The sequence below is a fragment of the Ipomoea nil genome, unplaced genomic scaffold (genome assembly GCF_001879475.1).
Source record: "Ipomoea nil cultivar Tokyo-kokei standard unplaced genomic scaffold, Asagao_1.1 scaffold2701, whole genome shotgun sequence".
Classification (NCBI taxonomy): Eukaryota; Viridiplantae; Streptophyta; class Magnoliopsida; order Solanales; family Convolvulaceae; genus Ipomoea; species Ipomoea nil.
Genome location: NW_017619129.1, coordinates 1,061,719 through 1,122,666, shown reverse-complemented (window position 1 = coordinate 1,122,666; position 60,948 = coordinate 1,061,719). Strand labels below are relative to the sequence as shown.

The following is a 60,948-nucleotide window of genomic DNA, read 5'->3' as shown; positions in this document are numbered from 1 at the left end:
GGCACTAGTACAAAATGGAGCAAAGAAACATGACTGTAGGCTACCCTTCTTTTAACAAGGGTAGTTTATTATTTTAAAAAAACAGGGCGGTGGCATGATGGTAAATAAATGAACAAAAAATAGCTACCATTTCTTTAAAAAAGGTAGCGATCTCTAAGCAGTATATACTTTCCGCTACCCTTCTTTATAGAAAGGGTAGCGGATATTTATATTAATTTAAAATTAATACTATAAAAAAATCACATCTGAGACCACCATCAACATAAGAAATCGATCGACCAGAAAAAAGATTTCAGATCTGAGCTCTCTCCTCCCTCAGCCTCAAACGCTGTCGCCGACAACACCGCCTCTCTCACCACAAACGACGAACAAAAAGCCAGATTTGAGCACCGCCTTCCTCAGCCTCAAACGCCGCTGCCGACACCGCCTCTCTAACCATAAACGACGAAAAAAAGACCAAATCTGAGCTCTCTCGCTCATTTCCGCCGCTGCCGCTCTGTCTTCACCTCTCCTCTCTCCTTTCTGCCGTCGTCACCGCCTCTATCAGCCTCAAATACCACCGCTAACACCGACTCTCTCACCACAAAACAACGAAAAAAAACCAGATCTGAGCTCTCTCGCTCATTTCCACCGCCGCTGCTCTCTCCTCACCTGTCATATTTGCTTAATTAATCAATTGTTGTTACTGCAGAGCATATTTTAGGTGCATCATCGCAACACGCAAGGCTATTTGGCTGCAAAGCAAGTTTAGAGGTTTGATGGAGACGAGAGCCCAAAAGGAAGGCACAGTTGCAAAACCTCTCATCCAGCAATGATTTCTGGCGAAAACGACAGTCCAAAAGCTCAGTTTCAGCTGCAACAGCTGAAAGCAACTACAAGCACACAACAGCTTGGTGCTTGACTATGGCCATATTAGAAGAAGCTTGGAGACATCGCAATGTAGCTTTTCAAGTTCATCCCGTTATAGCTCATATAAATATCAAAGACAGAAAGTTAGACAGGTATACTCTTTAGGGATTAACGACATAACCATCAGCATGTATGAGCTTGTGTATTGATAATATTGTATTTATAATATAGTATGTTGATAATATTGTGTTTTGATGGTTTGTTGATAATATTGTGTTGATGGTTAGTATTATGTTGATATGTAGTATATGAATTCCGTATAGGTTTTTTAAAAATTGAGAAATTTAAATATAATAATAATTTTTTTTTAATTTATAAAAAACAATCCGCTACACGTAGCGGATTGTTTTAAAAAAATATAATAAATTAATAGTATTCGCTACCCTTCTTTAAACAGAAGGGTAGCGAATACTTGAAATAATAAATTAAAATAAGAGAATTAGCTACCCTTCTAAAATAGAAGGGTAGCGGATGCTTACATTTCCGCTACCCTTTGACAAGGGTAGCGGAAAGCTCAGGGTTTTCAGCGACCCTAAAATCCGCTACCCTTGTACAAGGGTAGCGGATAGCCCTTTACAAGGGTAGCGGATATGCAGATCTGTACTAGTGTGGGCTCGTTTTAGCTGGGTGATAAATGGATTTTATAAGCTCTCCCACTCAAGACAGCTTCCCTCTTATTCCTATCTATTTGCTTATTACATGCTACGGTTCGTACAAAAGAAGACCCAACTCATGGACGAGCTAATCAATAAAGATGAGAGTCAAAGCTCGCTGGATGTTGATTGAAAAACTTATAGAGAAACTAAAAAATTTATTATTTATGTGCATGTGATCTAACGTTTTTGTTCTTAAAAAGTTGAATTCCTAACCTTAAGGGTTCTTCACGTCCTAACCCGACAGAGCATCTAGAATGATGTAAATTATGGTAACTCAATTTCGGGTCATTATTCTCAAACTTTATCTATGTGACCAGTGGCGGACCCAGAAATTCTTTTCAGTGGGGGCAAAACACATTAAAACAAAATAGATAGTTTGATAAAAAAAAAAAAACATTTAAAAGTATAACGATAAATATTGTTGGATGTGGACGAAAAATAACACACATCAAAATTTTATAAAAAATATGAAACATAATTAATTTGATAAAATCATTCGAATAAAAAATACATTATAAACACATCTCATTATTGATATGAAAGAAAGTTATATATATGTAAATCTCACAATTAATTAATATGAAGTGTTTAAAAGTCATAGAAAATAATTAAATATAACATGAACAATTTGCTGCCAAAGTAACAAGGAACAAGTCTGCACAAAAGGATTCGAACCCTGGCATCTAGCAAAGATAACACACACCTTACCACTTGATCTACTCATCTTTTGTTAATTTTTGTCTATTTTATTATACTTATACTAAAACTTGTACTATATATACATATATACATACAAGGGTTATATATGTGGTGGAGGTGGGGTGAGGGGGGGCAGCTGACCCCACTGCCCCCATGCTGGGTCCGCCTCTGTATGTGACCCAACTGAGTTGCTCATGCAGGCTATGATCTAACGTTCTTGTGATTATTTGGAGTTGTAGAGTTAAATAATCACATTCAATGTTAGATGATGGATAATTTTATTAATCGTGAGCTAATTATTTTATCAAGATTATTATGCTTGCCTGAATATTATTGTTTTTTTTTTTTAATCAGAATTGAGGGGGGACACCCCAACAGAAACAAAAAGGGAGCGTCTCATGCTTCAACAGCGGGAGCTGGATTGATACGTCTCACTGAGGAAGCTCCAATCTTGTCGAGAGCGATCACGCATTCAAGCTCTGAAGGTGGCTCTTCAAAGAGATGAAACCCATGTTGATCCATAGTTGCCATTGAGGCTAATCTGTCTGCCAGCTTGTTTTGCTCTCTGTAGACATGCTCGAACCTAACCTCAGAAAAGCTTGCCGCCTCCTTTAAACACAAAACGCCAATGTTGTGATTCTGCCCTTGCCAGTCCTTGCCTCTTCTCAGCTGCAAAACTGTAGCCTTTGAATCACATTCAAGGATAATTTTTGTAGCCCCGTAGTTCTTCGCCATGCAAAGTCCATGTAAAACGCCCCAGGCTTCCGCCTCCTCTATCGAGCACCTCCCAATTCTGCATGTGTAGCCGCAACGCCAATCTCCAAAATCATCTCGTAGAACTCCGCCGCAGCATGCAATACCATTCCTGCTACAACTTCCATCCACATTTAGTTTCAACCAGCCTGGTGTCGGTTTCCTCCAGGCGAGACTCGTGTCGACTGCCGGAGTGTTCCTGCTCAGAGGCCTACGTTTCTTCGCGAACGCCCCGGACACCTCTGCGTCGTATTTTCGTAGCCAATCTAATTTAAGAGCGCTTGGGATCGAAAGATGGTTGAACACCTCATCGTTCCGCCAACGCCACATCCACCACAGCCTGACTCCAAACCGCTCCGGCCAGCCTTCGTCGAAGCCTTGTCTCACTTCGCCCTGTAGATTAATCGCAAACCACTCCTGCCAAGTGAGAGGTCGAAGCTTTTCTATCATGCGCCAATGTAAGGACTTGTTCCAAATTTGTCGCGCAGCTCTGCAGTCCCTAAAGAGATGATTTAAATCCTCGCGCTGTCCTGCACATTGAAAACAAAATTCGTTAGTGGAGACTCCGGGAGCGTTGGTGATGAGGGCATACGCAGACTTTACCGAGAATTTACCCCGGCAGTCCGGACCCCAGCCCCATTCATCCTGGACGCCCGCCTCCGTCAACCTGTAACCTGCAAGACGTTCCAAAATTTCGTTAGGCAGAGCTTGCGCTAACTTTTCCCAAATCCAACCCCGATCACGGTCCCAATAAGAATTTACAGTCCCATAAAGATCGGGAAGGCTCAAAGGAATCTGAAGGTGGTCGTAGAGAGGCCTGGAAGTTAGCCATTTATCCATCCAGAATTGAGTTGCATTCCCATCACGGACTATGTGAGTTAGACCCTTCTCCAACTCCGGCTTCGCCTCAACAATGCCCTTCCAGACATTCGAAGTCTTCCTTCTACCGGCTCCACTCACCAGACTGCCATATTTAGAAACCAGGACTTGCGCCCAAAGGGCCTGCGGCTCCGTCTGAATCCTCCAACCGAGCTTAATCATGAAAGCGGTGTTCGTGGCATGCAGGCGTCGTAGCCCCAAACCACCCGCCTCCCTCGGTTTTGTCACCACATCCCAGCTAGCCAGACTTAACTTGTCGCCTCCAGTCTGCTCATTCTTGCCCCATATGAAGCGCCTCGTTCTCTTCTCAATCTCGGTGCAGATACCCTTCGGGAGCGCTGCAGTTTGCATAGTGTAGACAGGGACAGCATTTAAAACGGACTTCGCCAGGGTGACTCTTCCGGCTAAGGAAAGAGTTTTAGCTTTCCACCCCTCTAGTCTTGTCGAAATGCGCTCAAGGAGGCTTGCATAGGTATTGCATGTTACCCGCCCATGAATGGATGGCACCCCAAGATATCGTCCCAAGTCCTTCGTCTCGGCAATAGCAAATTTACTTGCAATCTCATTTGCAAGACCGGGTGGCGTGTTATTGGAGAACTGAATCTGAGATTTCTCGAGACTAACTTTCTGACCGGAAGCTCTGCAGAATTTAGCTAGACAATTCTGAACAACCTCCACTTGGTCCAACGAAGCCTCCGTGAAAAGAACCATATCATCCGCGAAGCATAAGTGTGATAGAACTGGGCCTGAAGACGCCAACTTGATTCCGTTCCATCTATGGCCTTCAACCTCAGCCGCAATCAGATGACTGAGCCGTTCCATGCATAACACGAAGATGGCGGGAGACATGGCGTCACCTTGACGGATGCCTCTTTCTGGCCTGAACGGGACAAGTCTATCCCCGTTCCAAATAATGGCTAACCTGGAAGTTTTGACACAGGTCATGATAATATTCCTCCAGCTGTCGTTAAAACCGGCCTGCTCGAGGGTGTCCTGGATGAAATCCCACGACAGCCGGTCGTACGCCTTTTCGAGGTCCAGCTTGATGGCCATATATCTTTTGTTGCCCTTGCCTCCCGCATTGTGTGGAGGACCTCTTGGTAAATGATCACATTATCAGAAATCTGCCTGCCCGGGACAAAGGAACTTTGGAACGGCCCCACCATCCGTGGGAGGATGCTCTTCAACCTGTTGGTGATGGTTTTAATGAGAATCTTATAGCTGACATTGCAAAGACTGATAGGACGGAACTGCTTGATGGTTTCCGGAGTCGGCACTTTGGGAATGAGTGCGACAAGGGTGTCGTTGATGCCCTCCGGGATCTGCCCGTGTCTGATTGCCTCATGGACCATCTCATAGATACTGCCCCCGGTCACTTCCCACGTGTGCTGGTAGAAGCCTGCAGGAAGACCATCGGGGCCTGGAGCTTTGAAAGGCTTCATGTCGCAGACAGCCTCGTAGACCTCCTCCTTCGTCACGGTCCTGTTGAAAATGGTCCAGTCTATGCGTCTAAGCCGTGGGAACCTTGCTTCCAGAACCGGGGTTTGTGCCACCTCCCTGCAATCAGTAAACAAACTAATGTAAAATTTTTGAATATGATCTTTGAGCTCGGCGTCGTCAGCAATCCATGCGCCATTGTTGTCTAAAAGTCTCGTAACCCTATTGCGGGCCCTTCGAACAGAGGCCGCAGCGTGATAATATGCCGTGTTCCTGTCCCCCGACGTAATCCACTCCTCCCTGGACCGCTGGAACCACAGCAGCTCTTCTTGATACAGGATCTCTTCCAATTCTAAGCGCAGTTTTCGCTCAAGCTTTATTAAGCCTCTGTGCATGTTTTCGGCCAAGGCTTTTTGGATGCCGTTCAGCCGTGTCATGATGACTCTTTTCCGGTTGTGGATGTTTCCAAAGACCTCTCTATTCCAGGCGGGTAGGCCTGCAGCTGTCTGCTGGACATTTGCCATAAGGTTGTGGTTCCCGCTCCATAGGCGTTGAACCGTCTGAACCAAATCGTCGTGGGCGAGCCAAGCAGCCTGAAAAAGAAAATGATTGTGGTTAGTGTGCTTCCGCCCCCCTTGTAGGTTGATCAGGAGTGGAGCATAATCGGACGCAATTCGGGGTAAATGTTGGACAGTTGCCTCCGGGACACGTAAGCGCCAATCCAGGTTACAAAGGGCCCTATCGAGACGGGCCCCTTTGATAGCATCCGTCGACCCATCCTTTACCCAAGTAAGCTTGGGCCCCGAGAAACCAAGGTCAATTAGGCCCTCGTCTTGTATCCAAGTGACGAAGTCCGAGCTTCTTTGAGATGAGTAAGAGCTATAGTGGCTTGTTTCTGCCTTCGATATGACTGAATTGAAATCTCCAGCCAGGAGCCACGGGCCTTTCAAGCCCCGCTTGGATTGAGAAAGCTCTCTCCAAAGCCGACGTCTTAGGTGGTGAGTCGGGCTCCCGTAGATTAGCGCAAAAACCCAAGGGTCTTGGCCAGATTGGGACACCTGCAATAACATGAACTGGGGGTGAGTATAAGAGATTGAAACTTGTACCGGGTCTTTCCAAAAGACCCAAATACCTCCACTAAAGCCCACGGCTTCCACACGGACCCAGTCGGAAAAACCGAGTTTCGAGCAGATCGTGTTGGCCTGATGGCCCGACACCTTAGGCTCAAAAATGCCCAACACATTGGGCTTGTAGACCTGGAACAGGTTTTTAAGGGCGCGGTGGAATGACTTACCACTCGCCCCTTGACAATTCCAGAGGAGCAGATTCATAAAAAACAAAAGTAAAGGAAGAAACAAAGAGGCAATCAGAACACCAAAAAAGGACAGGAAAACCATAAAAGACAAAAACTCAATGAGCTGCTAAAGCCCCCACTTCCTCATCCTGCACTGGTATCCCATCGAGTTCCATAGCCACGTCGCCTTCTGCATCCAAGTCTTCCGGCGGGTCAGTATGGTGTTCCTTAGTGGGTTGCCAGACAGGTGACGGAACATCCCCTGCCCCCTCCCCATTGAACACTCTTGAAGCCTGAATCACAAGGCCACCTTGTTGACCACGAACCACCATGTGCTCGTCCTCCTCTGCTGCGCGTCTAGCACCTTTCCACCCACCTCTTCGCACACCCGTCGACGGTTCTTCACCATGTCTCTGCGATTTGTGCACTTCGGATGGATCATTCGCGATCTGCTTCTCGTTGGCTATCACGTTCGGGCGCCTCACTCGGCCGTCCACTGTCTTCTCAGTGCATGACTAGTGCTCCTCTATCCAATTTCTTAATTGTCGCAGTTTCGATTCCTACTAATAGTTTAGCACATTCATTGTTGTTGTTACTATGGGATCCCAAACTTTCAGACTAATAGGTTTCATGTTACATCAATTCGAGCTTGTTCAATCTGTTCAATTGCGACATTCTCAGGAGCAAACCAACTCTTTCTTCTATTACTTATTTTCAATAGTATTTTTAATTATTTTTAAATTTGACCTTTTGTGCTTAATAGTACTTTTAATATAATTTATTAATAAATAAATTTTATATACTAATGCTAAACTTAACATTATGAAAAGTTAAATTTAAAATGGGACAGAAGGAATATTACACTTTGTTTAAAAATATCATTATTTTTCTTCAAATGTAACACACTTTTTCTTTCTCTTAAAAGTAAGAATTAGTTTATACACAATTAGTATTACATTTTCTACTGAGACCTAATCCGTCTCACGACTAAGTATTTGGGGAACAACCTCACAAAAAATTCATCCATTTTGAATGAGCATTGCATTTGAAAGTTCTACTACTTTAAAATAAGTAGTAACATGTGTAATCCTTTTATAAAGGCAACACGTGGATCATAAAAGATTCACAATGGGCTAGAAATATGCAGAAAGAGAATAAAAGGCAAGACCCGAAAGTGTTAGTACAATTCCAAACATACTACCAATTGTAGATGGATGTTCCCAAAGACATCATTATTTGCTAGTTTGATTTGTCAGAAAATTTTTATACTACTAGCTTGGTCTTGGAAAACAAAATATGGCAAAAAAGATAAATCATCATCTCCTTACAAAGCCTCTACACCTGGTGTGATCACAAAGACAATTACAAGAATGGTGAATGAAGAGAAGAGCTCAAAACTAACATTATATTGCCAGCAAAAGAACTAACTATATGTAATGTACCTCGAGAAACACAACACCTGACTTCCTTTCTGGCTCCCTATTATTAGAATTATTATTATTTATGGGCCTGACTTTATCCCAAGAAACACAACGTTGAGATGCAGGAGCATAGCTGCAAAATAAATTATAAACCAAATATCATCCACACTAAGATATTGGCACAATAAACAGCAATAGTTAAGTAGGATCAAAGCAGAAATCAACACAGGCCAGAATTTAAGCACATTAGAATATTGAAATGTCAAGAAAGACAATTGTACTTACGCCAAACAAACACAATATACTACTGAGGGAAAAAATTTCTTGGAACAGAGAATCTCTATGGAGGGCATTGCATGTGAGGTTGACTTTCTCTGGTTTTCATATTCAACTGCAAAATCCATCTTGAAGGCATAAACCAAAATATGTTAGTCATACCCAGAAAAAATCACACAAAACCTTTGACTTCCAATATCAAGTAGGTGTGAGATGTTATTAACCCCATACTTATGTTCAAGTAAACCCCTATAGGATTTAGGCCAGAGAGAACTCCCTGCTTCACCAAGCCTAACCCGATAAGCAGTAGGTGTACCACAATTAAGGGCGACCAGAATCTGAGTATTATCGTCAAACTTACGAGAGAGTCCTATATCGCCACTACGACGATAGGGAATGGGAATATTGTGTTTTTCAAATTTGCTCATCATGGACCCTATTTCCTTCCATTTTGATGATCTAGTGTTGAAAGAGAAGGCATGATGCTTGTCCCTGTCCTTGGCCCCTCCACTGATAATCAAGTATATATGATCATAAACAAGAAAATACACACTCACATCATAGCACAGATCCGAATAATCTAGGGAGGGAATTGGAAGGGTGCAAAAGCTTTTTTTGAGTACATCGAAGGACAGAAAACAGCAGGGTGATTTCATTGGACCACCGTAACTACGACGAACAATTGAGAATAAGTAAGTCTTATGCTCAGCTTGTAACAAAAAAGGAGTAACCAGGGGTTCGTATTTAACACTTGATTTGTAAAGTAACTTAGTATCCTTAATGGGATATTCCTTCTCCTTGACCTTGCGAGGATTGAAAAAATACATGCTCCTGTTATAACATGACCCATTCACGGAATTATACAACAAGCCCCCAAACAAATATACATCCTGCCCTTGGCTACAGATTCCCATAGTTGCGATTAAGATACCACCAAATTCCTTAGCTACATACTCGAGGAACTGGGGTTGTTGGGCTAGATCAAAGTCAGGGATATTAACACAATAAAGTCCATCATCAGTGAGCAAATAAGCATATCTAGATTCTCCCATAGATGTGAAATTGATGTTATCCTGGAAAAAGAAAACAACACAAGGCATCCAATGACCGAATAATAGAAAGGACTACAGATCTATTTTTAACAGAATGAACAAAAGAGCATAACAGAATGAAAAAAAAAAAAAAAATCTTGTTCCCTACTTTCTCATAGATATAGGCTATTGAATGCAAAGACATACGCGATTGAAAATTTTTTATACCCAATGACAGAACAAAAGAGTATAGCCATCATTATTAATCAATTCAATCTCAGAAATTTAAAATAAAACTAAATATAAAGGGCGTCGGTGGCCGGCCTCAGAATCAATAAAATAAATTTTACAAAATTGAAACATAAAAATACAGTATCATACTTTCAGCCACCATAGCTGAATTAATCCACCAAACAAAGGATGAATTAGATGTTCTTACCGGTTGGAAATGGTGGCTAGGCGTTCTACTTTCCTCGAACAGTTTACCTTAAGAAGGGGGGGATTTAGGATAAGTTGTGCAATCCCCTGCACCATGGCACAAATAAAAAACCAATTGAAGGGATATGTTTTTTGGAATTACAAATATTTAAGTCCTATATTTCTCCTAAAAAATGTTATAATTATTTTTTTTTTAAAAATATTTTCTGTAATTTTGAATATGAAAAAAATACAATTTGATTTATAAATCTGGAAAAATGTATAAAACTGGAGATTACACTATAGCAAAATGTCTTATTTCAGGAACCAATTTACACATAAGAAAAAATATAGATAGAAAAGGGAGATTTTATACCTGCTAAGGGAAATAAATCGATTGTCCGACCATGAAGTGAGCAGGAAAACTGACGCCGAGACTTTGAGTTGGAGATGCCGAATGCGGAGAACCGGAGGAGCCGAGGCCGGAGGTCGAGAGCGGAGTAGCGCGGAAAGCCGGAGAAGGAAGTAAACGGAGAGATTATCGACAGGAGAGTTTATATATACATAATATAATGGGTTGGGTTTATGGTTAGATATTTGGGTTGGGTTTTGGTCTGACTATATGTAATGTTCCTCGAGAAACACAACACCTGACTTCCTTTCTGGCTCCCTATTATTAGAATTATTATTATTTATGGGCCTGACTTTATCCCAGGGAACACAACGTTGAGATGCAGGACCATAGCTGCAAAATAAATTATAAACCAAATATCATCAGGGGATATAGCCACACTAAGATATTGGCACAATAAACAGCAATAGTTAAGTAGGATCAGAACAGAAATCAACACAGGCCAGAACTGAAACACATTAGAATATTGAAATGTCAAAAAAGACAGTTGTACTTACGCCAAACAAACACAATTTACTACGGAGGGAAAAAATTTCTTGGAACAGAGAATCTCTATGGAGGGCATTGCATGTGAGGTTGACTTTCTCTGGTTTTCATATTCAACTGCAAAATCCATCTTGAAGGCATAAACCAAAATATGTTGGTCATACCCAGAAAAAATCACACAAAACCTTTGACTTCCAATATCAAGTAGGTGTGAGATGTTATTAACCCCATACTTATGTTCAAGTAAACCCCTATAGGATTTAGGCCGGAGAGAACTCCCTGCTGCACCAAGCCTAACCCGATAAGCAGTAGGTGTACCATAATTAAGGGCAACCAGAATCTGAGTATTATCGTCAAACTTACGAGAGAGTCCTATATCACCACTATGACAATAGGGAATGGGAATATTGTGTTTTTCAAATTTGCTCATCATGGACCCTATTTCCTTCCATTTTGATGATCTAGTGTTGAAAGAGAAGGCACGATGCTCGTTCCTGTCCTTGGCCCCTCCACTGATAATCAAGTATATATGATCATAAACAAGAAAATACCCACAAACATCATAAAACAGATATGAATCATCTAGGGAGGGAGTTGGAAGGGTGCAAAAGCTTTTTTTGTATAGATCGAAGGACTGAAAACAGCAAGGTGATTTCATTGGACCGCCGTAACTAGGACGAACAACTGAGAATACGTAAGTCTTATGCTTAGCTTGTAACAAAAAAGGAAGAACCATGGGTTCGTATTTAACACTTGATTTGTAAAGTAACTTAGTATCCCTAATGGGATATTCCTTAGCCTTGACCTTCCGAGGATTGAAAAAATACATGCTCCTGTTATAAAGTGACCCATTCACAGACTTATACAACAAGCCCCCAAACAAATATACATCCTGCCCTTGGCTGCATATTCCCATAGTTGAGGTTATGATACCACCAAATTCCTTACCTACACACTCGAGCATGAACTGGGGTTGTTGGGCTAGATCAAAGTCAGGGATATTAACACGATAAAGTCCATCATCACTGAGCAAATAAGCATATTTGGATTCTCCCATAGATGTGAAACTGATGTTATCCTGGAAAAAGAAAACAACACAATGACCGAATAATAGAAAGGACTACAGATCTATTTTTTTAACAGAATGAACAAAAGAGCATACTCTTCCTATTCTATGCTTTGCCTTTGGAAAAAAAATCATGTTCCCTACTTTCTCATAGATATACGCTATTGAATGCAAAGACATACAAATCTATCTATACTCTAATAAAAATAAAATCCTACTTTTGTAACTTCCCGCACAAATTACCTCCCAAGCTATGTATCTACAATATATATATACATATACAATACATATACAAATCTAATAAGATCCAATAAATGGTGAATACAAATGATGCTTTGGGGCTTAGAATGACCTTTGTGAGAATTAAAGCATGCAAGCACAAGTGGAATTCTAAGATTTGCGATTAAAGCTAATGTGCAAGTACAAAAATCATACAACATTTTATGAAATGAAAATATAATGTTCAAAAAATAAAAACAGATTAAATTTCAAATATTATGAGGAAAAATATTAGGACTAACAGTATTAGATCTCATATTCTTTGAGTAAAAGTTTAGCTTTAAGACCACCAAGTCCACATAGAATATCAAATACAATTACATTAGCATGACTCTAACATTTATAGAAATCAAATTTTATAAAATATTTAAGGCAATGCCTTTAAATTTCAAAAAAATTTGTTATATTTTTTTATAAGATTTTCCATAACATGCTAGACTCAAAAAAATTACACTTCAGTTCTGAAAAAAAAAAACAAAAAAAAAAAAAAAAAAACAAAAAGAAAAAACTAGAAATTGGTAACAATCTTATATGAACACATATACATATAGGAATGTGTATATATATATATATATATATATATATATATATATATATATATATATATATATATATATATAACCAGATTAATCAAATATCTAAGTCCTATATTTCTCCTAAAAAATGTTAAAATTAATTTTTTAGAAGTATTTACTGTAACTTTGAATATGAAAAAAATACAATTTGATTTATAAATCTGGAAAAATGTATAAAACTGGAGATTACACTATAGCAAAATGGCGTATTTCATGAACCAATTTATACATAAGGAAAAATATAGATAGAGAAGAGAGATTTTATACCTGCTAAGGGAAATAAATCGATTGTCCGAACATGAAGTGAGCAGGAAAACTGACGCCGAGACTTTGAGTTGGAGGAGCCGAGGGCGGAGGCCAGAGGCCGAGAGCCGGAGTAGCGCGGAAAGCCGGAATATAGTGATTTTGTTACGTTTAGATATTTGGGTTGTTTTTCAAAAAAAAAAAAAAAAAAAAAAAAAAAAAAAAGATATTTGGGTTGGGTTTTGGGCTGAATTTTGATAATATGAATACTATGGAGCGTAATGTTATGGACCCGTGTTTATTATGTACATGGTGAATACACTGTACATTCATAATTTTTATATTGTACATTTATAATTTTTATACTGTAGATTCATAAAATTTATAATGTAGATTCATAATTTCTATACTGCACATTCATAATTTATGTACTATATATTCATAATTTCTATACTGTAGATTCATAAAATTTATCATGTAAATTCATACAGTACAGAAATTATGAATGTGCAGTATAGATTTTATAAATCTACAGTATAGAAATTATGGATCTACAGATTCAAAATTATGAATCTACAGTATAAAAATTATAAATGTACAGTATAAAAATTATGAATGTACAGTGTGTCTATCATGCACATGGTAGACACGGGTCCATAGCATAATTTGCTGACTTTAATTTTGAGGGTAAAATAAATAGGCTGATTATATTTTTAAGAGCATCCACACTAGTGGATAATGTGGAGTTATTTCAGTTTGCTTTCTTCCCATGTAGAGATAGTAACTAATGTGAGGGGGAGATAATTTAGAAATAGTTGTCCTGCAAGTGTAGGCATAATGTCAGAAAATTTAAAAAAAAAAAAAAAAAAAAAAAAAAAAAAAAAAAGAAGAAGAAGCAAGGCTGTGCGCGTTTCGCGCACAGCCTGGGCAAAAGCTGGGCGCGTGCACTGCACGCGCCCGGTGGCGCGTCAGGCGCGCCTGACGCGTCTGATTACTTTTTTTTTTTTTTTTTAATTTTTTTTTGTTTTGTTTTGTTTTGTTTTTTTCTCCCCTTCCACATTCTCTTTCCTAATCACTCTTACATTATCCCCTCATTCTCCCCAACCAATGTGGATGCTCTAATAAATAAGCTGGGTTTTGCTTGGCTACATAATGTACGGAACTTTATGCTGTGAGGAAATTATTGTGCAATTGTGTGGACCTAGATACATTTTTAATGTATTAAAAATACATTATTTATGTATTAAAGGTACACTACTTTTGTACTGAAAAATATATTATATAGTATTTTTAATATATTAAAAATGTATTTTCAAAAAATGTACATTACGTACATAAATAATGTACCTTTAATATATTAAAAATGTGATTTTTATTTATGGTCCACACAACCATGCAATAATGATTGTATGTTGTGAGCACGTGCCCACCTTGCAATACTATAGATTCATAATTTCTATACTATAGATCAATAATTTCTATACTGTAGATTCATAAAATTTATACTTTAGATTCATAAATTCTAAATCGTAGATTCATAATTTCTATACAATAGATTTATAATTTTTATATGCAGATTCATAACATCTGTACTGTAGATTCATAATTTCTGTACTGTAAATTCATAATTTCTAAACTGTATAGTTATTAAATTATGAACATATAGTTCTCTGATTTGTGAAAACAGAGTTCAACAATTGGAATCTAAAATATAAATTTTATGAATCTACAGTACATAAATTGTGGATCAACAATATAGAAATTACGAATCTACAATATAGAAATTATGAATCTACAGTATAGAAATTATGGATATGGAACCGTACCCACCTTACAAGGTAGCACGTGTTCACAGCATAATTTGCCATAAATGTACATTATGTAATCATTCATTTTAATTTTTTAAATTCTATATTTATATAATTTCGAATTTATGTATTTATTTGATCTATTTTTTTTTGTTTTATATTTATAAAAGTTTACAATTTTTTAGTTTTATATTTATAATAATTTACAAACTTTGATGCATGTTCTGACATTTTTTTAAAAAAATCAGTATTTACCCATAGTTAGTTATATATAGATATCTTTTGGGTTAGTAGTTCATATGGACTAAAATTTTCAGTATGTTGGAATCTATTTGGATTATAAATATTAATATTTTTGTATGTGCAATTTCCATAAATATGTTTATATTGTAAATACATTTAAATTATTTGAATTTATATTTTTCAAATCCTTTATGGTATTGAATAAGATAATTTTTATAATATATACTGGTACTATAAGGGGATTTCGGTATAAAAGCATTTCAAGTATTAACTATTTATGTAATATATTTTATAAGATAAATACTTGTTTTCCATCTATTTAGTTTATTGTTTTTTTAATTGCGTGAGTAGATAGTTGTTAGGGAGCATAACAAGTGTCATCCAGTACAAGGGGATTTCGGTATAAAAGCATATAATATCTTTGGGGTGGAAAGAAGTAATTGCATTCAATTAAAGATAGGAATGTCTGTGATAAAGACCTCAGCAAAAAGAAATGTAGACAATTTGGATAATGTAGTAAAATTATTGAAAAGTGGTTGAATATTCATGGGTATTCATTTCATAGTTCGTATGATTTGACATTATTAGTTAAAAAGTATGAAAACTGTGTCCAAAAAACGTTTTCACGTGATGAGTAAGTAATCAAAATCCTTCTTTATTTATTTTTTTATTTTAAATGTTTGACTTTAAATTTAATTGTTAGTACTATTTTTTTTTTAGGTATGATTCATGAAAATACTGCAGATGCACCCTATTTTCTATTTGGAAGAGAAAAAACAAAGTTACTATTTGACTTTGTATTAAAACTTGACCTAATACTTAGGAGTATTGTGGTAGTTTCCATCCTAAATTGATGTTTTGACCTCCCGATATTCTTTTGTTGGGCTATTTGAGTGCCTTCTTGATGTTTCGTATGTCCAGAATGGTATGTTAGGAATTCATGTAGAATTTGGTGTCTTGAATCGTGCTAAGTGTTCAACTTTGTGATTCGTTGGACCATGATGAGTCTTGTATGTTTTACGGAACTATGTTTGGTTTATCCGTTTGATAAGCATGCTAGTTTGATGTTGAAATGCTAGTGTGTGCGGTTTGTTCTTTCCTTTTGATGATGGCAACTTGTGTTGACCATCGTTGGTGTCGGATTGTAATCCTTCGTTGTTGATTATGGTTTCATATCTTTGTTGTGATCCATTGATTGATTCCTGTGATGAATACATGTGTATTGGTTGTACCTTGAATTGCACGGTTAAGGGTATGGGACCTTAATCACCAAGGTACAGATGTAGTCCTCGTGGTGGCCATGAATGAAATTGGTGGTGTGACCTGAGCGTAGGCTCATTTGTTGGAGGCTGTGTGATTGAAATGAAAAGTACCCTCGTGTACTCATGAATAGGTGGTATGTTGGAGGCTATGTTGGAGGGGGGACGACGGTCCCTTCGGTACAAGGTTGGACTCAGAAGTACAGGGTGGCACTAGGAGGTAAAGGTTGGAATTGTAATAAGGCCGGGGGTAGCCATAAGGTTGGAACAGGGCATAAGGTTGGAACTTGGAACTTGTGACATGAAGTGTCATTGTGGCATATAGTTGCCAATGTGTGAATGTCTATCCTTTTCTGATGAGCATGTCGAGTGGTATTCTACTTTGTGATCATTAGAATACACCTCGAGTTGTACTTGTTTACTGTTGTTGTCCTTGTCTTGATGTATTATACTTTGTGATCAGTAGATTACATATTGAGCTGTGTTGAGTTGTACTGTTGTTGTTCATGTCTTAATGTTGTCTTGGGATGCTGATTTCCCTTATCCTTTTGATAGTGAAATAGAGTCTTTGTAGTTGACTTCCCTCTATGAATTTTGAACTGATATATATTGTATTCCGTTTCGGAAATGGTTTCGATTCCCTCTATTTTTTTCTTTTGTTTTTTTTTTTTTTGGTAAAACCGAAGAAATAGCTCCTCAATTCCACATAACCCATTAACCCTCAGTGGTACTCTTCCCTTTTTTTTTCTTTTTTTTTTTTTTTTTTTTTTGTATTCATAGGGAAAAATGAAAAAATCATCCAAAATTTTCAACCTTCATCACATTCTCATAACCATCAACTTTATTTTATGCCCTCATTGCTCATAAATCATTTTAAGAATAAAATGAACACAAAAGTTTGGGCCAACAAGATTTTACAACTAACAAAATTAGAATAAAACTCATTTTGTTCTTTTTTTCGTTTTTCATCTCCTTTGATCACAAACAATTCCTCACCCAAAGCAAATCAACTGTACAATCACTTTTCAACTCCAATCTCACCCATACTTCATCACTTTTGGTCATCTTGCATAGATAAATGAAATAATGACATCCACTGACCCAATGACGAGTTAAGAGGGTTCTTTTTATGAGCTAAGGTTCTTTGGGACTAGCTAAAGAATAAAAATTTCTTATTCATTTAAAGGCTCAAAATGGTTCACTAGGGAAAAATAACATGTATAAGGTTGTGGTCATTTTTAAAGCTATATGGCTAAATCCTAATGCCTTAATCATTCTCGTGTCATCACATAACATGTAGCTCTTAAACGGTATGAAGCAAGTTCTAGAAGTTACACAACCAAAGAGGGCAAATAAACACTCAAAATGAAAATAAGTTGCAGTGGGCAACCTCTAGGCTCAAAAGGTCACGGTGTGACCGAATTTGGCTACCAACTATATGCAAGCATAGATATAGCCAAACACATTCATTGATATTATGCACTCCCAAAACACTAGAACTTATCTCCCAATCAACATAGCCATTGGATGGCATTTTTTTGAAATTTATTTTGTAGAGAAATTTCAAAAAAAAAAAAAATGAAAGAAATGATGCTGAAAATTCCAAAAAATGCAGAAAAAGTGCTGAAAATGTTGCACCCTTGAAAGTGTTTAGGGGATGGCATTCCAAGTTTAAGGACTTGCGGGTCGGCTCGACATGGGGGTACCGCTGGCCACCGGCGGTCAGCCAAGAGGGGTTGTTAGCCTCGCCAGCGTGTGCATGTCTCGCGCCCCGCTCATACCACCATTTTCGAAGGGGGTGCGACGCGACGGTGCGAACGGGGGGGTGCCGCCAGCCACTGATGGGCGACCAGATGGGGTCGCTAGCCAAGGCGTTGGCTCTCGTCGCCCAGTGCGTGCCTCGCACCCCAACGCGGCACCTAGCGCCCCGCCCACGCCCCCGTTTCCGGAGGTGGTGCGGGGTGGCGGTTGGAGTGGTGCGGCTTGGTATGATGCGTGGGCCTTTGGATGTGGGACGCATGCAAGATGGTGAGGAAGGCATGTCATCAGGAGCCGTATATGTGGACGGTGCAATAGTCTCTATATAGGGGGTTCTATTATAAATAGGAGTGCCTTGTCTTTTTCTAGGGCATCACGATTTAAGCACTACAAGCATCATGGCTTAGCGGTATCTGGTTTGCACTATCAACCCAATCACCTGGGTTTGAGTCTTATTAGTTACGTTGTTTTTTGTCGTCCGTTATGAGGGCTACAATTTTTGTATTTGCGTCACCATTTTGGGCCGGTACCTCGAGTTTTGTACATATTATTTGGGCCTAGCGTCCCGAACAATAATACTATTATTTTACTATCCCCGTTCTGTATTTCCATACCCGATTTATGATCGACTCGGTCCCAACAAAACCATAACCGACAAAGGACTACAATTCTACGAAGAAGTAAACCAACCTAGATTATCTATAGTTGACCGGCTCAAACCAAAGAGGTAAGGATTCAAATTCGTGACTTTGTGATTACAAGTGTGGATCTATTGCCATATTAGTTAGGGTTACCCCTACATATCTCTTTCTGATTTAATTTGAAGAGAGTTCACTCTCCTATTTAATTTGTGAGAGAGTAGTTAATTACGGAGTATTGTTTTAGTTTAAGTTTTAAGTAATAACTTTGTAATGTTTATAGTAGTAGCATTTTTAAAAAGAGATTCCTTTTTAAATACCAAGTCAAAATGTTGCTTTAAGTAACATTTATATTAACTTGATCAAATTGTTAAAGTCGTTAATATTTGATAATAATTAATTAAGTCATAATGAGTTTACTAATTAAGTAAGTCGCTAATTAATTGTAAATGAGTACAATTATAATAAATTATAATTTCACATTTAATATTAATATAATCTTTATTTAAATACTAGTTTTTACGCGCATTGCGCGATTGAGGTAATGCTCAATATATATTTTTTTTTAAATAAGTACTTTAAAGTATATCAAGGCAAAATTATATATATTGAAATTGTTCATGCATAGATAATTGAACATTGAATTTGAATATTTAAATAGCCAATTCTAAGTTTACAAATGCAAGATAATATAGTCAAAATTGATTATAATTGTCAATAAAATAATTGTATAGGTATGGTTGAAACCAAATACGGGATATAAGGAAGAGCAAATAAAAATTAGGGCATAAAATATTAAATATATACTAATATTGAAGAGCTAACTGCTGATTGCCAAACAAGGATATTGCGAGACAGTTTCCCACCTCAATTTGTTGTGTGATTTGAATATTCTTTTTTGTCAATAAATCCCCCAAGTAGTTAATATGATTGACTTAATTATTTTTATTTTTTTAAACGATTATTATTATTATTATTATTATTATTATTATTATTATTATTATTATTATTATTATTATTATTATTATTATGTATACCCTTACATCATTTTACATGTTAATCTAAACAGCTAATTTTTTCAAATATCTTTTTACCAACCGTTGATATAATTCGCTGGTCAAATCCGCTAATATAATCCGCTAACACTAACCGCTAACTGCTGAAGTGCTGATTGTCAAACAAGGACATTGCGAGGTAGTTCTCACTTCAATTTGTCATGTGATTTGAATACTTCCTTTGTCAACAAATCTCTCAAGTAGTTAATATGATTGGCTTTATTAATTATATATTTTTAAATTTTTTCATGGTATTAATAAAATACTTAGTAAATAAATATATAGCATTATTTTGTATTATAACTTTGACATTTAATTAAAAATTAGTGCACAAAAAAGATAATAGACAATGTAGTGAATATAATCAATTGATGAATTATATTTGAATGTAAAGAATTTTTGCATTGGAGAAAAATAAAGACAATATAACTAATAAAATTATTTCTCTTAATTAATTTATTGATAATGAATAATTTTTTTAATAAAGACATTGTAAGAGTAAAATAGAGTACTAATTATGCCAACTTTGATTGGGATGAGGTTCGAACCTAAGACATTTCTTATTGAAATCAATGAGTAATGTAACGGTGAACTAACAGAAATTAACAAAAAAAGATAATATTTAACAGAAAAGTTAACGGATAATCATATTCATTAAGGATAAATTAGGAAATCTTAAGGAAAAATTAAAATCTGATCAATTTGAGCCATTCATTTGATTAAAAAATTTTATCGCCATTTTTTCTACCCATTATAAGCCTAACTCTCTTGGACTCTTATTAGTATAGTAGATATCCTATAATATTATGTGTTAATTATTATCTTAAAATAAAACTATTACTATGCAACAACATATAAAACTCTAGTATTATATTATCTGAAAAGAAACTTTTAAATTTTCCTTCAAATATTTTTCTTCCGTGGACTTCATTCATTGGGCACCCATGATTAGTAATCTACTACTAATTAAAAATAGCATTTAGTTATCAATTAAATGTTATCACATTATGATAGAGTTAGTAGCATTCAAAAAAAATAAAATGTTATCACATTATGAGAGATGAGTTTAAAAGGAAAAATATAAAGGGTATATTGTATTACTCTATTTGAAAACATTTGTTTAACCCAACATCAAAAAGGAAAATACTACTTCAACTCCCTAGTTTTATTTCCTTACGATTTTGATTTTGATATTGACATTTTCCTTAGAATCCAAAGAATAATGATAACTTATCATTTCTTCACCCAAAAGGTTGAATATAATCTCAAACTCCAAGAGCCCCCCACATCTGGTCCGATAGAGCATTTGAGATGATGTAAATCACTGTAATTCAATGGCGACAAATTATTGTGTGAACCATGGTCCACACAATGTTACGTGGACCATAATAAAAAGTATATTTTTAATATACTAAATGTACATTATTTTTGTATTGAATGTACATTATACAATATAATATACACTCAGTACAAAAATAATGTACATTCCCTGAATACAATGTACATTATTTTTGTATTGAATGTACATTATTTTTTATATTGAATGTACATTATTTTACAGTATACAAAATATGGTCCACACAATAATGATTGCTCAATAACTAAGCATACATGACCAAATGCCGGTGCGCTGTGCGCACAATGAATCCGCCCACTTTAAAATAACTTATCATTTCTTACCACATAGTAATGTTAACAAAATTGTCTTTATTATTATTATTATTATTATTATTATTATTATTATTATTATTACTCCGTATTAAATAAAGATATTTTAGTATTTATATCACTTCTTCCCTTTTAATCATCAATAATTTAATTCCTCACCACTAAACAATAAAATTTAAAATCTTACTTTATTCCCACTTTATATATATTTTTTTTAATGAAAGTACAATTATTTTTTCTTAATTTCTTCCACCAACCAAATACCCTAGAAAACTGATGGAGTAAAAACCAGGAGTCTATATAGTTGAAGTCGATCCCCTACTTGTGTTGCAACACCTGGAGGAGGATTTACCATGGAGCAGCAGTGGCATCAATTTGTAGGGATGGAAATGGGGGACAGTCGGACAGACATCAATTAACCGTCGCAGACAAAAGACTAATTGAGTGAATTGTATGTTTTCGGAGAAATGGAGGTGGTCTACTGGTAGAAGCAATCTGCACGTACCCTGCAACTTTTATCACATCACTTTTTACAGAATCAAATCTGCCTAGCTAGGAACTCTTCTTGAAAAGTCTACATTTGTTATTATGAATTTTTAACAATTTTAAATCATTGTAATAATGCAATTATCACAGCATTGTATATTTAATTCAATATACTTATAAATTAATTTTCTAGTAATTAGTCTGAATTAAACAAGTGAAATTTATAAAATTGAAAATTACTTTTTTAAACACAGAAAATGTAAAATTTTAAACATCCATGCTAAAATGGATATATATAAAAGTAAAATGAAGAAATAAAATTGACTAATTGGTGAAAAAATTTAAATCCTTATTATATGTGATAAATATATCAAACATTTAAATTTTGATAGTTTAATATCAAAGATTTAATTTGTTTTATTTATTTGACACAAAAATTATCCAACTCCATAATTGAAGTATTAGTTAATAGATATAATATTATATAAAATGTTTTTGGAAGCGTTTAATAATTTAGATTTTTTAGTTGTATGAAATAAAAATTCTTAATATATTTTTAAAATAATTTTATGGTTTACTTTTTAATAATTTGTGTGTCAACCTAGCAAAATCATACTACTTTGAATTTTATTGACCCGGGCCCACCTTGCAAGGTGGATCTGTGTCCAAAAATACACAATTTACATACTGAATGTTCACAATTTATATATTGAATGTTCACAATTTACATACTAAATGTTTGCAATTTACATACACAATATTCACAATTCAAATTGTGAACATTCCTAATGTAAATTGTGTATTTTGAACCTTGATCCACCTTGCAAGGTGGACCCGGGTACATGGTATAACTACTAATTCTTTTCTTTGTTGAATTTTTATGCATTATATTTGGATACAAATTTTTTGTTACATTTTTATTTTTGTCATAGAATACACCAAAATTGATTTGGATTCAATTATCCCAGCTATAGACATTTTCTATCATTATAGCGAAATCTAAATGTTAAAAAAATCTCTCCGTATATGTTATTGTCATTCTATTATTGTCTTTATTTTACAGTTTTACTCAATTATATATTTAGATTGCATCCCAAAAAAAAAAAAAAAAAAAAAAAAAAAAAAAAAAAAACAATGAAAGTCCAAATTAAATTATGAGATAGTGTCCATATTTTTAATGAAACGGTCCTAAAGGGCAAATTATGTTGTGCATCCGTGTGCACCATGCATGTTAGACACGGATGAAAAAATGGCGTTGTTTTACTTAAATAAAAAAATCATTTTCGATTGTCATTAGTTACGTAAACATATGTTCATATTTTATAATTTCACATTCTGGATTTATAGTTATGAAATTATGGATGTGCAGTTATGCAATTTCTGGATTTATAGTTATGAAGTTATGGATGTGTAATTATGCATGCAGTTCTGAATGTATAGTTATGAAGTTATAATTTCACATTCTGAATGTATAGTTATGAAGTTATGGATGTGTAGTTATGCAATTCTAAATGCATAGTTATGACTTATGAAGTTATGGATGTGTAGTTATATAATTCTGAATGTATAGTAATTATGAAGTTATGGATGTGTAGTTATGCATGCAATTTTGAATGTATAGTTATGAAGTTATGGATCTATAGTTATGCAATTCTGGATGTATAGTTATGAAGTTATGGATGTGCAGTTATGCAATTCTGTTCTCTTTTTTTTTTTTTTTTTTTTTTTTTTTAAAAAAAAAAATTGGATGTCAAAACGACGTCGTTTTTATAACTTGGTGCACACGATTGCACGAAATAACGCTCCGTCATGAAGGGGTATTCTATACATCTTCCTATACCTTTTTACTTCCCCAATGGACATGCACTAGCCTACACTGCTACTACCTTGCCATAAGCTCTCTAACGGCTACTATGACAAGCAAGGGAATTGCTTACCAATTTTTGTGTAAAATCTTTGCCACTGCCACTTATAATTAAATATAAATCAATCTCCACCCAACAGCTTGGCAACTATTTTTTATTTCCTCCGTCTCATTTTAAGTGTCTGATTCGGTTAACAAGCCTTGACTGGAATTATTTTTAATTCAATTTTTTATAATATTAAATTTAATATTAGTATATAAAATTAATATATTTAGAAACGACACTAAAAATACTATTAAACACAAAAAAAAATAATTTAAAATAAGTATAAAATACTAAAAAAAAAAAAACAAAAAACAAAGAGTTAGTTTAAACAATGAATAATAAGTATGACAAATAAAATGTGATAGAAAGTATATTTTTTCTTTAATAATTTTAACAAAATTATAATTTAAATTTTGGGCTCAATTCTCAATGCATTGCACGTAAAGATACCAATTATTATTATTTTTTAGAAGATTATTATTATTATTATTATTATTATTATTATTATTATTATTATTATTATTATTATTATTATTACTACTACTACTACTACTACTAGCATTTTGTAGGCGATGCGCGAAAATTCATGTCCAATATTAAAATATTGATAAATACAAATAATTAAAAATTATAATTTGAATTATATATACACAAAAAATATATATATTTTGTACACACACATATATAATTTATCAGTCATAGAAATTTAATTAAAATATAATTAAGTATTAAATTAATATATAATGATTTTAATAAAATGATAATTAAAAAATAGGAAAAAGATATGAAAGATATAGGTGTATGGTAATAATGATGTGTTATCAATGTTAGAATTAAAAACTAACGGTGTTATAACGGTGTAAGGGTAGTTTTGTCTAATAACATTAAAATGTACAACATTTAAAGTAAAATGTACACATTTATTTGCATACAAAAAGATGGACATAAATCAAGGATATAACATAACCTAAATTGAGGCTTCTTATTATTATTATTATTATTATTATTATTATTATTATTATTATTGGGATAAAAATATTTAGTCTGCCCCTCCTAAATTTTTTAAAAATGTTTATTATGTAAATATTATATAAACCCCAATACATACATAGATACCATTGTATTTGAATTGGGGGAGGGGGGAGGGGGGCGTTGGCATATATATATATATATATATATATATATATATATATATATATATATATATATATATATATATATATTACAGTGTTTGGTTGGTTTAAGGAATAGAAATGAAATATGTTTTAAAAAACATAAATACCCTTATAAAAATATGTGGTGGTGGTGGCGGCGACGATGGTGGTAGGGTGGTGGTTGTGGTGGTTGCGGCAGTGGCGGTGGCGGTGGCAGTCGCGGTGGTGGTGGTTGTGGTGGTGAAATAAGAAATAAATTTAATTAGGGATAAACTAAAAAAATATATAAATGTTGTGTGTGTGTGTGTGTATATATATATATATATATATATATATATATATATATATATATATATAACCATGTACGTAAGGGTATTTTTGGTATTTGTAATATAAAAGTTATTCCCATAAGCATGGGAATAACTAATACCAAGGCCCCCCTAGGAATGGCTATTCCCATTGCAAAGGGAATAGGTCATTCTTAAGAATAGTATTCCCATGACAAAGTGACGAACCAAACAATGGAATAGGTCTATTCCAAGGAATGTCATTCCATTCCTGACCTATTCCATGAACCAAACATGCCATTAGTATTAAAAGATTGCACTTGCAAAAATGCGAAAGTACATTGCACTTACAGCACGTTTGGTTCACGGAATGAATTTTGATGTAATAGGAATGCTATTCCATAAGGAATGGAATAGGCAAGGAATAGAATAGGAATTGTATTCTATTGTTTGGTTCGCGGAAGGAATAGACTTTAGGAATTATATTACAGTGTTTGGTTGATTTAAGGAATAGAAATGAAATATGTTTTAAAAGACATAAATACCCTTATAAAAATGTGTGATGGTGGCGATGGTGGCAGTAATGGTGGCAGTGGTGGTGGTGGCGGTGGCAGTGGTGGGGGCGACGGTGGTGGTGTTGACGGTGACGGTTGTGGCAGTGGTGGTGGGGGCAGCGACGGTTGTGGCGGTGGTGGTGGTGGTGGTGGCGGTGGTGCTGCTGGGTGGTGGTTCTGGTGGCGGTGGTGGTGGTGGCGGTAACGGTGGTGGTGATGGTGGTGGTAGCGGTGGCGGTGGTGGTAGTGGTGGCGGCAGCGGTGGCAGTGGTGGCGGCGACGATGGTGGTGGTGGTGGCGACGGCGGTGATGGTGGTGGCGGCGGCGACGATGGTGAAATAAGATAAATTTATATATATGATAAAAAAAATTAGGTTAAAGAAAGGGGTAAAAAAGGAAATAGATTCGAAAATCTATTCCTGAGCGTTCAGTAATAAGCTAATACCAGGGGGGCCCTAGTATTAGCTATTACCTTATTTGAGGTAATAGTCTATTACCAGGAATATTATTCCTGGTAATAGAAATGGTTACCAAACAACGGAATAGGCCTATTACTGGGAATGCTATGTCATTCCCGGCCTATTCCGTGAACCAAACGGGCCATTAGGGTTTTGATTTTAGAGTTTATAACTGCGTTTTTTATTTTAATTATTTGGTTTAGTGATTCACTTTTTACTACTTATCATCTAGTATTTACGGTTTAGATTTAAAATTTAACTTTTTCATTGATTTTATAAAATTTACCATGTTTGCATATTTAGTTGTTAAGGATTGCATATTTGAGTGTTCAATTCTGCATAGTAAAGTTGATAATTACGAAACTGCCACCGTATTTTTTTTAAAAATCTGATAAGAACCATAGAATTTTTACAGATGTAAGACTGTGATTTGTTCTTAGTTTTCTCCAGGGTTTGTTCTCATGGGATATATATGATCAAATGAGACAACATATTCCGATCCCATTAGACTGTGAGGCACAACATAAATGCACAGAGTCTACTACAGGAATGCACACATACTAGAGTGTGTGCAATTTGCACAACATGGGTGCACACAATCTAGTGTGTGCACATTCATGTAGTAGACAATTGCATTCATGTTGTGTTTCAGTGTAACATTAGTCTATATATAGGTTCATAATTAGGATATGTGTGTGTGTGCGCGCGCGCTTCACACATTATTAATACACATTATTGCAGAGTATCACTAGAAATCATTATCAGTAATACTAGGGGTGTGTTTGGTTGGTAGGTTTAGCACTCAAGTATGTGTATGAAAGTGATGGTTATTGTTTGGTTGACTAGTTTTTAAAACACTATTATGAGTTCGGAATACCCCACTAATGAAAAAACTCATTCCCTTATTTTATAAGGGTTTCATCACATTATTCATCATTAGCCTAATCATTCTCATTCCACCCTACTACCAAACATACAAAATACTTTCACCAAAACCCATTACTATTACCAAATTTTTGATACCCATTCCGACTCCGATTCTCATGTGCGAACCAAACACACCCTAAATAAAATTATATATGATATATATAATGATATTAGGTATGATCAATACTGACATTGTAAATTTTCTCTATAATTTCAACCCTTATATGATTTTTCTGACTCCACCATTCACCAATCACCATATATGTTGTTACAATGTTACTGCATGCCTTCGATCGTTTTAGCACTTGCATAAATAATGGTAGCTTGGCATAGTAGTTAAGGCAAAGTGAAACCAAAATGTCTGCTTTCTTGATTTGGTCCACTTTGTTTTGTAGAAGTAGAGAATATATTATCTCCACTTTTTCTTGGTTTATGGCCTTATGCCTTCAATTCATACAAGGTGTTTTAGTCATGCATGTTAGCTAATTAATCAAATCTTAAACAAGTATAATTTACAGGTTTCAATTTTAAGTAACTCTGATCTTTTATCAATTACGTACACAATCATCACCATGAAGTTTAGGATCTACACTATATATGCTAGCTAGCTTGCTCAATTTAATTTAGTGCTTTTGTATGAGAATTGACCAAATTTAAAAATAAAATAAAATTTATATCTATGTATTTGAAAATCATGAGTTATGGGTACCAACAACCATGTTGCAGATTCAATCCTTTACACAAAAAGCAACTTATTCCCATTCTCCACGCATCAATAATAATAGTACTTCTATTGCGGTATGGTGAAGTGGTGAGTGGTGAACAAACATATCAACTGTTGAAAAAGTTGCTTGTATTCTGTAATACATTTGAGATACAACAAAAATACAGAAGACAACAAGGAACAAAAACTGGATCATTTGATATCTTCAGGTGTGTAATCACTTTCCTATAAGTTTTAAATCTCCTTCTATAAAAGCAACAAGGTTCAAGATTTAATCTTATGGGATACAAGAAGATGAATCAAATTCTCAAGTTGCTTTGTTTGAGAATTTCCTGTAGAATTGGAAGATTGTGAAATATCTCAGTGGCCTGCAAGTAGATTGCCTGTATCAATTGCCTCTCTTTCAGATGTTTCTCCAAGATATTATAGATATAAATATAGTTATTGGAGAAGTTACATGAAAATTACGGCAGTTTAAAAACTCAACTTTCATAAGATATATCTTAAATAATATATTTATCATGGGAGAAAATTAATTACGTAAATCATGAATATATACGTAGGGTCAACCGCATGCAAAATAATGTATACAAATATTATATTTGCTAAGCACACAAATTTTGCATGGGAATTGCACGTAGTACTCCATCAATAGGAAAATGTTTCAAGTGTTTTCTGAATATTATATTAATGCATTACCATTATATTTAATTTAACAACAGTCTGTGGTCACCGGCCTGAACATTTTTTACAATATAAGATGTTAGTAACATTTGAGTCATGAATATAATCATGGTTCATACAAGTACTTGTCCTGTCCACAGGATGGGTTTTCACTTGTTATGCATTAATCCAAATTCACCTTTCCCACCATGAAACATTGAAAACACAATACTAGCTTGTTTGTTCATTTTTATATAAGAATATATAGAATTAAATATATATAATATATGATCAAGTATTGAATTATGGACTATAGTTTCATATATAGACGAAAAAAACACATAAATAAACTGATACAACAAGATTTTAACGTGAATGAATCCATGTTGTCCTAGCAATTCACTATACCTTTTTTAATTAATTACATAAAGGGCATATCTAAAAACATAATAAGCCTCAATGAAAGTTATATCATTGATTTATGTCCCTCTTTTTGTATGCAAATAAATGTGTACATTTTACTTTAAATGTTGTACATTCCAATGTTATTAGACAAAATTATCCTTACACCGTTATAACACAATTAGTTTTTAATTCTAACTTTAATAACACATCATTATTACCATACACCTATATCTATCATATCTTTTTCCTATTTTTAATTATCATTTTATTAAAATCATTATATATTAATTTAATACTTAATTATATTTTAATTAAATTTCTATGAATGATAAATTATATATGTGTGTGTACAAAATACATATATTATTTGTATATATATCATTCAATTTATAATTTTTAATTATTTGAATTTATCAATGTTTTAATATTGGGCATGAATTTTCGCACATCGCGCGTACACCATACTATTACTTATATACAAGCAAGTACTGGTGGTCCTGGTTTTAATTAATAAAATGTCTAGAGGGAAGGGACGGGTTAATTAGTATACTTTTAAAGGATTTTTAAACTTGTTACAAACTTAAAGATTGTTTAAAAATTAGACTAAGTTACGTTTTCAACACAACTTTGAGAACCAAAATACTTTTCAATACATTGAACTTAGTTTGAAAAACGTAAAACCCTATAACAAAATTCTGATAAACCTTTCAATCTATTTATACTCATTACATTTGGATAAGAATAACAACTAAATTTAACCAAACATATAAGGAATATCACTAAAATATGATAAAACTTTATATACAAAGTATGATATATTTTGAACTACACAAGACAAAATATGATATTCAATAAAAGAAGTAAGAGCGCTAACAATTCTAATGCATTCAATTACAACTAAATGAATATTAGGCTCATAAACTAAAGAAAATGATTTTGTATTTCTGTAGCACTATCAAATGATTGAAGAATTGCACTAACATTATTAGCCACTTCCAAATGTTGACTTGTAATCAAGGTTGCAAAACTCGGCCGCCTAGCCGCCTAGGCGCTAGGCGGCACCGAGCCTCGGAGTTTTGGCCTAAAGGCGGCCAAAACTCGGCCGGCCGCCTAGGCGGCCTGGGCGGCTGCTAGGCGGCCTGGGCGGCCAAACTCGGCCAAGTCGATCAACTCGGCCGAGTTGACCGATTTTGACCGATTTTGTCTGATTTTGACCAATTTTGTTCGATTTTGACCGATGTCGTCTTTCATTAATTATTGATTTTAATATTATTATGACATTATGACTTATAAATTATCATTATTTCATTTATTTATATGTGTTATTTGAGTGAACGTTGAAAACAACCTCATTAAAATTGTCGAACTACAAGTCTGTTACTATTTTTTAAAATTTTTTTGGTGCCCGCCTAGCGCCGCCTAGAATCCGCCTAGGCGCCGCCTAGACCGCCTAGGCGCTAGGCGCTGGCCGGCCGCCCGACTAGCGCCTAGCGCCTACTACAACCATGTTTGTAATTACTTCAACATCACTAAGCTAGTTTGATTATATACTATTATGCATATATAGTTATTACCTCATGATATAGAGTAGTTTCACATAACAATGTACAATTCCATCGAGTAGGTGCATCTAAACTAAAATTTCTTTTTTAAACTATGTTGTGCACAAAATATTTTAAATTCATTTTTTTAAAATGCTTCTATTATTGTATCTAAGCCATTTAGCACATTTTATAATCGGTTCAACTAAATCACTCAAACTTTGAAGTCCTTGAATATATAAATTTAGAACATGGGCACAACTTCTAATATGTAAAAATTGACAATTAACATGTAAAAGTAAGGTTTCAAGTAAAAAAACTATAGATCTTTTATTAGAAGAAACATTATCTAAAGAAATTAATGAATGTAATTAACCTGTTTACTTCAATTTTCTATTCTCTATTTTTTGTTCTCTAATTTTTCAGTTTTAATTCTTTGTTTTCCGTTTAGAAAACTTGTCTACTAATACTAATTTTTCTAAATTATATTTATTTTTTAGGCTAAAGTTATAAAATTAATACAAGTTCACCTTCGAGTGATATTTAGATCTTATATTTAAAATATATTTGGATATGTTTGGTTTAAATAGAATAAGAGTGAATTCCATTTTTAGTCCTATTGTTATAGGGGTCATTCCAATTTTAGTCCACCATAATTATTTTTGCCACATTGCGTCCATTATTATTAAAAGTGTTCCGATTTTAGTCCAAAAAGTGGACTAAAATTGAAACACCTTTAATAATAGTGGACGCAATGTGGCAAAAATAATTATGGTGAACTAAAATTGGAAAAGCCCCTATAATAATAGGACCAAAAATAGAATTCACTCATAGAATAAATATAATCTTTATTTTTAAGTCTAGTATATGTAAAGTTTTTGCATTATATATCCGAACCAAATTTAGATACATATATAACATAACTAAAAGTATTTTTAAACAATAGCCTATTAAATTCACCTAAACTTTAATTTAGATAATATTAATATTTTTTGAGCTAATATTTAAAATATTTTTTGATATATTCATTTGAGTAAAATTATATATAATTTTTATTTTTTAGTCGAATATATATATGGAATTTCAATATCTAATATTCGAACCCAAGGCCGTCCCTGGACATATTTGCCCAGGGACCTTGCACAGGGCCCCCAAAATTTGGGGGCCCCAATTACAAAACATATATACATATACTATACAGCAAGCAGTGCTGCCTGCTGTATAGTATGTGTATATATATAATTTTTTTATTTTTTTATTTTATAATTGGCCCCCAAATTTGGGGGCACAATTGTAAAAAAAAAAAAAAAAAAAAAAAAAAAAACAAAAGATTACTTATATATATATATATATATATATATATATATATATATATATATATATAGGGAAAATGGCACTTTTCCCCCCTGAGTTATATACTTATAGCACTTTTCCCCCCTCAATTATTTAAGTGGCTGTTTTTCCCCCTAAAATGTTAAATGGACATATTTACCCTTAAAATAAATATTTTATTTATTTTTCTTCTCCAACAAATTATGACCATAATTTGGTTCAAACCAAATAAACACTATAGCAACCAAACCGAAATATTCCAATTACAATTTAGAATCGAAACTCGATATTTAGAGTTTATTAAAATCCCAGAACGGACGGTTCATGTTCCGAACTGAAAAAATAAAATACATTTATTGTTGAATTTAGACTATTTTTAAAATAAAAATAAAATTTTAAAATAAAAACGGTTCAAAATCGCGAATCGGGTCCGGAACCGCCAGTTCACGGTTCAGGATCCAATTTTTTTGATTCATAATTTTAATAAATTGAAATCCAAATATTGGGTTCTAGATCTGAATCATAACCGGAAACTTTTAATTCGATTGCTATAGTGTCCGATTCAGTTCGAACCGAATCGTAGTCATCCCTACGTATACGTAATAATTTGTTGGAGAAGTAAAATAAATAAAATGTTTATTTTAAGGGTATAAATGTCAATTTAATATATTAGGGGGAAAAACAACCACTTTTAGAATAATTGAAGGGGCTAATGTGCTTACCTAAATAATTGAGGGGAAAAAAATGCTATAAGTATATAACTCAGGGGGGAAAAGTGCCATTTTCCCATATATATATATTATATGAGTTATATATATAATTTTTCTTTTCAATTGGGAGCACAATTGTTAAAAAAAAAAAATTGTATACTTATATACATGATTGAAAAAAATCGTTAGGCACTCCTCGAGCACTCGAGGGAGCCTAGCGTCTAGGGCACCTCGGCGTTCATGTATTTTTTATTTTATTTTTAAAAATTTGTTTAAAATTTTTAAATTTTTTAAAACTTGATAATTATAAACTATTTAATACTTTAATAGCTAATACTAAAATATTAAATATTAACTTAAAAAGATGAGTTTGAACAATTTAGGGATATTTAATTTCTCTCAAAATGATATCGTTTGAGTGAAATAACTTATTTAAAAAGAATGAAATAATAGCTAATTGACCGATTAGGTGTTTTGTCGGTGTCTAGGAGGCCGAGGTGGCACTTAGGCGGCCTAGTCGGCCGCCTAGCCTGTCAGCCGCCTAGTCCACCGATTATGGTAATATTGCAAATAGTTGTGGCAAAGTAAGAGATTCGATCCTTTAGAGTAGTGCAACGTATTTATACAATTGAACAACTATTTATTTTTTATATATATGAAATAGTTGAAAAGGGGCCCAAATTACAATGTCGCACAGGACCCCCATTTTTATTGGAACGGCCCTGTTCGAACTAAACTTATATTAGAATATAACATAACTGAATATATCTGAACCAATTATCTATTGAATTCAATCCAAATCTAAAACTTGGTTTAAAGTTTAAGTTTTATTTGTGATAATGTGAATAATGTCTAACTTTAAGTTTATATTATCTTTATATATACGTGAATGTGAGTTGAAAAGATAAGATATGGTATTAAGTAAAAGAAGATGATAATGAATATAATTATAGTAATGGAAAAAAATGTAAGTAAGTAATGGTGAGAATGTGCTTGTAGCGATATATCACCAAATAGATGATAAAAATTATATTTTTAATTTAAAAAAAGACAAAAAGAAGTTCTCTAGTTTTCTAAAAAAATTGGAAAATGTTTACGATTTTTAAAATGTAAAACTATGCTAGTAAACATGTTTAAATTTGTTTTTTATTCTCCAATTCTTCATTTTTTTTTTTAGAAAACTGAAAAAAAAAATAAAAAAATCTCTAGTTAGTAAACAAGTGCAACCATTTTCACAAAATAGTGCAAGTAATTTATCTTGTTAAAATTGATGGACCTAATGATAACGTCTTTCACATTGGTGCACTTAAAGACAACGTTTGGTGCAACTAATGATAGCGTTAGGTGCACTTAATATCGATGCTTAGTGTACATTATTTGTTGCACTTTTAATACATTTTACTTACACTTTTAATACATTTTAATTGCACTTAGGTGCACTATATGAAACTGTTACATGCACTTTTAGCACAATTTACTTGCACTTCAATATTCAATTATTTACGAAATTGTCACCGCATTTTTTTCCAAAAAATCAGTGTTTCTGATCTGTTAGATCTAGACACGTGGACGACTATCAGTAGTTCTTAGTTCTCTTCAGGGCAACCCATTCTCACCTCCTATGTGTGTGTGTGTGTGTGTGAGAGAGAGAGAGAGAGAGAGAGAGAGAGAGAAGAGAGCGGGGAAGGGTTCAAGTGAAAACATGTTTCGATGTAAAAAGTATGGATTGATCTTATTAATTTATCTGGGTAAACCAACAATTGAGGATTGTTTGAAGTAAGTGAAAATGGGTGTGCATCATTTACTAAATATTGCAAAAATAAAAATTTATAATGATTATAAAATTGATTCCATATTTTTTAAAACTAAAATCCTCAATCATTAATAAATCTTGATAGACGGTTAAGATCACTTATCACTATTTACAATAAGACCATATTCTCATTTGATCATGCCTCTATATGTAGTGGGCATGCGCAGGACATTTGTGGAGCTTTAGTTTGTTGATAAACAAAGAGGAAAAAGAAAAAAGAATTCGACATTTGAATTAAGATTTTTCTTTGATAAGTTTAATTTATTACCATTCTACACGTACTATACTACTATTACAATATGAATCATATTTTTTTATTAGATCACGAGATGCCTTAAGTAGATTCTAACAGTAGGACTCGCTTTTAAGCATATATATGATTTCTTAATATGAAAAAATTAAGAAAATTTTGGTCATTGATTGATATAAGAGAAAACAATATTCTATGTGAGATAAAAATATCCTTATTGCCTATTTTATTATTAAAAAAAAAAATGAAGTTCATTAAAATTCAATCATTATACCATGATCAATGATCCAACATGTAAGGTAGATCACTGACATATATAGGGTACATTTTTAATATATCAAAATACATTTTTAATATATTAAATATTCATTTTTTGTAGATACATTATTTGAGTACTAAAGGTTCATTATTTGGTATAATATCGAATAATGAACATTCAGTACATAAATAATTTATATTCAGTATATTTTAAATGAATGTTTATTCATAATCCATATTACAATATGTAGCATAGTCCCCAGTATAATTTGCCATTAAATTTTAGATGATCATCAAAGAGTTCTACTAGATGTACTTTCAAATTATACTCTCTCACTTGTACTCTATGACATGGCAAATAAAGATTAGTTATTTTCATCATGTGGATCTCAGGAAATATGTCTACATTAAAAATTTGGGAGAGAAAGTAAGAAATAAGAGTACATGTAGTATTTTCGGATCATCAAATTACATCATTGAAGTTTACTAATGATGACGACGACCAGAATAATAATAATAATAATAATAATAATAATAATAATAATAATAATAATAATAATTGAAAATTACATTTATTTCAATTCTTTTATTTTTCTTTCTACAAATTTGTATTATTTAATTTTTATTTTCTGTTTTTCAAATATACAAATAAACTTATATATTCTCTATTTTCTTTTCTTTAAATATTCATATTTTAATAACTTTTTTAAAGTTTCAATTAATAAAAAGTAAAAACAATCGATCCACCTAAAAAATTATTAAATGTGGGCCGGGACTCAAAGGGTGAGGGGTCTCCCTCAATGTCAAAGAGCAATGATTATTGCGTGTACCTCGGTCAAACGTAATTGAAAAGTACATTATTTGTATACGTAAAGTATATTATTTGAGTATTGAAAATATATTATTTTATATATTATCAAATAATGTACATTTAGTATACAAATAATGTATTTTTAATATATTAAAAATACACTTTATATTCAAAAAAATTACATTATTTGAGTACTAAAAATCTATCATTTTATATAATGTACATTCAGTACACAAATAATATATTTTTAGTATATTAAAAAATATATATTTTTTTTATAATCCACGTAGCACTGTGTGGACCATGGTTCACATAATAATTTGCCGGCAAAGAGATAGTTGGCCAAATTAAGTTGATTTAACAAATATTGCTCCATCAACAATCGATTTTTATGCAACACAATCCATTCTTGTCAATCCATTCTAGGTAAAGTGCAATTAGTTAGTTGATAAGTTAAATCTTGAAAACATTCACAAATGCAACCACTAATTATACATGTTTTGAATGTATCTTTAAAAAAAAAAAAAAGAATTAAATACTTCTTTAAAAAAAAAAAAAAAAAAGATGGTATAACCGGTTAGGGATGACAATGCGGCGGGGTGGGTGCGGGGATGTATCCCCCACCCCCGCACCCGCATTCCCAACCCATTCCCCGCACCCGCGCGGGTAATGAATTCCTACCCCATACTCGCCCCCTATTAACCTCCAGCCATAGCTTCAATTCTTGGTTGCTTGAATCCTTTGTCCGTTGAAGAGGATCGGAGTTTCTCGGGCTGCTGTGAAATCACGTTCACGGAAGTGTTTCTCTTACTTCTCTCATTACTCTAATTAGATGTTGTATGAGTCGTAAACTAAGCAGTGATCAGAGGAATTAAGAATCTATATACCCACATCTCATCAATGTAGTACCTAATGTTGACCAAATACTAATACTTAGTTAGCTTAAATAATTTGCAATCACATAAATAATACTTATTATTATTATTATTATTATTATTATTATTATTATTATTATTATTATTATTATTATTATTATTATTATAATCCTAATAATAATATAAAGGAAAACGTTACAGAGAAATGCATTCATGGATAGAACTTGCGTGCCCAACGACCGCATACTCTTCTGCGGTTGGATAAGTTAGACATGCCCGATTTATAATTTTATAGATCCAGGGCATTGCCAAAGAAAAAGGCCCTACCTCATGTTAACATATATTTTTATAACTAAAATTTAAATTACATAAAAAAAATTAATATAAAATAAATTAAAATACGATTCACAAGTTTTTAACAATTTTATGTAAACAATCATAATCATGGCAAAACAAGCAATAACAACATTAATGCCTCCATAAATAAATAATTATAGTTTATAAAAATAAACAAACAATTTAAAATCAAATAAACTTTCAAACAAAAACATTGTTATCATGATAAATATTAAATAATAAATTAATTATTAACAAAAATTTATAAATCAAAACTCAGAAACAAGGGCGGAGCTAAAAATCTTTTTGACTTGGGGTGAGAAATATATATATATATATATATATATATATATATATATATATATATATATATATATATATATATATATATATATATAGAGGGTTCGACTCCCATGAGAATCACTCTCTAGGTGAGAATCTGTGGTTCAATATAGGTTGTCCATTTTCTGCATCTAAGGTTGTTTGTTAACTCATATTTTTTTTTTTTTAAATTAGGAGTCTTTTTAGGATGGCAAATAATCCATTTTAGGCCTCTAGAGTATATTTATCCATAACAATAAACATTTAACCATTAAATCAGCACAAAATTTACACATTCCTATTCTTGCTTCACTACCTCATCGCCATTATGTATAGTGAATCAAATTTTCAAAATATAATCTCCTCCATCTTTGACTTCCAATTCAGGGTTCAATCATACTAACACAAAATGCACAACACTGTCCTCACAGAATGCACACCTTTACTACTAGCAATGCACAACTTTTACTTTGGGTCAGAAACCTCGGTATAGGCCTTGATGGCCGGAAGCCTAAACTCTTTGGGGAGGGGAGCATCCATTATACTTAGAGTAAATGGCGCACCATTCTTACTTCAAGTTCAAGTGATTGGCTGATTGCTCCTTAAACTCCAATCTTTTTCTGCAGTTGCCTAATCACATTGTCTTGCCTGCTCGGGATCAGTCACTGCACGTCTAAGTGTTGGTAATGTGCCCTTATCTGCCGCCTCTTTGGCTTGGTTCTAGTCTGATCCCTTGGTTGATGACCCCATCGGCTCTTAGATGTGGCCCTATCTTTCTGCGAATCGGCACCCTCTCGCCCAACCACTCCAGGACGGACCTAGAACCGGTAAGTCGTCCAACAAACCCACCACTTTGAATACCCTCATCCCTCACTTTCGTATGTTGGCCTTGGCCCTCAACCCCTCTTCTATAGAAATGAGGTTGGCCACTTGTCCCTGCGATGCACGCATTCCTTTTTGCCGGTTGGTTCCCTCTTGCCTTGGTGACTTCACATCAACTTTGTCTTGGGGTTGTTATAGGGGAACCAGATTCTGAACCCCTGCCACCAAGTGGATCAATGTCGCTGCTACTTGCTAAATAACCTGAACACTTGCCTGGAGGTCCATAGGTGGAGTTGGTGTTCTAGGCCCTTGTTACCCTCTGCCATGACTGTTATGCAGTTGGTCGCGGAGATCACATGAATTTGTCGATCAGGCATGTACACTAGCATTGCCATTGGGGTTTATGTTGTGGGAACCATGGGAGTTTCCTGATCTAGATCGTGCCATTGCTCAAAGTTTGTTAATGAGAAAGGACGTACGTTGTAGCCTACTTGAGAGTTGATCTTAGGGTCTCAATAAAAGCACCAATGACGGTAAGAAATGTTACCGAAAATATATGTGTACCGTAAGTAGTAAGCAATGAGTAAAGATTATATGGCTATAATTTTAGTACAAGATTCAGAATGTTCCCCCCCCCCCCCCCATCACATGGGCCATGTCTTTTATACTGGGCAATATTAACAAAACATAATAGTTACAATAATAAATACAACGGCTTCCAAAGAGACAGTGGCGACACTGGAGGATTAAGTGCATTGGCTCTGCGTTAAGTAGCTAAGCAACATTATTGATGAATTTAATTAATCCAGGGGTCCGAATTAATTAACCTGAATAAATGAATGAATATGACAAGTATAGGATTAAACGAATATGTAACGATAATAGGGATCGAAATAGTGATACGAATATATAGTCACGGGGACTAGTATTGCATTAATTATATATCAAACGCTATTACAAAGGTAAGGACTATGTAATAACGAGACAAAGTGTGTACCTAGGACATGAGATGTCTAATCAAGACACAAAGGGGTGCTTTTATACTCCACTCCGCCATAACAACCCCGGAGAACGTGGTGGGAGCTACATGGACCGCAACCGACGCTGCAAGACCCAGTCAACGCAGGAACCCCGCCCTTTAGCCAAGCCTGGAGCTCGACCAAGCGTGGACCATGAGGTGGCCGACTCAAGGCAGCCAACCCCAAGGTAGCCGACCTCAAGGCAGCTAACCTCAAGGTGGCCGACCGCGGGGTGGCAGACCCCCCCCCCCCCCCATGGTATGCTTGGCCATGCGTGTAGTAAAATCGGGTCCCGGGTCTGATTCACTCCATATTACTCCACTCCGGGTCAGCTCTGTAATTATTCCATCATCAGTTATCCACTCTCGGTGTTGAAAGAAGTCGTCAGCTCAAGAGAGTACTATAGCCGACCAATAATTACGGATCGAAAATTCACGCCTGAAATAGTAATCCGTGCTCGGATATAACTTCTCTTGCGGTAGGAGTCTGATAATGTTATGTAGACCGATGTTCGGGTTGCTGCCTTTGGGACCATCCAGTCCCAGCTAGAGGCCAAGATGAGAGCCCTCCAGGATACGGAGTCCAAGCTGAAGGAGCTCCAGGCGACATGCGAGGACTGGAAGGACAAACATGCCCGCTTAGCTACTTCGCGTGCCCAGGAGCACAAGGCGCACGAGGAGGCCCTCACCACGGTGCTGTCGCGTTATCGGAGCTCTGGGACCTTCAAGGATGATGTGAAGGCCTACCTCGCTGAGCACATGGATGATGCCTTCGAGAGCATCATGAGTGTCACCGCTGGGAGTGAGCGTGTAGCCGAGCAAGGGTTGACGATGTATGACATGGGGGAGTACGCGATACAACGCAAGATTTAATCCATTCTTCGCGAGAGAGATGCGACCTTCAACCCCAAGGCTTGGGGTCTTCCGGCCAAGCTCGAGGACCCAGATGCTCCAGCCGATCCCATGGAGGTGGCCGAGGTGGAGACTCGTTCGACCTCTCCCCGGAGCTCGACCACTGGTGCCCCCTCCAACGCAGACTTGATTGCAGACCTTCCGCATGTTAGTTGTGATGATGTCACGCTGGATCAGATTCGTGTTGAGCCCTTCGGAAAGGATGACCTCCTTGCGACGGTAGAGGAGGAGAAGGTTGCGGGCTCCCCGACGAGACTTAGTAGCTTTGGACCTTCTTCTTTTGGACTTTGTGATACTCGTCTTTACTCGTCTTTGCGTAATTACGTTGCTCAAACTATTTCTACTTTGGTTGTATGAGCTGCTACTCTTTTGTTGCATAGACTATCACTCTTTTTTTTTTTTTTTCTTCATGAACCACTTATCCTCGCAATGACATTGATGATTTACTTTGCTTCTTTGTCGGCTTTGTTTGTACCTTGATTTCTCTGTTTTTGGTTTGCTCCTTGAGCCTGAGTCCCCCATGCCAACCCGCCTGATGGCTTGGCCGAGCTCTCCAAGCTCGGTCGAGTCCGGCAGGCTTGGTTGCCAACCCGCCTGATGGCTTGGCCGAGCTCTCCAAGCTCGGTTGAGTCCGGCAGGCTTGGCCGAACCCCGGATTGGCCGAGCCTGACCTCCACACTTGCTTGCTCACGAGCTGGTGTTTTTGTGTGTGTGTGTGCTCAGCCGTAGGTCGAAATACCTGCGCCTTGGACCCGTGGCTCGTCCATTCGGTGATAGGCGAGTTCGGAACCCGTACCACCCCTAGGGTATAACGGTTTTAGGTCGAAATCCTTTGACTTGGACCCGAAAGCTCTTCCGTTTGGCAATAGACGATGTCAGACCTCGTATTGCTTCCATTGAAACTTGAACTCATAAGTCCCCATATGGAAGAACAACTTGGTGCCACTCGACCACAAGTTCATTGGCTTCAAAGTTTAAAAGTATGCTAAGTTTAATTAAAATTCAATAAAGATGATCTTTAAGTAATAAACAGCACGACGTGGATTAAAATTAGATGGAGGGAGTGATGATTAAAAATGCAATAATTTCCTGACGTGGGCTTGACCAAACACAATACTTTCTCAGGTGAAATCATTACTAATTGAGAAAGTAGAGGGCTGCAAGTTAACAAAAATAAGACGCAAAGGAGTATTGGGTAAAATCTTTTGGGATAAAGTAAAATTTACATTGAAATATTTCCATATTCTTACTTTTTTGCCGTATACGTGATAATTGACTAACTTATCTATATAATTTTCCTCACAATTTTTTTTTTGAATTCTTTTGTTTTAATCTTTTTTTAATTTTTTTTTTTTTTTTTTTTTTTACAATTACGGTATGATATTTACACTGGCATGAGATTATATATAATACTTCAAAAAAAAAATTATTTTGATATTGAACTTGTGAATTCATCGGCATTAAAAAAAGTAATAAAGAGTTCGTGTAATAACTAAACACAAACACGAATCAAATGTAATAATGGTTCTCTAATATAGTATCTAAATTATAATCTATATTATTATTAGACGCTAATCAATGTTTAGAAAACACAACATATAGAACACATTTAAAAATATTTTACAAAAAGTATACATAAACCTCCAAGACACCACCTCCTGAATAAAATTCTAGTTGATTGGGTGACACATCTCATTAAAAAAAAAAAAAAAACAGTTATTTACAAAACAAAACAAAAAAAAAAAAAGTGTAATTAGTTGTTGATAACATACATATACTGTATATATTGTGTCTCACAAACACATATAAAGTGCCCGATAAATAAAAATGAAGGTATTATTTGATTAAAATTAAGGTCAAGTCAAATAAATCTTATAATATAATTAATACGGAGTAATTATTATATATGATGCAACTCAACATTATATTACACATGAACCTTAAAAATGCAACAAAATTAATTGGCCATTGACGTTGGTATTTATATGCATCAGTTATAAGTAGTGTTCAATCATTACATAGAATTTTTTTTTGGATATGTTGACAATTTTAATTAGTTTTACAACAATGATATATAATAACTCAGTTAAATTACATAGTGTCTTTATTATAATAATTCACAAAGTAACAATACATTCAATTTTTTTTTTTTTTTGAACTTAACAATACATTCAATTTATTTTGTTTTACTTTAATGTTTTTTTTTTTTGAAGGGTTGTTTTACTTTAATTATTATCTAAACATAAAATCACAAAATATTTAGAAAATAGAAGTAATAATTGCAATGTTTAATTTTACTACAACTAATGAACATCCATCTTCTTTTTTTTTTTTTTTTTTTTTTTTTTTTTTTTTTTTTTTTTTTTTTTGGAAGATCCATCTAGATAGAGAATTGTAAGACAAACAATATAATAAAGTAGAAATTAATTGTCTTTAACCTCCAACTTTGCTCTTATGCTTTTTAAAAGGAATTTCTGATGGTATATTGATTCATGTTACTCCATTTAACAAGTTTGGGGTGAAATTAGAAAACAAAAACAAAAAAGAGTAAGGGAAATATTGAAAAGATATTATTTTTTGAAACCATTGAAAAGATATTATGATTGTACAAAAAATTAAATAGAAGGTACAATAAGCACAACAAACAATTACACCGATATAATTTTATTTCGATTAGAACCTTAATTTAATCACGCAATGTACACACACATACATGCATATACATACTAGTTAATTTTTTAATTTTTCCTTGAGATTTCCTAATTTATCCTTAATTATATGATTATTCGTTAACTTTTCCGTTAAATATTATCTTCTCGTTAATTTCTGTTAGTTCGCCGTTAACTTACTTATTGATTTCAATAAGAAATGTTTTAGATTTGAACCACATCCCAATCAAAGTTGGCATAATTATTACTCTATTTTACTCTTATTAAATTAAATAATAATTTAGGTAGCTACAATAAAAAATAATAAATATGCATTTCTTTAATTTTGAATTATGTGTCTACAATGCCTTTATTAAAAAAAAATATATTCATTATCAATAAATTAAATAAGAGAAATAATTTCATTAGTTTTATTGTCGTTATTTTTCTCCAATATAAAAATTCTTTACATTCAAATTCATCAATTGATTATATTCGCTACATTGTTCCTACAATGTCTTTATTTAAAAAAAATTATTCATTATCAATAAATTAATTAAAAGAAAAAATTTCATTAGTTATATTGTCTTTATTTTTCTCCAATGTAAAAATTCTTTACATTCAAATTCATCAATTGATTATATTCACTACATTCAAATATCAAAGTTATAATACAAAGTAATGCTATATATTTATTTACCAAGTATTTTATTAATACTATGAAAAAATTTAAAAATATATATAATTAAGTCAATCATATTAACAACTTGAGGGATTTGTTGCCAAAGAGAGTATTCAAATCATATAAAAATTTGGAGTGCGAAACTATCTCGCAATGTCTTTGTTTGGCAATCAGCAGCTAGTGGTTAGCGTTAACGAATTTGACCAGCGAATTATATCAATGGTTGGTAAAAAGATATTTAAAAAAATTGGCTGTTTAGATTAACATGTAAAATGACCTGAGGGTATACATAATAATAATAATAATAATAATAATAATAATAATAATAATAATAATAATAATAATAATAATAATAATAATAATAATAGTTTTAAAAAATAAAAAATGATAATAATAGTAACTTAATAAAACAAATAAAACATAAAAAAAAAAATTAAAAATAAAACATATGGAAGCCGAACGTTCGGCTCCCCTTAACTTTTCCCACTTTTTTCACATCGGTGGAAAACGTGGTATGGGAGCCTTGAGACTCCTATAAAAGGAGTCTTAAGGCTCTAATTTAAAAATAAGCTTGCCCATCCGTTGATGGACAAGCAGTGAGACAGCGAAATTGGCTCTTGTTATTCAATGAGTCGAAATGGTTTTACAGTTTTAACTTTTTCTTCTTTTTTTTAAAAAAAAAAATAAATAAATAAATATAGAGGTGTTGTGGGGAAATCATTATAAAAAACACTAAGTGAAAATATTGTAAATTGCAATGTTCGTATTTTCAGTGGCTTGTAACAAATTGTTGCTTCAAACTGTTGAATAACCAAACACTTTCTTTAGCATTTTGATCTTTGGGTTACGTCATATCATATTTACCAATCGTCCAATATCTTTGGGTATAATTAAAATTTTAAAATTTTTACTACTTCATCTAAATTCCTTAAATTACGAATTTCTTTATCTATAATAATTTATTCAACAATAATGGTTGAACTAAATGAACACTAAGCAAAACACTTAAAAGGACTGGTACCGTTGATTCATTCGTTGATCTTGTATATATATGCATTCATTAAATATATTAGAACCCTTTGCAATAAAAATACTTGATTACTATTTAAAAAAAGTTTAGTAACAATTATAATGAATCTCCTATATTACATTGTATTCATATACTATAAGTTACATATTTACATAAACAAATTCGAAATTAAATTACTTATCTATGAACTTCTCATATATAATCTTGCATTGATATACTTTCAAATATATTTAATTATAAACATTGGGCATTAACTCATTCGCGCAATGCACGTGTAAAACTAGTATATATATATATATATATATATATATATATATATATATATATATATATATATATATATATATATATATATATATATATATATATATATATATATATATATATATATATATAGTCCCATTTATGTGTGAACCAGTCTTCCCATGCAAACCAGCTGTGAACTGAATGAATGTACTATATGAATGCACAACAACTACTCTAGCTCCACGACTACTATACGAAAGCACTATACCTAATACGTAAACGCACTGAAACTACTACATGAATGCATAGAAAATATTACACGGATGCACCACACACACACTTGTGCACGTCCTCTAGGCGTGCCTGGAAGTAGTTATTGAGCATTCTTGTAGAACTTACCCTACATTTGTTTAGAAGTTCGCAGGTTAATGTATATGACAACGTAACACCCTCCTGCATAAAAACTATGAGCAAACCTAGACTCTCCATTTAGAGGATTTGTGGTATGATTTTATGATTTTTTTTTTTTAATAAACTTAAGGTGAAAAAAAAAAATTAATTTGAGTTAACTTGTAAGGTGGGTCATGATTCATGGTATAACAATCCCTATTTGGGGGCTTGGGCTTAGTTTACGGTCCTCAAGCTATGATTTACATGTTGCGAGTGCTAGCATGACAACTACTCAAGTCTTATACTTATGCCATTGACCAAGGTTCATATAGCAAGAGACATATGATACAAAGTTCATTTTTAATATATTGCAAGTTTGATTTTAATAAATTATAAGTTTTTTTTTTGACTTACAATACATCAAAAATGAATATCATATTCAGTACAGTAAAAATAACTTATATCAAAATATAATAAATCTAATAAAGATAAACTTACCAGATGAACCCGGAGCACGCACAATATAATTTTCCACAGATCTTATGTGGATCAAGTGACAAGTTCACTAGATTTGGCATGTATTATTCAAATATTATGCAAAGCCAACCAAAATATTTAGGGCAAATTATACTTTGGATCATGGTCCTAAACGACATACACTATAGTGTATCTAAACTGACATTGTCTCACGTATTATTTTTACTATATTATTAAATGAAACTTCAATTGAATTGATCGAATGAAACTGTAGTTGTGTTAAAATGACACGACAATGTATACAAAATGAAATTGAATAACAATTTCACATATTTGAGTGTATATTGTCCAACGAAACTGTAGTTATATCAAAATGATATTGTAGTTGTGTTGAAATGAAACTGCAGTGTATATTTGATGTCTGAACCACGTACAATACATTATGAACCGCGTTCCACAGTATAATTGCTGAATATTTACGAAGTTTTATTATATGAACTCTTTCATTTTTACTTTTTGATGTAACATGCAATGATAAATTATATTCATTATGTGATCCTAAAAAAAAAAAAAAAAAAAAAAAAAAAGGAAAATGTTTTTTTCCCCAGAGTTATATACATATAGCACTCCCCCCCCCTCCCTCCCCCTGAATTATTCAGGTAAGCACATTAGCCCCCTCAATCATTCTAAAAGTGGCGATCTTCCCCCTGATATATTAAATTGACATTTTTACCCTTAAAGTAAACATTTTATTTATTTTTCTTCTCCAACAAATTATTGCGTATACGTAGGGATGACCACGGTTCAATTCGAACTGAACCGGACACTATAGCAATTGAATTAAAAGTTTCTGGTTATGATTCAGATCCAGAACCCAATACTTGGATTTTAGTTTATTAAAATTGTGAATCGAAAAAATTGGATCCTGAACCCTGAACTGGCGGTTTCGGATACGGTTCGCGATTTTGAACCGTCTTTATTTTAAAATTTTTTTTATTTTAAAATAGTCTAAATTCAATAATAAATGTATTTTATTTTGTTCAGTTCGGAACGTGAACCGGCCCGTTCCAGTTCGCAATTTTAATAAACTCTAAATATCAGGTTTCGATTTTAAATTGTAATTGGAATATTTCGGTTTGGTTGCTATAGTGTCTGTTTGGTTTGAGCCAAATTGTGGCCATAATTGTTGGAGAAAAAAAAATGAAATATTTATTTTAAGGTAAATATGTCCATTTAACATTCCAGGGAGAAAAACAGCCACTTAAATAATTCAGGGGAAAAAAGTGCTATAAGTATATAACTCAAGGAAAAAAAGTGCTATTTCCAAAAAAAAAATTTATACTCCGTATAACAAAATTGAGTTCTACTACATAGACTCCCAAAATTTTACTCTCTCATTTTTACTCCCTAAGGTAGCAAATCACGATTGGTTATTTTCATCATGTGGGTCCACAGAAAAATGTCTACATCAAGAATATGTGAGAAGGAGTACAAGTTGAGAGTTTAAAATAAGAATACACCAAATATTTTCTAACAAATTTGAGAGTTCAAATAATATCACACGTATGGGACTATTATTTTGACTTGTGTCACTTCACGAATTAGTGTAATTTCAAGCAATTATTACAAGATCAACTGAATGAGGATAAGATTTCAGTAGAGATGAGATGGTGTCAAATCTGATTCTCCGACGTACATTTCGTGTTTTTATTGAAGAAGTGCAAGGCAAGCCATACTTTCTTAACCCAAGCGTATGCAACAAGAAATTAAGATTTGGCTTCTTTCATCACAACCCACATTCGGTATTCTACAAATCTTGTCACTTAGAGCATCTATAGCAATAGAGTCTTTTTTTGTGGTTTTTGAAAAAAATTTGTAAGTGTAATTAAAAAAAAGAAGATGGGAGGAAGAGAAAAACGAAAAAAATCAAAATTGATTGTAATATATATATATATATATATATATATATATATATATATATATATATATATATATATATATATCTACTATCTACTATACTAATAAGAGCCCAAGAGAGTTAGGCTTATAATGGGTAGAAAAAATGGCGGTCACAGATTTTAATCAAATGAATGGCTCAGATTGATTAAAAGATTGATAAGATTTAAATTTTACACTAAAATTTCCTAAAATACCCACACACCGTTACTAATTCCGTTAAAATTTTAAGAATTGCCGTTAGTTCACCGTTAACTTACTCATTGATTTCAAAAAAAATAAAAAAAGGTCTTAGGTTCGAACCTCATCCCAATCAAAGTTGGCATAATTAGTACTCTATTTTACTCTTATTAAATTATATAAATAATAATTTAGTAGCTACAACAAAAAATTATAGATATGCATTTCTTTAATTTAGAATTATGTGTCCACAATGCCTTTATTCAAAAAAAAAAAATTATTCATTATCAATAAATTAAATAAAAGAAATAAGTGTATTAGTTATATTATCTTTATTTTTCTACAATATAAAAATTCTTTATATTCAAATTTATTAATTGATTATATTCGCTACATTGTCCTTACAATGTCTTAATTCAGTGAAAAAAAAATTATTCATTATCAATAAATTAATTAAGAGAAATATTTTCATTAGTTATATTGTCTTTATTTTTCTCAAATGTAAAAAATTTTACATTCAAATTCATCAATTGATTATATTCACTACATTGTCTATTATCTTTTTTGTGCACTATTTTTCTAATTAAATATCAAAGTTATAATACAAAATAATGCTATATATTTATTTACCAAGTATTTTATTAATACCATGAAAAAATTAAAAAAAATATATATAATTAATAAAGCCAACCATATTAACTACTTGAGAGATTTTGTGACAAAGAGAGTATTCAAATCACACAACAATTTGAAGTGAGAACTACTTGCAATGTTCTTGTTTGACAATCAGCAGTTAGCGGATTTGACCAACGAATTTATTTAATTATTAACATTGGGTAGAAAAAATGACTGTCAAATTATTAAATCAAATGATGGTTCAAATTGTTCAGGTTTTAATTTTTTTTTAAAATTTTTCTAATTTATCCTTAATTATATGATTATCCATTTAACTTTTCCGTTAAATACCGTTAATTCACCGTTAGTCTAATTCTAATATTAACGTCTAATATAGAATTATAATTACACCATTAATCTAATTCTAATATTAAAGTCTTAATAGAACTTAACCACAAATCCTAATGTCGAAATCTCCTCAAACAATATTAGTATATATTTAATATTTTATGCCCTAATTTTTATTTGTTCTCCCTTATGTCCCGTATTTGGTTTCAACCATAACTATACAATTATTTTATTGACAATTATAATCAATCTTGACTATATTATCTTGCATATGTAAACTTAGAATTACTTATTTAACCCGCACGGGCTTAGCCCAATGGTTTAGTGGGCAGTATTTGGGAGAAGAGACCAAGGTTTGAACCTCGGCGGCGGCAGTGCGGGAATTATGTCCAAAGTGGGCAGATTCCTTGTTCGCACCGGCATTTGGTCCTGTCTGCTGAACCATTGAGTCACCGTGATTTACAACTTCCTACAATGCTCTGTCGGGTCAGAGTGTGGGGGGCCCTTGGGGTAGGGGACTCAGGGAGAAGAATTACCTATTTAAATACGCAAATTCAACCTTCAATTATCTATGCATGAACAATTTCAATATAATCTTGCCTTAATATACTTTAAAGTACTTATTTAAAAAAAAAAAAAAAAACATTGGGCATTATCTCAATCGCGCAATGCGCGTAAAAAACTAGTATATATATAAAAGAAGTGTCAGACGCGCTCGTGTGGGTTACTGCTGTGGGCGTTTGCTTCCTCTGACATTGCATTGTTTCAAGAAGTGGGTCTTTGCAAGAGGTTTTTTTTTTTTTTTCCTCTCACCTGTTTCTCTCACCTCCAAGGGAGCGTTTGGTTCAGGTCATCTTAGATTATAGAGGTAATTTGAGTCTGGTAATATTATATTACCTTGTTTGGTTCAAGTTATGAGATTACCCGGTAATATTATATTACCTGAAAGTTGATGTGGCAGTAATGTTTCAAGGTAATGTGATTACCCCTGTTTTCTTAGGTAAATCTTAGATTACCTTGAATTATTCCTACTTTGTCCTTGTTAAGTAATCCTTAAATAATAATAATAATAATAATAATAATAATAATAATAATAATAATAATAATAATAATAATAATAATAATAATAATAATAATGTGTTATGTACTGAAATTTAGTACGCAACGGAAGAAAACTTTCGAGCAGACTTCTGGCTCCTAACCGTATTCGAGTCACGGCAAACTCCAATTTCACACTTCGAGCGTGTGAAAACTCCAAGAAGAATAACTAAAGAATAGAATAACAATATATTTCTATCTTCTTCATCTTCATATACAATAACCTATTTATACTAATTTACTAATACCTATAATAATTAACCTACCAAAATTATAATAACTATACAAGGTAATAATATATTATTATGATATACATATATATAATTTCTCTATGCTAATTTAGGCACAATATTAACTCTATCACTAATTAAGTTATACAATAATCCTAATTATCCTAAAGATTCTAAAAACTTGTATAATTACATTTAAGGGCGTATCACTCTCCAGTCTCCACCCCTTCAAAAAAACACCTTGTCCTCAAGGTGTAGGTATGGAAATGAGCATATTCATGCCTTGATGATACAACTTGATTGATTTGCCAAATGTGGACATCATAGACAACATGTTCACTGGATTGCCTTCTAAGTTGTAATAGAATTCCTTGTCAGTGTCATGATTTGGACAAATTTGGGAATCATTTCTACTGCAGAGTGGATGAAATTTTTATCCAAAGACACTATTGATGTGAAAATTGATTCTTGAAACAATTGGGGGGACTTAATATGTACAATTGTAGTTGCTGCTTTATCTTTGATTGGTGCTTCAATTCAATTTGGGCTGAATCCATGCGAACTGTGTTGTGTTCCCCCATAGTATTTGGTGCATGATCTACCTCATTCTCAGTAAAATTTTAAATTTCTTCTTGATTGGCTTGATTAGTATAGTCCTCACCAACAATTGCACCAGAACTCATAGCAAACACATTATCACCAATCTCTTTTTCGATTATCACTTCCGCGTCAATTTCCACCTGAAGAGTGGGAGTTTGATGATCTATTTCTCAGCATTTAGCCATTATTAATTCTGCATCAGGAAATTCTATATTCATAGTGCAATACTCATCGTAAATGTTTTGGCCTTCGAATGTTTGTTTGGCTATGATTGAATCCACAATGGAATCAAACCATACCAAAGCTTGAAAGGTGTGGCCATCATCCTTTAAAATATGAATATATTGCACGGATCCTGCCGTAGAAAAGATCTCATATAATACAAAATCATCGATCGGATATCATACTTGGTATACAGAAACCAATAAACACCAGTGAGTAATATTTTCCATAATAATTTTATTAAAAAAAACTCTCTTTTTTTTTTTGAATTTTTTTTCTTTCTGTCGCCTTTTATTTTTTTCAAATTTGTTTCTCCTTTTTTTTAAAAAAAAAATAATTCTAAAGGATGGAACAAAAACTAAATAAATAAATAAATAAAAAGATAAGGGATACACTCACCAATGGAATCAATGAAAGCACCAATGTTACGTACTAAAATTTAGTACGCAACGGAAGAAACCTTTCGAGCAGGCTTCTGACTCCTAACCGTATTCGAGTCACAGCAAACTCCAATTTCACACTTCGAGCGTGTGAAAACTCCAAGAAAAATACCTAAAGAATAGAATAACAATATATTTATCTCTTCTTCATCTTCATATACAATAACGTATTTATACTAATTTATTAATACCTATAATAATTAACCTACCAAAATTACTTTCAAAAAAAAAAAACCTACCAAAATTATACTAACTATACAAGATAATAATATATTATTATGATATACATATATATAATTTCCCTATGCTAATTTAGACACAATACTAACTCTATCACTAATTAAGTTATAAAATCCTAATTATTCTACAGATTCTAGAAACTTATATAATCACATTTAAGGGCGTATCATAATAAAATAAATATATGTTTATATAATCAAATATACATGTATGTATATTTATATATTTAATTTTTTTAATATTTCACACACACACACGCGCACACACACACACACACACACACACACACACACACACACACACACACACACACACACACACATATATATATATATATATATATATATATATATATATATATATATAGGGTTGAGTTCAAATGAGGACAACAATATATAGAGGACTGTGAGGACAAATAATGGGCACACAGCAAATTTATACCAGGCACACAACTTAATACATAATGGCACACAAGAATAAATGTAAACATCAGGTTTCGAACCCAGGCTCTATAAATTAACAAATCTAGCGCGTGACATACAAACTGTGGCACACGACTACATTCGGTCATGCACACGACATACCTGCTAATGGCACACACTACATTTGTCCTCACAGTCCTCTATAATATACTTGTCCTCATTTGAATACACATCTATATATATATATATATATATATATATATATATATATATATATATATTTGAGGATATTATAGTAAATTGATCAATATAACCTAAAATATAACCCTTAACCAAACAAGGTAATATTATATTCCACAGTCCAAACAAAACACATAAGATAATCTTACATTCCCCATATCTCACATTACCTTCCTGCAGGTAATCCTATTACCTGGGGTAATCTAAGATTCCATGAATCAAACGCCCCCCAAATAGGATGCAATGTCTTAAAATTCGTGAAAGAACCCCTCATTAACTCCTGATATGGATGCTCTTAGTAGTTTATTTCTATTGCGATTTTTGAGGAGTTTTTGTAAGAGTGATTAGGAAAGAGAAAACATGTGGAAGAAAAAAAAAACAAATTCTGACAATATTTAAAAAAAAAAAAAGAGTAAAAGGTGTTTAAAAGTCAGAGTGGCTGCCGCAGCCATTCTGACGCATCCCAGCAAGCGCGTGTTTTCTTCTTTTTGTTTTATTTTTTTATTTTTAATTTTTGACATGAACTCTTGTTTTGCAGGGAGCTATAATCCATGCTCCACATCTAGAAAGAACCCACAAGGAGATATTAGAGCTGACATAAACCCACAAATAACCACGGGTAGTGATGCTCTTAAGTGACTCACTCTCAATATGATAGCAAATTATATCGTGGATCGATTGATTCTACCCTATATTATAAATCTTGGTTCAAAATATTGTACGTCTTTTTGTTTAAGTAGACGATTTTATTTCTGTTCTTTTTGTTTGGTCAACATTCACATTTATAATAGATATATACATAAACTTGCATTTTTTTTTTTGAAAACCAAAAACTTCATATATTGCATTAACTTAAATCAGAAGGAATAAAAGAAGGGAGGGACTCCCTCCAGACTGAGCGTGCATGAACCGCTCCTACATGTTTAGCTAAGGCATGAGCAACCAAGTTGGTGCCTCTGCGTACAAACTTGATGGAATAAGTTGAAAACGAATTAAATAACCGTAGACAGGAATCTAAAATAATGCCAAGATACGAACAATAAGAACTGACGTCCCAAAAGCTATCAACGAGAACCGCGCAGTCCGACAAAATAACAATGTTGTGATAGTTGTGATCCTGTAGCCATGAAAGAGCCTCACGTATCGTCATAGCTTCGGCTAAGAGAGGATCATACGGGCAAGAGAGGGGGCCATTTACCGCTGCTACAAAAACGCCTTCCGGGCTACGCACGTAGAATCCGAAAGTTGGGGCGTGTTGGGACCCATAAAAATCGGCGTCCGTACTACATAACACTGCATCATGAGGTAGTGATGCGGCGGCTTGGTGGAGCGTGTCGTGCTGCATGGCGAGCAGTAATGGTGGCAAAGCAGCAGCACGGCCGTGAGTAGTATTCAAGTTCCAGGCGGCCCAGGTGTGTTGGAACGCGACACAAAGATGCAACGGGGATGGTAATGCGAGGTCCCAAACCGCCATGTTCCGGGCCCTCCATATCTCGTAGAGTATTCCACAAATCTGATCTTTTAGAAAACCAGCAGATGTTGCTGAGTTTCCCAACCAAAGCTCCACCCACTGCATAAAATCATGATCACCAAAGTTAGGGATTTGGAGTTGTGAAATATTCCACACACGTCTAGCATAAACACAATTGCATAAAATGTGCATAACATCCTCTTCAAGCACACCACAAGCAGGGCAAACATTTGGGATCTCCACTCTTCTTTTAACCAGGTTAGTAATTGTTGGCAAAACATTTGTAATAGCTCTCCATAGGAATATTCTCCATTTGGGGGGAACCTGTAATTTCCAAATGTTATTCCATACTGCATCCCATGGGGCATTAATTTCCCTAAGCCACCTATAACCGTTTTTGACCGTATATACTCCCCTAATATCACCCATCCAGAACCAATCATCTTTAAACTCCACACACACCAGGGTCTGTAAAATCAAACCAACATCCCTGGGAATAAATATTTGTGATATTAATTCCTAATTCCAATTTCCATGCTCATAATTTATCAAATCTGCCACCATCAAATCAGAGTGTTGCGCAATCTGATCTGAGTGAACAAACGGGTCTTGGGAGTCAGGCAACCAGGGGTGGTCCCAAACTTTAGTCATTCTTCCATTGCCAATTCTTCGCCTGTAACCACTACGAACAAGGTCCTGGCTGGCCATTATACTTCTCCAAACATAGTTTGGATTACCACCAAGCGTGGCCTCATAAAAGGTAGTATTAGGGAAATACCTTGCTTTAAAGATCCTGGCCACTAAGGACTCCGGGCAAGTCAACATTCTCTACCCTTGCTTTCCTAGAAGAGCCAAGTTAAACTCATGCAGCCTCTTAAATCCCATGCCACCATGCTTCTTGGGTACACACATCTTGTCCCAGGCCATCCAGTGAATGCCATCCACCACATTGCTTTTACCCCACCAATATCTATTCATCAGTCTTTCCAGTGAGACACATAAAGTAATAGGCAACAGGTAGATACTCATAGTGTAAGTGGGCATTGCCTGTGCTACACTTTTCAGTAACACCTCTTTACCTGCCATGGAAAGCAGCCTCTTATTCCAGCCACCAAACCTCTACCTCAATTTTTGCTCAACATATGAAAAAACCACTTTCCTGTTTCTACCAATAACTGAAGGGAGACCCAGGTACTTCCCAAAATCCTTAGTTTGTTCAACTCCTAACCCAATAGCAATGGCGTTCCTGTCCCCCAAACTGGTATTATGGCTAAAGGAAATATTGGATTTATGGAAATTAACAGATTGCCCTGAAAACTGTTCATAAATCTCTAAACAACGTTTCACCTCCAAAGTTTCCTGCATGTTTGCCTTAAAGAAAAGCAGTCTGTCATCCGCAAAGAAAAGGTGCGAAATGGGTGGTGCTCCACGAGCCACCCTGCAACCATGTATTCATCCTTTAGCCTGAGCATCCTGCAACAACAGAGACAAGCCTTCTACACATATAATAAAAAGGTACGGAGAGAGTGGATCCCCCTGCCTTAAACCCCTAGATGGGATTATTTCCTGACTCGGCTTCCCATTCACCAGCACCCTGTACCTGACCGTCCGTATACAGAGCATAATTAGTCTGACCCATTTCTCATCAAACCCCAGCCCCAACAACATACGCTCCACAAAAGACCACTCCATCCAGTCATAGGCCTTAGCCATATCCAATTTGAGTGCTGCCCACCCTACCTGCCCTAGCTGTTTCCTCCGTAAATAATGGCCAACCTCAGACGCAATAAGAATATTGTCCAAGATAAGCCTGCCTGGCAGAAAGGCGCTCTGCGACTCCGAAATAATATTATCAAGCAATGGTTTCATACGATTAGCAATCATCTTGGCCATTACTTTATATACCACATTACACAAAGCAATAAGCCTGAGGTCCACAACAAACTCAGGGGCTACCTTCTTAGGAATTAAAACAATATTCGCATCATTCAATTCTAGGGGAAAGGATGATTGAGATAAACAATTAAGCACAAAATCAGTAACATCCTTACCAACGAGGTCCCAAAACGCCTTGTAGAAGCCCGGATTCATGCCATCAGGTCCTGGCGATTTATCCTTTCCCATGGAAAACAAGGCGTGCTTCACCTCCTCAGGTTCAAACGGACGAAGAAGATCATCGTTCTGCTCTCGTGTGACACGTGGTGTAAGGGTATCCACGTGAAACATACCGGCCCCACCACTGGACTGAAATATATGCGAGTAATAATCCGTGACCAGCGAAACAAGGCCATCCCCCTCCTTCCATATCCCATTCTCATCCTTAAGCTCCATTACAAAATTCTTCCTCTTTCGGTGCGTGGCATATTGATGGAAGAACTTTGTATTTCGATCAGCACCCTGTAGCCAATGCTGTTTGGCCCTTTGTTTCCAGAAAGTCTCCTCCTGCGACAAGATGGAACACAACTGACCATCCAACTGTCTAAACTGCCCCAAAGAAACCGAGTCCATACGACCTCTCAAAGCATTCATATCCCGCCTTATAGTATTAATCCTGGAACCAAATTTATGAAAGTGGTCCCCTCCCCATTTCTTCAAACCCTGGCCACACGTCCACAACCTCTCCTGCAACCCCATACCCTGCGTGCTCAACCACTGATCCTCCACCACCCCCCTACAACCCTCATCTTCCAGCCACGCATTTTCAAAACGAAAACTACGCGGCCTCCGTGTCGTAGCTGTGCCATAAATATCCAGAAAAAGGGCCGTATGATCCGACATCAATGTCTGAATATTATATAACCTAGCTCTATTATGAATTTCCAACCAAGCTGCATCCCCCACCGCCCTATCCAACCGCTCCTCTACCCAATTCGGTATCCCCTTACTCCGTTCCCAGGTGAAAGGGTACCCAATCATAGGAATAGTCGTCAAACCACAATCAACAAGAGCCTCCCCAAAACCCTCCAATAAACCAGCTGGATGTGGCCGTCTACCCCTCTTCTCAGATTGATAAAGAAGATCGTTGAAATCCCCTATTGCCACCCAAGGAAGATCAGATGCATCCTTAAGCGATCGTAGAAAATTCCACGACTCCCTTCTCCTCGTACTTTGAGCAAAACCATAATAGCAAGTGAGTCTCCAATGATGACGATTTGGTAAAAACACAACTAGATCAATATGATTTTATGAATACTTAAGCAGACGAGCACTATTATTCTTTGCCCATAAGAACCCCATACCACCCTTCTGTCTCTGACTATCCACTCCAAAACCACCCTCAAAACCAATCCTCACACGGAGCCTCTCCACATGACTCCTATCCACCATCATCTCCATCAAGAACACAAAATCTGGCTTCCTTTTGGACACCAGGTCCACAATCTCTCGAACTGTCCGTGGATTGCCCAAGCCACGGCAGTTCCAACTCAGAATACTCATTGGGAAGGGCGGGCCTGATCAACAGGTCCCGCCAAAACAGTAGAATCAGAATCAACCATCATCACTCCCTCCTCCACCACCACACCACCCGTACCCTCCATCTCCTCACCCCTTCTCCTTTTCGGATCCACCCGTACTCCCTCTTCCCCCTCCCCTCGAGAACTCCCCCTATAAACCATTGTGGCTGGCCTGCCCCAACTAGCCGAAACATCCCCCACCCTCGGCACAACACGTTGGCCCTCCTCCGGCATAGCAAAACCGCCCCCCGTACGGTTTGCATGCATGCATGAAACCCGAACAGCCCCCCTTCCCCACCACCAAGCCCTAACTCACGATGCCTCTGCTCCCCTTTCTGCAACCAATTTTCCCCTACCGCCTTCGTCGGTGAGTTACCACTCGCCTTCAAACTTGCATTAAACGGATACAGCTCAGGTTTCAGGCCAGACACACGTGCATCAAGATAAAATTTATCCGTATGCCCTAATTTTCCACAAAAGTAACAGAACATATGCAAACGTTCGTAACGAAAATTCACCCATGTCCACGAATTATCTCGCAAAATCATCTTCATTCGCCTTTTTAACGGTGCTGTTACCTCAACCGTGACTTTGACCCTGTAGAATTTAGTCCACGGCCTCACAAAGTTTCTTTCATCCAAACGGACAAAAAGCCCTAGATAATCACCCACCTTCTCCAAAACCTTATCCGTTCGGTATCCGACTGGCAAGTCATGTACCTGTATCCAATAATCTATCGTGTTCAAAGTTACCTGGGTGGGGTGCTCGCCAGGACGCAATGGCTAGCATACTAGGGTGGCATTCTCAAACGCCCAAGGGCCATTCTCCAGCACATAAGCCATGTCTGTATCATGATAGAAAGTGAAAAGATATAGATTTGGTTGCACCTCGGCTACTTGTATCCCCATCAATGGCCTCCACACAGACGCCATAACCTGCCTCATCACATCAAACTTGACATTACGATCGGTCAGAAAATGGCCTACCAACTGCCAATACTGCTGCGCAAAACCCTCGGCTTTCGCCGCCCCCGCCTCCTCCTCAAACCGGACACCGGTTTCCTCATCGTCAAGCGTGATCCCCACACAACCTTGCGCCAAGCCTTGAACATCCATACTGCACTGTTCATGGATAGACTAGCGCTCCAGACGCTTCACAGAAAAACAAACGGAAAAGTGTGAATGAGACGTAGCAGCACCGCTCCAGAAAACCGCCGATCAAAATCAACAAAACGCCAACACAGATGCGACAAAACACCTTGCGGATCGGTGTCTAAATAGCAGCCAGCAAAGCAAAACGATTAAATCAGCGCACTAGCATCCAACGTTGCAAAAGATAAGCTGATTGTGTATGGAAAAGCATGCAAAACACAAAAAACCCTATATATCAGGGAGAGAGATGGAAAATACTTGCATTTGAAACTACATAATCTATTAAGTATAAATGTATAATTTCAAATAATTATAACAATGTTCTAATTAAATTCATAAATTGTAAGTAGTAAGTAAATAAAGTTTTTTTTTTTTTTTTTTGGAATACTATTAACTCTATTAAAGTGTACTATTGATTTTATAAACTGGTAGTTAACATATTATGTACATTCAATTAATCTATACCTAGTAATTAATCTCTAGTACTAATGTTGTTTCTGTTTTCATGAAAAAAAAAATGATGTCACTAAAGTCAATCTTTATTTAAGTTACGAAATGATGTCGTTTTGAAGGATTTACATTGTAAAGTGGACTCTGGTCCATGATATAACAATTGCAAAATAATTATATATGTACACATGTTTGTATAAATTTAGACTCTTTGAATTAAAATTACACTATTTTTAATAAAACTATCTCATGTGAAACATATAAGGCCGGTCCTTGAAACCCACTTGGTCCCCGTTCTATCCCTACAGATGAATCGATGATAGGAAATTGTTCCTCATCTCCATCCCCACGATGAATTTTTTGGGATCGAGAATCATCGTCCTTGGTCATGCTCTAGCCAAACTAATATAGTTCTTAATATGTAAGTAAAAATAACCAAATATTAAATTTTTAATCTTAAAAAAATAAATATTTAAATTTTCATCAAATTCTCAATTACATGTAAAATATAATATTCAAATTGTTTTATTGAAAAATAAAAACATAATTTTTTCGCCTTCATCCCTGTTGGGATATATGATAGGGATCGGGAATCCTTGATGGTGACAACAGAAATTGTCATCCTTAGATTTTTTTTTTTTAAAAAAAAATATTTAATAATATTAACAAAAGTATTTCTCATCAACAAGTAATTTATTAATATTTTTGTTTCTTGAAAAGTATTAGTGAAAATGTAATTTTTTTTTTTTATAGTTAAAAATGCCTTTTGATTATTCTCATATGTTAGTCTTTTAGTCTCATTTGTTCCTAAATAAATAAATAAAAATTTATCAAGTTTTCACCAATTAGAGGTCAAAGAGATTAACAATGGCGCAAAAATGTACTACTAGTCATGTTCCAAAAGTAATAAAAATCTACTATACGAATAAGAGCCCAAGAGAGTTAGGCCTATAATGGGTAGAAAAAATGGCGGTCACAGATTTTAATCAAATGAATGGCTCAGATTGATTGAAAGATTGATCAGATTTAAATTTTACACTCAAATTTCCTAAAATACCCACACATCGTTACTAATTCCGTTAAAATTTTAAGAATTGCCGTTAGTTCACCGTTAACTTACTCATTGATTTCAATAGAAAAAGGTCTTAGGTTCGAATCTCATCCCAAATTTTTACATTCAAATTCATCAATTGATTATATTCACTACATTATCTATTATATTTTTTGTGCACTATTTTTCTAATTAAATATCAACGTTATAATACAAAATAATGCTATATATTTATTTACCAGGTATTTTATTAATACCATGAAAAAATTAAAAAAATATAATTAATAAAGCCAACCATATTAACTACTTGAGAGATTTTGTGACAAAGAGAGTATTCAAATCACACAACAAATTCAAGTGAGAACTACCTCGCAATGTCCTTGTTTGACAATCAGCAGTTAGGGGTTAGCGTTAGCGGATTTGACCAGCGAATTTATTTAATTATTAACATTGAGTAGAAAAAATGACCGCCAAATTATTAAATCAAATGAATGGTTCATATTGTCCAGGTTTTAACTTTTTTCTTTTAAGATTTTCTAATTTATCCTTAATTATATGATTATCCATTTAATTTTTCCGTTAATTCACCGTTAGTCTAATTCTGATATTAAAGTCTAATATAGAATTATAATTACACCATTAATCTAATTCTAATATTAAAGTCTTAATAGAATTTAACCACAAATCCTAATGTCGGAATCTCCTCAAACAATATTAGTATATATTTAATATTTTATGCCCTAATTTTTATTTGTTCTCCCTTATGTTCCGTATTTGGTTTCAATCATACCTATACAATTATTTTATTGAAAATTATAATCAATCTTGACTATATTATCTTGCATTTGTAAACTTAAAATTATCTATTTAACCCGCACCGGCTTAGCTCAATGATTTAGTGGATAGTATTTGGGAGAAGAGACCAAGATTTGAACCTCGGCGGCGGCAGTGCGGGAATTATGTCCAAAGTGGGCAGATTCCTTGTGCGTATCAGCATTTACAACCTCCCACAATGCTCTGTCGGGTCGGAGTGTGGGGGGCCCTTGGGGTTGGAGACTCAACCTTCGGGAGAAGAATTACCTATTTAAACACTCAAATTCAACCTTCAATTATCTATGCATGAACAATTTCAATATAATCCTGCCTTAATATACTTTAAAGTACTTATTTAAAAAAAATAAAATAAAATTGAGCATTATCCCAATCGCGCAATGCGCGTAAAAAACTAGTGAATAAAATAAGTATAAACAACTATCTTTGAAAATACAATTAAACCTTAAAATTATAAAAAGTTTTAATTAAACGCTCTTCTTCTTTCAATGACATGGCGCAATTAAATTAAACCCTTTTAAAAAAGTTACTGTTAGGTAACATGTTAAAAGTAGATTACTTGACATCTAGGTGTACATATCTTGAATGCTTATGTGTTAAGTATTTAAATAAATAAATAATAATTATAATATTTTTTTGAAAAAAA

At 34.3% G+C, this 60,948-nt stretch overlaps 2 protein-coding genes across 3 annotated transcripts; both read right to left on the bottom strand.

Annotated features, from left to right (window-relative positions):
• Positions 1-7,770: 7,770 nt before the first annotated feature.
• LOC109155321 lies at positions 7,771-12,964 on the bottom strand. 2 transcript variants are annotated; one of them, XR_002049892.1, is made up of 7 exons: positions 12,858-12,964; positions 10,682-11,748; positions 10,149-10,517; positions 9,795-9,880; positions 8,334-9,397; positions 8,070-8,181; positions 7,771-7,968 (listed from the first exon to the last, which is right to left on the bottom strand). XR_002049892.1 is itself a non-coding variant. In XM_019303009.1 (2 exons), exons 1-2 carry the CDS (start codon positions 11,725-11,727, stop codon positions 10,391-10,393), a joined length of 1,173 nt encoding a protein of 390 aa, XP_019158554.1. In that variant the 5' UTR covers positions 11,728-12,215; the 3' UTR covers positions 10,078-10,390. The 2 variants fall into 2 exon arrangements, 1 of the variants encoding a protein (XP_019158554.1); XM_019303009.1 differs by lacking the exons at positions 7,771-7,968; positions 8,070-8,181; positions 8,334-9,397; positions 9,795-9,880; positions 12,858-12,964 and having other exon boundaries at positions 10,078-10,517; positions 10,682-12,215.
• Positions 12,965-52,740: 39,776 nt separating this feature from the next.
• Positions 52,741-54,189, bottom strand: LOC109155343. Its single transcript, XM_019303028.1, has 2 exons — positions 53,969-54,189; positions 52,741-53,854 (listed from the first exon to the last, which is right to left on the bottom strand). Exons 1-2 carry the CDS (start codon positions 54,187-54,189, stop codon positions 52,741-52,743), a joined length of 1,335 nt encoding a protein of 444 aa, XP_019158573.1.
• Between the last annotated feature and the right edge of the window lie 6,759 nt (positions 54,190-60,948).

Coding starts and splice junctions, on each gene's coding strand:
- LOC109155321 (XM_019303009.1), bottom strand. CDS start 11,727: ATGGGAGAATCCAAATATGCTTATTTGCTCAGTGATGATGGACTTTAT. Junction 10,518..10,681: donor GTAAATTGTGTTTGTTTGGC/GTAAGTACAACT, acceptor TTTATTTTGCAG/CTATGGTCCTGCATCTCAAC.
- LOC109155343 (XM_019303028.1), bottom strand. CDS start 54,189: ATGTTGACTTGCCCGGAGTCCTTAGTGGCCAGGATCTTTAAAGCAAGG. Junction 53,855..53,968: donor TTGCCTGACTCCCAAGACCC/GTTTGTTCACTC, acceptor ATTTATTCCCAG/GGATGTTGGTTTGATTTTAC.